The sequence below is a fragment of the Bos taurus genome, chromosome 18 (assembly GCF_002263795.3).
Source record: "Bos taurus isolate L1 Dominette 01449 registration number 42190680 breed Hereford chromosome 18, ARS-UCD2.0, whole genome shotgun sequence".
NCBI lineage: Eukaryota > Metazoa > Chordata > Mammalia > Artiodactyla > Bovidae > Bos > Bos taurus.
Window position 1 is genome coordinate 57,100,701 of NC_037345.1, and position 53,376 is coordinate 57,154,076.

The following is a 53,376-nucleotide window of genomic DNA, read 5'->3' on the forward strand; positions in this document are numbered from 1 at the left end:
CCTTGAAAGAGGGAACCTAGATATCAGACAATCCCAGAAAAGAGCTTGGCCCTTCCCATTGCCTCTACTGTGCCCACCTGATGAAAAGAACTGACTCCTTGGAAAAGACCCTGATGCTGGGAAAGACTGAGGGCAGGAGGAGAAGGGGACGACAGAGGATGAGATGGTTGGATGGCATCACTGACTCGATGGCCATGAGTTTGAGCAACCTCAAAGAGATGGTGAAGGACAGGGAAGCCTGGCGTGCTACAGTCCATGGGGTGCAAAATCAGACACGACTGAGTGACTAACAGTTTCACGTTCACTTTAGGAGGCTAAAGCTTTCTTTTACAAACAAGAGGCATGGGATGTGGGGCGGTCTGTCTCTGGGAAAGGCCCTTAGGGTCTTGGTCAATGTCAGCTCCACACCTGGAAGAACTGAGGACCTCTAGGGTCTGGACTAAGTCCCAGTCACTGGATTCTTAGTCGCAGCACTGTTGACTTTGGGGCTGGATGATTTCTGTTGCAGGAGTAGGGGCTGGGGGTGGAGTATAGCATGTTAAGAAGCTTCCCTGGCCTCTGCCCACACCCATCAGATGCTAGTTTCACCCAATATCCAAATGTCCCTTGGAGTGTTGGGGCAGGGATAAGAATAGTCTGCACAACAAGGTGACCCTCCCTGGCCAGGGCAGCAGGACCCAGCCATCCAGACATCTACCACGTCCCCCACCCCACATGCCTCTGAGGTCTGCAGATGCCCCTGGCAAACTCATTACAGGTCAGGAGGCGCCTCCACCAAGGTCCAGAGGTCTGGAGGTTCATAAGCCACATTCCTTGTCTCCACTGCACTACTGGATGGATGAGCCCCAGATGGGGTCAGGACAGGGGTCCCCTGCTTGTCTGCTCCTCTCTGGGCAGGTCTCTGAGGTCTCTGGGCCCAGTGGTGTCCTGTCTGCTGTGTGTGGAGCGGGGGGAGCTCTGGCTCTGAAGTTCCTCTTCTATGAACAGAGTCTCTTGCTCCTCCCCAGCTTCCCATGGGTCTCCCCACAGCCCTACCTCCCTCTCCCTTCACTTCTCTTTTCACACAAAGACGCCCAGACACCCTCCGGCTCAGACATGCCGCCGCAGCTGCTACCGCTGCTGTGGGCGGGTGAGTGGACGGTGGGGCAGGGGTGGGTGGGGCTCGGGCTCGGCTGATCCTTGATTTCCCCCAGGGTCCTTGGCTCTGGGTCCGAATTACTGGCTGAAAGCACCGCGGTCCGTGTCGGTGCAGGAGGGCTTGTGTGTCCGAGTGCCCTGCTCCGTCTACTATCCCAGCGACTTCCACAGTGGTTCTACCCCTGTTCACGGCTTCTGGTTCCGGGAAGGGGCCGAAATATTCGTGGATGCCCCCGTGGCCACAAACAAATTAGATCGTGAAGTTCAGGAGGAGACCCAGGGCCGATTCCACCTCCTCGGGGACCCCAGGGACAACAACTGCTCCCTGGAGATCAGAGATGCCAGGAAGAGTGACAGAGGTTCCTACTTTTTTCGTGTGGAAAGAGGAAGTATGAAATGGAGTTACCTGTCTGAACTGTTCTTCTTGAATGTGACAGGTAAGCAGTGGATCTAGGAGAGGTCACAGTGGGGGTCATGGGGGCCCCAGGGCAGGGCTGGGGTGGGGGCCCCTCCTGGGAGGCGCTGAGGGTAAAGCAGGTGGGAGCTCAGAGGTAGGGGCTGCCCTGAAGCCTGACGCTTCTCTTGGGGGGGTCACACCTCAAAGCCTCCTCCGGATCCCCCGTCTCCCCCCTCCTCTCACCAGCCCTCACCCACCAGCCCCACGTCCTCAGCCCCGGGGACCTGGAGCCTGGCCACCCCGGGAACATGACCTGCTCTGTGCCCTGGGCCTGTGAGCGGGCCACGCCGCCCATCTTCTCCTGGACGTCAGCTGCCCCCAGCTCCCTGGGCCCCAGGACCCCCTTCTCGTCGGTGCTCACTCTCACCCCACGGCCCCAGGACCACGGCACCAGGCTCACCTGTCAGGTGAAGCTCCTCACAAGCGGGGCGATGGTGGAGCAGACCATCCTGCTCAATGTCACCTGTGAGTGAGGGGTGAGGATGCCGGGGGCCTGAGGGTGTGTCGGGCAGGGGGGCGAGGCTGCGGATTTGTGGTACTCTTGTCCTGGAGGCCCGGCTGGGGAGGGGGCTAGAGGGACACAAGGCCTGTCCCGCCTGGGTTCTGCAGATCTGGGTGGGGCGGGGAGGGGATGACTACACTTCCATCATCCCGGTCCTCCCACTGAGGAAGGAGATCCTCTCTTCCAGTCCAGGGTGCTCCACAGAGCCCAGTGACCAGAGACTTCCAAGGAAACAGCACAGGTAGGAAGAAGGTCCCCTCCTGGGCTGTCAGGAGCGAGGCTGCTTCTGGCTCAGGGCTGGGCTGGTCTCTGCTGGTCCCTGCCTCACTCTGGACCCACCCCAGTGACCAGAGCCCCCTAGTGGGTGAACCCAGTGGTCCCTGCCCCTCCTCTGTCTCCATGGCCACTGTGCCCAGCTGTCCACACTAGCCCCTCACTCCCCTGGGACTTGTCCACTTCCTCCTCTGCTCCCCAAAAGCAGGGCGACATCCACAGGGCAGAGCCCACCCCTCAAAGCCCCTCACCACCCATGACCTGACTCCTTCAGCTCTGCAGTTTTTTTTTCCTCCCAATAGCTTGTGACTTATGCATGTTTTGATGGATCATATATTTTGAAAGCGTTTTGTTTTCACCAAGGCCCTATATGGTGAAACCTTTTGATCTTTGCCCGTACCAAATGAAAACTGGCATCTCTACATGGCATTGCTTATTTAAATGCATTATTTTTATTGAGGAAAAATCAGAGAAAATAAAATCGACCGTTTTAGCCAGTTTAAAATAGACAATAGTTGGCTTCGAGAACATTCACGATGTTGTACAAGTCTCACTACTCCCTAAACCCACCCATCTCAGATCTTCATCATCCCAGAGAGAAGCCTGGTGCCCGTGAAGTAGTCACTCACCACACTGTCCTCCCCAGCCCTGGGCAACCACTGACCTGCTGTCCGTGTCTATGGATCTGCCTATGGGGGACATTTCATACAAGTGGAGTGTTACAAGACTGTGGCCTTTTCCATGTGGCTCCTTTCGCATAAAAAACCACTTTCCAGGATCATTCATTCATTGTGTATCAGTATCAATTTCTTTTTGTCTGAATAATATTTCATTGCATGGATGGACCAGCTTCTGTTTATCTGTTTAGCAGTGGTTGGACCTCTGCGTTGTTTCTACTGTGGGGCTATTACAACGCTGCTATGAATGTTGCTATAGTTTTTTGGGTTTTGATCACTGACTGCAGTTTTCTCAGCCATTTACCTCGGAGTGAGATTTCTGGGTCAAATGGTAGATTCTACATTTAAATTTCTGAGGAAATGTCAGCTGTTTTCCACACTGACAGGACCATTTTACGTTCCCACCGTCAATATATGTGGGTTCCAATTTCTCCAGATCCTTGTTGATGTTGTTATTTTCCTTTAAAACTGCAAAAGAAATTTGGGTGTGAAGAAATATCTCATCATGATTTCAATTATGTTTATGGAGTGAGTAATGATGTCATTCCTTTTTTAAAAGGAAATTATTGGTCATTTGGAGAAATCTTTTTATCCATTGTTCCATTTTTTTAAATTGCAATGTTTGTCTTTTTGTGGTTGAATTGTAAGTTTTTTAAAATATAGGCTGGATACTACATACATATCGGATCTATGATGTGCAAATATTTTCTCCCTTTAAATGGGTTGGCTTTTCACTTTCTTAGTAGTGTCAATTGATAAGCAGAATTTTTCATTTTCATGAAGTCCAACTCATGCATTTTCCACGCTTTGCGCCCCCCACCCACCCCCCCCCCCCCATTCAACTGCTGGAAGGTAAGGGCATGGGGATGGGGTGAGGCGCAGGCACATGGGGTCTGGCATCCAGTGAGTCAGGAAGGCCTGGAGTCCTCGTGGGAGAGGAAGGACCCAAGATGAGGTCCAGCTGGTGAATTTGTCCTCATCCCACCTTCCTGCAGGGCAGTCAGGGCACGTGGCAAGGTGGTGCTGAAATCACTAAGTGGCCTCTTGAGGGGGCTCCAGTGAGCTCTGGTTCTTTATGACTCAGCACAGAAAGGATTCATCAAGAGGCAAAGTCACAGATAAGAAATGATTTATTAGAATAGGACGCTGAGGAGGCTTACAGGCCAATTTTCCAGAGGGTGCCATGGCCCAAGATCTCAGTGGTTTACAGTCTCATAAAGAAAGGAAAGGTGGAAACAGGGAAAAGATCACCTCCTTCTTCATTCTTGAGTAGATGTCACATTTCCTCACTAGCTCCCCTTCCACATCATGCTGGGGAGTCTGCTTGTCCCCACATGGTCCAGCTGGGGCTGCCGTGGCATCATGGAAAATTCACATCTCAGTACACTAAGGGTCTTTCACTTTTAAGGGTCCTCTCTCCATAAATTATTATTTTTTTATGTGTGCAGACAGCACGTCCTAGGGCTCATTAACTCACCGAGCTCACCGGGCAGGGTGTGGGGTCTCATGCCACAGTCATTGTATCGTTTGGGGCCACGTCTCATGCTTCACCTGCATGGTTTTGTTGCTAAGCAAGACTGCTCTCTTGAGTCACCATTAACTTGCAGGGTCTCTCATACTTTTTTCTTTACCTACGATCCTCTAGTGGGCTTAACGATTTAATCACCTACTTTGTTCATTTACTCTGTCCCTGCCAGTCCTGGTGGCCATCTGGGAAGCAGCTGTCAAGATCCCACTTCTCTTCCTCTGCCTTCTGGCCCTCCTGTGAGCACTGCCCCGGGAGAGAGGAGGGGTGGGCAGGGCAGGGCACAGGGGGCTGCACCTTGAACCAGCACCACCGGGGGTGGGGCAGGGCCAGCAGGGGGCTGATGGGAAGGGGGGGGGTGTGGAGTTGGCAGTGCTTAGGGTTCCCCTGGGGTATGGGCTGTCCTCTGTCTGGCATCAAGGTTGGAGATACCTGCTGTGCTCTGGAAGGTCTGTGGGGTCAAATGACGTTTTCCACCTGTCACCCCTCCTGCCCCTGAACAAGGAATGGGGGATGGGTGAGTCTGCAGCCCAGTTGCACCCTGTTCTGGCCAGAGTGAAACAGCCTGGTCTCTTCTTCTCTCAGCGTGAAGTCCTTCAGGAGGAAGACAGCCAGGCCGGCAGGGGGCACTTCAGATGCAACCGCCATCCCAGGTTAACCCTTCAGGTGAGCGATGCAGGCATCTCACTGCCCAAGATCACACTGCACACCTCTCCCAGGATGGCCTTCAGGATTGCCCGGCTCAGCGTGGCCAAAGAAGAGCTGCCATCTTCCTCTCCAAACTCACTTCTCTGCTTGGCTCCCTGTCGCACTGATGACAAGGCAGCCTCTAAGGCCAGAGGTTGGGGAGGGGACAGGCCTTCCCTCCTCGGGATCCAACAATTCACTAAATGCTGTCCATTCTTCCTCCTAAGCACAGCTCATCTTGAAGTCCGTCTCCTCCCTGTCCTGACCCTGGTCCTTCCAGCAGCCTCATCTCTTCATTGAGTCACTGAACCGATGCATCTTCTGCTTCCTCTCCCTGGGAGACACAGCCCTCCGGTCAGAGGACTCACCAGAGAGTTCTCGTCCCCTTCCCGCACAGTCAGAGCAGCTTAGCTTTGTTTCCTCCCCACGCAGGGGATGGTGGGGCCCACACTGCAGGCTGGATTCAAAGCCCTGGTGGGCTCTCACCTGCTGACTCTCCACCCAGATTACCCCTCTGTCTGCATCTCCCAACATCTCCACACCCAGCCTGGTCAGAATCAGGGACTCTGAGACTGTATGTGCAGTTCCTTCTCTTGAAACACCCTTTCCTCTCCATCCCTGCCTCTCTGAGTCCTCAGCAACCTTCAGGCTCAGTCTTCAACATCACTGTGTGTGTGTGTGTGTATGTGTGCACTTCATTGTCTGGTTTTGGTTGGAAGAGCGACATACATTTAATTATAGATTATTCATAAAGTATTACTGCATATCTACTCTAAGCCATCTAGTTGTAGGTGCCCAGCGGGCATCAGTGAATACAACATCAAAATTCCGTGTCATTGGGACTTCCCTGGTGGTTCAGTGGCTAAGACTGCCCTCCCAATGCAGGTCAGCTGGGTTCGATCATGGGTCAGGGAGCTATATCCCACATGCTGAAACTAAGAGTCCACATGCTGCAACCAGAGATCCTGCATGGGGCAACTAAGACAGCTAGATAAAAAAAAGTAAATAAATATATATATATTTTAAAATCTGTCATCAAGCATAGGGCACAGATTTGTGGTTGCCTAGGGGAAGGCTGGTGGGGGAGGGATGGACTGGGATTTTGTGGTTAGCAGATGCAAACTGTGATATATAGAATGGATAAACAGCAAGACCCTCATTCTACTGCGTAGCACAGGGAATTGTATTCAACATACTGTGATAAACTATTATGGAAAAGAATATGAAAAGGAATATATATGTATATATAACTGTTAGGTAGTTAGAATAGGAAAAAGGAGTCCAGAATGGCGGTGACTAAAAGACAAGGAAGGGAAAAGCCCGTGAAAATAGAACAAAGGAAGGTCTGAGGCCCAGAGTGAGGATCTCAGGTAGCACAAACAGCACTCTTGGCTAGCCCAATTTACATAAGGCAGGCCCAGAGGGAGGAAAAAACATATAAAAAAAGGAGCCAAAGGGCCTGGGGGGCGGGGTTCTCTTCTGCACACGCGCATGTGTTCGTTCTCTCTCTCTCTCTCTCTCTCTCTCTCTCACTCGCTCTTCTCTTCGCATCTTTTGGGTTGGCATGTGCTCACGCCTCAAGGATGTATTTTCCTTTATTTTCTAAATAAAGATGAGCTGTAACACGGAGCTGTAACACTGATCTGTCCGAGAGCTAAGACACGGTCTGTCTGAGGGCTTTAACGTCCATCGCTTCAAATTTTTGTGGTGATGAGACAGAACCGAGGAAATTACACACTCCCCTGACATAACTGAATCACTTTGCTGGACAGCAGAAATTAACACAACATTTTGTAAATTGCAAATCAACTATGGTGTGGATTGGCATGCATGCTCCATCGTTTCCAACTCTTTTGTGACCCCATGGACTGTAGCCCGCCAGACTCCTCTGTCCATGGGATTTCCCAAGCAAGAATACTGGAGTGGGTTGCCATGGCCTCCTCCAGCGGATCTTCCTGACACAGGGGTCAAACACGTCAATAAAAAAGTTTATTTTTTACAGCTCTATCATGAAGAAGCTGTCCTTCTGGAAACAAAGATACAAACAAAAGGAAAGAAGGAAAAAAAATGAGAGTGTTTGATGGTAATATGTGTTTAGAGAAGCATGACCCAGGGAAAGACCACATGACATTTAGGGGGACAGTTTTGTACATTCGAGAGGTGAAGACTGAGCCAAGACTTGATGATGGTAAGAAAGCAGGTTCTGTGTTCACCTGAGAGAGTTATCCCAAGACGGTGGGTGTGAGGGAGGGAAGAAGGAGCGTTAAAGCTCTAATGCAGCTGTGTTGTGCTGCGGAAGCAGCCAGAGGCTGGTGTGTGACAGCACAGGGAAGAAGGGACGTGGGGAGAAGCTGGGGGGATGCTACAGACCCCGAGGCGGTACAGACTTTGGGAGGGCTTCAGGCCAAGGCAGTATCCAGAAGTCTTTGAGGGGAGCAGTCATATGATCGAACTTTCATTTGACAAGGATCTTCATGAAAAAGCAAATGAAAACCACAATGAGGTATCAATGGCCACCAGTCAAACTCACCAAAAAGTCTACAAGTGGTAAATGCTGGAGAGGGTGTGGAGAAAAGGGACCCTTCCTACACTATTGATGGGAATGTAAACCAGTGCAGCCACTATGGAGAACACAATGGAGGTTCCTTAAAAAAAGAAAAATAGAGTCACCATATGATCCAGCAATCCCACTCCTGGGCATTTATCCGGAGAAAGCTCTAATTCAAAAAGATACACGTAGCCCCATGTTCATAGCAACACTATTCACAATAACCAAGATGTGGAAGCAACCTAAGCATCTATCAATAGATAAAGGGATAAAAAAGATAATAGTCTATGTATATAATGGAATATCACTCAGAAATATTACTAAAATGTAAAGAAATAATGCCATTTGCAGCAACATGGATGAGCCCAGAGATTATCACATTAAAGTAAGTCAAAGACAAACATTACATAAATCACTTATATGTGGAATCTAAAAAATAATACAAATGAATGTATTTACAAGACAGACACAGACTCACAGACATAGACAACAAATTTATGGTTACCAAAGGGGAAAGAGGGTGGGGAGAGGGATAAATTAGGGGTTTGGGTTTAACTTAGGAGTTTGGTGTCTGACTCTGTGTGACCCTATGGATGATAGCCCTCCAGGCTTCCCTGTCCATGGGATCCTCCAGGCAAGATACTGGAGTGGGTTGCCATTTCCTTCTCCAGGGGATCTTCCTGACCCAGGAATCAAACCCAGATCTCCTGCATTGCAGGCAGATTCTTTACCTACTGAGCTATGAGGGAAGCCCCTGGTACCAGAGCAGGTTCCAAAGGACAGGATGCAGAGCCAGGAGAGGCGGCAGCAGGTCCCGGCTTCCCAAGTGCCTTGGGTTGTTCGTTGCCCTCTCTGGACTGCAGCATCTCTCTGAAAGATGGGTAAATGAGCACCATCTCCCAAGACTGTCAAGCTGCCATAAGAGAAGGTCTGAGGTTCCTCTTCTGCACTCACGCACGCGAACACACACACACACACTTCTGTCAGGACTTCCTCTTGCTTCACAGGGCTATTGGTTCCTTGAAAGAGGGAACCTAGATATCAGACAATCCCAGAAAAGAGCCTGGCCCTTCCCAATGCCTCTACTGTGCCCACCTGATGAAAAGAATTGACTCCTTGGAAAAGACCCTGATGCTGGGAAAGACTGAGGGCAGGAGGAGAAGGGGACGACAGAAGATGAGATGGTTGGATGGCATCACCGACTTGATGGCTATGAGTTTGAACAACCTCAAAGAGATGGTGAAGGACAGGGAGGCCTGGCTTGCTACAGTCCATGGGGTGCAAAATCGGACACTACTGAGTGACTAAGAGTTTCATGTTCACTTTAGGAGGCTAAAGCTTTCTTTTACAAACGAGAGGCAGGGGACGTGGGGCGGTCTGTCTCTGGGAAAGGCCCTTAGGGTCTTGGTCAATGTCAGCTCCACACCTGGAAGAACTGAGGACCTCTAGGGTCTGGACTAAGTCCCAGTCACTGGTTTCTTAGTCCCAGCACTGTAGACTTTGGGGCTGGATGATTTCTGTTGCAGGAGTAGGGGCTGGGGGTGGAGTATAGCATGTTAAGAAGCTTCCCTGGCCTCTGCCCACACCCATCAGATGCCAGTTTCACCCAATATCCAAATATCCCTTGGCGCGTTGGAGCAGGGGGAAGAACCACCAGTCTGCACAACAAGGTGACCCTCCCTGGCCAGGGCAGCAGGACCCAGCCATCCAGACATCTATCACATCCCCCCACCCCACATGCCTCTGAGGTCTGCAGACCCCCCTGGTGCACCCATGACAGGTCAGGACGTGCCTCCACCAAGGTCCAGAGGCCTGAAGGTTCATAAGCCACATTCCTCATACCCACTGCACTGCTGGATGGATGGGCCCCAGATGGGATCAGGACAGGGGGCCCCTGCTGGTAGTTAGAATAGGAAAAAGGAGACCAAATGGCGGTGAGTAAAAGACAAGGAAGGGAAAAGCCCGTGAAAATAGAACAAAGGAAGGTCTGAGGCCCGGAGTGAGGATCTCAGGTAGAACAAACAGCACTCTTGGCTAGCCCAATTTACATAAGGCAGGCCCAGGGGGAGGAAAAAAACATATAAAAAGAGGAGCCAAAGGGCCTGGGGGGCAGGGTTCTCTTCTGCACATGCGCATGTGTGAGTGTTTTCTCTCTCTCTCTCTCTCTCTCACTTCTCTTTGGGTCTTTTGGGTCGGCATGCCCTCATGCCTTGAGGATGTATTTTCCTTTATTTTCTAAATAAAGCTGAGCTGTAACACGGAGCTGTAACGTTGATCTGTCCGAGAGCTAAGACACGGTCTGTCTGAGGGCTTTAACGTCCTTCGCTTCAAATTTTTGTGGTGACGAGACAGAACCGAGGAAAATACACACTCCCCTGACATAACTGAATCACTTTGCTGGACAGCAGAAATTAACACAACATTTTGTAAATTGCAAATCAACTATGGTGTGGCGTGGCATGCATGCTCCATTGTTTCCAACTCTTTTGTGACCCCATGGACTGTAGCCCGCCAGGCTCCTCTGTCCATGGGATTTCCCAAGCAAGAATACTGGAGTGGGTTGCCATGGCCTCCTCCAGAGGATCTGCCCGACTCAGGGGTCGTACACATCAATAAAAAAGTTTATTTTTTACAGCTGTATCATGATATTTATGTATCTTCTGGAAACAAAGATACAAACAAAAGGAAATAAGGAAAAAAATTGAGTGTTTGATGGTAATATGTGTTTAGAGAAGCATTACTCGGGGAAAGACCACGTGACATTTAGGGGGACAATTTTGTATATTTGAGAGGTGAGGATTGAGCCAAGACTTGATGATGGTGAAAAGCAGGTTCTGTGTTTACCTGAGAGTTATCCCAAGTGGTGGGCGTGGGGGAGGGGAGGCACAGAGGACTGAAGCTCTGATGCCGCTGTGTTGTGCTGCGGAAGCAACCAGAGGCTGGTGTGTGACGGCACAGGGAAGCAAAGGGACGTGGGGAGAAGCTGGGGGATGCTACAGACCCCGAGGCGGTACAGACTTCGGGAGGGCTTCAGGCCAAGGCAGTATCCAGAAGTCTTTGAGAGGAGCAGTCATATGATCGAACTTTCATTTGACAAGGATCTTTGTGAAGAAGCAAATGAAAACCACAATGAGGTATCAATGGCCACCAGTCAAACTCACCAAAAAGTCTACAAGTGGTAAATGCTGGAGAGGGTGTGGAGAAAAGGGACCCTTTCTACAATGTTGATGGGAATGTAAACCAGTGCAGCCACTGTGGAGAACACAATGGAGGTTCCTTAAAAAAAGAAAAATAGAGTCACCATATGATCCAGCAATCCCACTCCTGGGCATTTATCTGGAGAAAGCTCTAATTCAAAAAGATTCACACAGCTCCATGTTCATAGCAACACTATTCACAATAGCCAAGATGTGGAAGCAACCTAAGCATCTGTCAATAGATCAGTTCAGTTCAATTCAGTTCAATCGCTCAGTTGTGTCCAAGTCTTTGCGATCCCATGAACTGCAGCAAGCCAGGTCTCCCTGTCCATCACCAACTCCCAGAATTCACTCAAACTCATGTCCATCGAGTCAGTGATGCCATCCAGCCATCTCATCCCCTGTCGTCCCCTTCTCCTCTTGCCCCCAATCCCTCCCAGCATCAGAGTCTTTTCCAATGAGTCAACTCTTTGCATGAGGTGGCTAAAGTATTGGAGTTTCAGCTTCAACATCAGTCCTTCCAAAGAAATCCCAGGGCTGATCTCCTTTAGGATGGACTGATTGGATCTCCTTGCAGTCCAAGGGACTCTCAAGAGTCTTCTCCAACACCACAGTTCAAAAGCATCAATTCTTCTGCGCTCAGCTTTCTTCACAGTCCAACTTTCACATCCATACATGACCACTGGAAAAACCATAGCCTTGACTAGACGGACTTTTGTTGGCAAAGTAATGTCTCTGCTTTTGGATATGCTATCTAGGTTGGTCATAACTTTCCTTCCAAGGAGTAAGCGTCTTTTAATTTCATGGCTGCAGTCACCATCTGCAGTGATTTTGGAGTCCCCCAAAATAAAGTCTGACACTGTTTCCACTGTTTCCCCATCTATTTCCCATGAAGTGATGGGACCAGATGCCATGATCTTCGTTTTCTGAATGTTGAGCTTTAAGCCAACTTTTTCACTCTCCTCTTTCACTTTCATCAAGAGGCATTTTAGTTCCTCTTCAATTTCTGCCATAAGGGTGGTGTCATCTGCATATCTGAGGTTATTGAGATTTCTCCCGGCAATCTTGATTCCAGCTTGTGCTTCTTCCAGCTCAGTATTTCTCATGATGTACTCTGCATATAAGTTAAATAAGCAGAGTGACAATATGCAGCCTTGACGTACGCCTTTTCCTATTTGGAACCAGTCTTTTGTTCCATGTCCAGTTCTAACTGTTGCTTCCTGACGTGCATACAGGTTTCTCAAGAGGCTGGTCAGGTGGTCTGGTATTCCCATCTCTTTCAGAATTTTCCACAGTTTATTGTGATCCACACAGTCAAAGGCTTTGGCATAGTCAATAAAGCAGAAATAGATGATTTTCTGGAACTCTCTTGCTTTTTCCATGATCCAGCAGATGTTGGCAATTTGATCTCTGGTTCCTCTGCCTTTTCTAAATCCACCTTGAACATCTGGAATTTCATGGTTCATGTATTGCTGAAGCCTGGCTTGGAGAATTTTGAGTATTGCTTTACTAGCGTGTGGGATGAGTACAATTGTGCGGTAGTTTGAGCATTCTTCGGCATTGCCTTTCTTTGGGATTGGAATGAAAACTGACCTTTTCCAGTCCTGTGGCCACTGCTGAGTTTTCCAAATTTGCTGGCATATTGAGTGCAGCACTTTCACAGCATCATCTTCCAGAATTTGAAATAGCTCCACTGGAATTCCATGCCCTCCACTAGCTTTGTTCGTAGTGATGCTTTCTAAGGCCCACTTGACTTCACATTGCAGGATGTCTGGCTCTAGGTCAGTGATTACACCATTGTGATTATCTGGGTCGTGAAGATCTTTTTTGTACAGTTCTTCTGTGTATTCTTGCCATCTTTTCTTAATATCTTCTGCTTCTGTTAGGTCCATACCATTTCTGTCCTTTATCGAGCCCATTTTGCATGAAATGTTCCTTTGGTAGCTCTGATTTTCTTGAAGAGATCTCTAGTCTTTCCCATTCTGTTGTTTTCCTCTATTTCTTTGCATTGATGGCTGAAGAAGCCTTTCTTATCTCTTCTTGCTATTCTTTGGAACTCTGCATTCAGATGTTTATATCTTTCCTTTTCTCCTTTGCTTTTCGCTTCTCTTCTTTTCACAGCTATTTGTAAAGCCTCCCCAGACAGCCATATATAATATATATATATATAATATATATATATATATATAATAGCCATATATATAAATAAATATATATATTTTTAAATCTGTCATCAAGCATAGGGCACAGATTTGTGGTTGCCTAGGGGAAGGGATGGTGGGGGAGGGATGGACTGGGATTTTGTGGTTAGCAGATGCAAACTGTGATATATAGAATGGATAAACAGCAAGACCCTCATTCTACTGCGTAGCACAGGGAATTATATTCAACATACTGTGATAAACTATTATGGAAAAGAATATGAAAAAGAATATATATGTATGTATAACTGTTAGGTAGTTAGAATAGGAAAAAGGAGTCCAGAATGGCTGTGACTAAAAGACAAGGAAGGGAAAAGCCCGTGAAAATAGAACAAAGGAAGGTCTGAGGCCCAGAGTGAGGATCTCAGGTAGCACAAACAGCACTCTTGGCTAGCCCAATTTACATAAGGCAGGCCCAGAGGGAGGAAAAAACATATAAAAAGAGGAGCCAAAGGGCCTGGGGGGCGGGGTTCTCTTCTGCACACGTGCATGTGGGTGCCCTCTCTCTCTCTCTCTCTCACTCGCTCTTCGCTTTGCGTCTTTTGGGTCGGCATGCCCTCATGCCTTGAGGATGTATTTTCCTTTATTTTCTAAATAAAGCTGAGCTGTAACACGGAGCTGTAACACTGATCTGTCCGAGAGCTAAGACACGGTCTGTCTGAAGGCTTTAATGTCCTTCACTTCAAATTTTTGTGATGACGAGACAGAACTGAGGAAATCACACACTCCCCTGACATAACTGAATCACTTTGCTGGACAGCAGAAATTAACACAGCATTTTGTAAATTGCAAATCAACTATGGTGTGGCGTTGCATGCATGCTCCATCGTTGCCAACTCTTTTGTGACCCCATGGACGGTAGCCCGCCAGGCTCCTCTGTCCATGGGATTTCCCAAGCAAGAATACTGGAGTGGGTTGCCAGGGCCTCCTCCAGCAGATCTTCCTGACACAGGGGTCAAATATGTCAATAAAAAAGTTTCTTTTTTACAGCTGTATCATGAAGTAGCTGTTCTTCTGGAAACAAAGATACAAACAAAAGGAAATAAGGAAAAAAAATGAGAGTGTTTGATGGTAATATGTGTTTAGAGAAGCATGACCCAGGGAAAGACCACATGACATTTAGGGGGACAATTTTGTATATTCGAGAGGTGAGGATTGAGCCAAGACTTGATGATGGTAAGAAAGCAGGTTCTGTGTTCACCTGAGAGAGTTATCCCAAGACAGTGGGTGTGAGGGAGGGGAGAAGGAGCGTTAAAGCTCTAATGCAACTGTGTTGTGCTGCGGAAGCAGCCAGAGGCTGGTGTGTGACAGCATAGGGAAGAAGGGACGTGGGGAGAAGCTGGGGGGATGCTACAGACCCCGAGGCAGTACAGACTTGGGGAGGGCTTCAGGCCAAGGCAGTATCCAGAAGTCTTTGAGAGGAGCAGTCATATGATTGAAATTTCATTTGACAAGGATCTTCATGAAAATGCAAATGAAAACCACAGTGAGGTTCAATGGCCACCGATCAGACTCACCAAAAAGTCTACAAGTGGTAAATGCTGGAGAGGGTGTGGAGAAAAGGGACCCTTCCTACAGTGTTGATGGGAATGTAAACCAGTGCGGCCACTGTGGAGAACACAATGGAGGTTCCTTAAAAAAAGAAAAACAGAGTCACCATATGATCCAGCAATCCCACTCCTGGGCATTTATCTGGAGAAAGCTCTAATTCAAAAAGATACATGCAGCCCCATGTTCATAGCAACACTATTCACAATAACCAAGATGTGGAAGCAACCTAAGTGTCTATCAATTGATAAAGGGATAAAAAAGATAATGGTCTATGTATATAATGGAATATCACTCAGAAATATTACTAAAATGTAAAGAAATAATGCCATTTGCAGCAACATGGATGGGCCCAGAGATTATCACATTAAAGTAAGTCAAAGACAAACATTACATAAATCACTTATATGTGGAATCTAAAAAATAATACAAATGAATGTATTTACAAGACAGACACAGACTCACAGACATAGACAACAAATTTATGGTTACCAAAGGGGAAAGGGGGTGGGGAGAGGGATAAATTAGGGGTTTGGGTTTAACTTAGGAGTTTGGTGTCTGACTCTGTGTGACCCTATGGATGATAGCCCTCCAGGCTTCCCTGTCCATGGGATCCTCCAGGCAAGATACTGGAGTGGGTTGCCATTTCCTTCTCCAGGGGATCTTCCTGACCCAGGAATCAAACCCAGATCTCCTGCATTGCAGGCAGATTCTTTACCTACTGAGCTATGAGGGAAGCCCCTGGTACCAGAGCAGGTTCCAAAGGACAGGATGCAGAGCCAGGAGAGGCGGCAGCAGGTCCCGGCTTCCCAAGTGCCTTGGGTTGTTCATTGCCCTCTCTGGACTGCAGCATCTCTCTGAAAGATGGGTAAATGAGCACCATCTCCCAAGACTGTCAAGCTGCGATAAGAGAAGGTCTGAGGTTCCTCTTGTGCACGCACGCACGCACGCACGCACGCACACACACACACACTTCTGTCAGGACTTCCTCTTGCTTCACAGGGCTATTGGTTCCTTGAAAGAGGGAACCTAGATATCAGACAATCCCAGAAAAGAGCCTGGCCCTTCCCAATGCCTCTACTGTGCCCACCTGATGAAAAGAATTGACTCCTTGGAAAAGACCTTGATGCTGGGAAAGACTGAGGGCAGGAGGAGAAGGGGATGACAGAAGATTAGATGGTTGGATGGCATCACTGACTCGATGGTCATGAGTTTGAGCAACCTCAAAGAGATGGTGAAGGACAGGGAAGCCTGGCTTGCTACAGTCCATGGGGTGCAAAATCAGACACTACTGAGTGACTAACAGTTTCACATTCGCTTTAGGAGGCTAAAGCTTTCTTTTACAAACGAGAGGCAGGGCACATGGGGTGGTCTGTCTCTGGAAAGGCCCTTAGGGTCTTGCTCAATGTCAGCTCCACACCTGGAAGAACTGAGGACCTCTAGGGTCTGGACTAGGTCCCAGTCACTGGGTTTTCAGTCCCAGCACTGTTGACTTTGGGGCTGGATGATTTCTGTTGCAGGAGTAGGGGCTGGGGGTGGAGTATAGCATGTTAAGAAGCTTCCCTGGCCTCAGCCCACACCCATCAGATGCCAGTTTCACCCAATATCCAAATATCCCTTGGCGTGTTGGAGCAGGGGTAAGAACCACCAGTCTGGACAACAAGGTGACCCTCCCTGGCCAGGGCAGCAGGACCCAGCCATCAGACATCTACCACATCCCCCACCTCACATGCCTCTGAGGACTGCAGACCCCCCTGGCGCACCCATGACAGGTCAGGACGTGCCTCCACCAAGGTCCAGAGGCCTGAAGGTTCATAAGCCACATTCCTCATACCCACTGCACTGCTGGATGGATGGGCCCCAGATGGGATCAGGACAGGGGGCCCCTGCTGGTAGTTAGAATAGGAAAAAGGAGACCAGAATGGTGGTGACTAAAACACAAGGAAGGGAAAAGCCCGTGAAAATAGAACAAAGGAAGGTCTGAGGCCCGGAGTGAGGATCTCGGGTAGAACAAACAGCACTCTTGGCTAGCCCAATTTACATAAGGCAGGTCCAGGGGGAGGAAAAAACATATAAAAAGAGGAGCCAAAGGGCCTGGGGGGCAGGGTTCTCTTCTGCACACGCGCATGTGTGCCCGAGCTCTCTCTCACTCTCTCTTCTCTTTGGGTCTTTTGGGTCGGAATGCCCTCATGCCTGGAGGATGTATTTTCCTTTATTTTCTAAATAAAGCTGAGCTGTAACACGGAGCTGTAACACTGATCTGTCCGAGAGCTAAGACACGGTCTGTCTGAGGGCTTTAACGTCCTTCGCTTCAAATTTTTGTGGTGACGAGACAGAACCGAGGAAAATACACACTCCCCTGACATAACTGAATCACTTTGCTGGACAGCAGAAATTAACACAACATTTTGTAAATTGCAAATCAACTATGGTGTGGCGTGGCATGCATGCTCCATTGTTTCCAACTCTTTTGTGACCCCATGGACTGTAGCCCGCCAGGCTCCTCTGTCCATGGGATTTCCCAAGCAAGAATACTGGAGTGGGTTGCCATGGCCTCCTCCAGAGGATCTGCCCGACTCAGGGGTCGTACACATCAATAAAAAAGTTTATTTTTTACAGCTGTATCATGATATTTATGTATCTTCTGGAAACAAAGATACAAACAAAAGGAAATAAGGGAAAAAATTGAGTGTTTGATGGTAATATGTGTTTAGAGAAGCATTACTCGGGGAAAGACCACGTGACATTTAGGGGGACAATTTTGTATATTTGAGAGGTGAGGATTGAGCCAAGACTTGATGATGGTGAAAAGCAGGTTCTGTGTTTACCTGAGAGTTATCCCAAGTGGTGGGCGTGGGGGAGGGGAGGCACAGAGGACTGAAGCTCTGATGCCGCTGTGTTGTGCTGCGGAAGCAACCAGAGGCTGGTGTGTGACGGCACAGGGAAGCAAAGGGACGTGGGGAGAAGCTGGGGGATGCTACAGACCCCGAGGCGGTACAGACTTCGGGAGGGCTTCAGGCCAAGGCAGTATCCAGAAGTCTTTGTGAGGAGCAGTCATATGATCGAACTTTCATTTGACAAGGATCTTTGTGAAGAAGCAAATGAAAACCACAATGAGGTATCAATGGCCACCAGTCAAACTCACCAAAAAGTCTACAAGTGGTAAATGCTGGAGAGGGTGTGGAGAAAAGGGACCCTTTCTACAATGTTGATGGGAATGTAAACCAGTGCAGCCACTGTGGAGAACACAATGGAGGTTCCTTAAAAAAAGAAAAATAGAGTCACCATATGATCCAGCAATCCCACTCCTGGGCATTTATCTGGAGAAAGCTCTAATTCAAAAAGATTCACACAGCTCCATGTTCATAGCAACACTATTCACAATAGCCAAGATGTGGAAGCAACCTAAGCATCTGTCAATAGATCAGTTCAGTTCAATTCAGTTCAATCGCTCAGTTGTGTCCAAGTCTTTGCGATCCCATGAACTGCAGCAAGCCAGGTCTCCCTGTCCATCACCAACTCCCAGAATTCACTCAAACTCATGTCCATCGAGTCAGTGATGCCATCCAGCCATCTCATCCCCTGTCGTCCCCTTCTCCTCTTGCCCCCAATCCCTCCCAGCATCAGAGTCTTTTCCAATGAGTCAACTCTTTGCATGAGGTGGCCAAAGTATTGGAGTTTCAGCTTCAACATCAGTCCTTCCAAAGAAATCCCAGGGCTGATCTCCTTTAGGATGGACTGATTGGATCTCCTTGCAGTCCAAGGGACTCTCAAGAGTCTTCTCCAACACCACAGTTCAAAAGCATCAATTCTTCTGCGCTCAGCTTTCTTCACAGTCCAACTTTCACATCCATACATGACCACTGGAAAAACCATAGCCTTGACTAGACGGACTTTTGTTGGCAAAGTAATGTCTCTGCTTTTGGATATGCTATCTAGGTTGGTCATAACTTTCCTTCCAAGGAGTAAGCGTCTTTTAATTTCATGGCTGCAGTCACCATCTGCAGTGATTTTGGAGTCCCCCAAAATAAAGTCTGACACTGTTTCCACTGTTTCCCCATCTATTTCCCATGAAGTGATGGGACCAGATGCTATGATCTTCGTTTTCTGAATGTTGAGCTTTAAGCCAACTTTTTTACTCTCCTCTTTCACTTTCATCAAGAGGCATTTTAGTTCCTCTTCAATTTCTGCCATAAGGGTGGTGTCATCTGCATATCTGAGGTTATTGAGATTTCTCCCGGCAATCTTGATTCCAGCGTGTGCTTCTTCCAGCTCAGTATTTCTCATGATGTACTCTGCATATAAGTTAAATAAGCAGAGTGACAATATGCAGCCTTGACGTACGCCTTTTCCTATTTGGAACCAGTCTGTTGTTCCACGTCCAGTTCTAACTGTTGCTTCCTGACGTGCATACAGGTTTCTCAAGAGGCAGGTCAGGTGGTCTGGTATTCCCATCTCTTTCAGAATTTTCCACAGTTTATTGTGATCCACACAGTCAAAGGCTTTGGCACAGTCAATAAAGCAGAAATAGATGATTTTCTGGAACTCTTTTGCTTTTTCCATGATCCAGCGGATGTTGGCAATTTGATCTCTGGTTCCTCTGCCTTTCCTAAATCCACCTTGAACATCTGGAATTTCATGGTTCATGTATTGCTGAAGCCTGGCTTGGAGAATTTTGAGTATTACTTTACTAGCGTGTGGGATGAGTACAACTGTGCGGTAGTTTGAGCATTCTTTGGCATTGCCTTTCTTTGGGATTGGAATGAAAACTGACCTTTTCCAGTCCTGTGGCCACTGCTGAGTTTTCCAAATTTGCTGGCATATTGAGTGCAGCACTTTCACAGCATCATCTTCCAGGATTTGAAATAGCTCCACTGGAATTCCATCCCCTCCACTAGCTTTGTTCGTAGTGATGCTTTCTAAGGCCCACTTGACTTCACATTGCAGGATGTCTGGCTCTAGGTCAGTGATTACACCATTGTGATTATCTGGGTCGTGAAGATCTTTTTTGTACAGTTCTTCTGTGTATTCTTGCCATCTTTTCTTAATATCTTCTGCTTCTGTTAGGTCCATACCATTTCTGTCCTTTATCGAGCCCATCTTTTCATGAAATGTTCCCTTGGTATCTCCAATTTTCTTGAAGAGATCTCTGGTCTTTCCCATTCTGTTGTTTTCCTCTATTTCTTTGCATTGATCGCTGAGGAAGGCTTTCTTATCTCTCCTATCAATAGATAAAGGGATGAAAAAGATGATGGTCTACGTATATAATGGAATATTACTCAAGCATAAAATGGAAGGAGATAATGCCATTTGCAGCAACATGGATGGACCCAGAGACTATCACATTGAAGTAAGTCAAAGACAAACGTTATATAAATCACTTATATGTGGAAACTACAAAAAAAAAAAAAAAAAAAACAAATGAATGTATTTACAAGACAGAAACAGGCTCACAGACATAGAAAACAAATGTATGGCTACCAAAGGGGAAAGGGGATGGGGGGAGGGATAAATTAGGGGTTTGGGACTAACTTAGGAGTTTGGTGTCTGACTCTGTGTGACCCTATGGACGATAGCCCACCAGGCTTCCGTGTTCATGGGATTCTCCAGGCAAGAATACTGGAGTGGGTTGCCATGCTCTCCTCCAGGGGATCTTTCAGACCCAGGGATGGAAGCCAGGTCTCCTGCATTGCAGGTAGTCTCTTTACTGACTGAGCCACCAGGGAAGCCTCATATACATACTACTATATATAAAAGAGATAATCAATGAGGACTTCATGTATAGCAGAAGGAATTCTACTCAGTATTCTGTAATAACCTATATGGAAAAAAAATCTAAACAAGAATGGATATATGTATGTGTATAACTAGATCTTGTTGCTGTACAACTGAAACTAACGCAGTCTTATAAGTCAGCTATATTCTAATACAAAAGAAAAACTATATTAAATTGAAAAATAAATCCTTTGGATAATAAAAAATATCCTATTATCCTATTATCCCTCTATCTACATTAAATTTAAAAATAAAAGAAGTTTTGTCTGCACTGACTCACAGAACATGTGTTTGCCCTTTTTGTTTTATGTGAAGCAGGATGCTATACAGTCTTATTTTGAAAATGCAATTGAAAGTTTGTGAATCAGCATAGAAGTTTTTTTCTTTAAAAAATTCCATGTCATAATTCCAGAAAACCCCCAGAATGCTGCCAGGAGACTAATTCTAGAAAACCCCAGAATGCTGCCAGGACACATGGCAGTCTCACCAGTGACACAGCTCTAGCCCCGGCCGTGCTGTGTGTCAGGGGAGGAAGTGAGGGCCCCGGGCGGGGAGAATCTCTCGGGTGAGGACCAGGTGAGTTGTATCCCTTCTGGTCTCCAGGTCACCACCCAGAGACGCTCACTGCTGGGGGGATGCGTGAATGGGTGGCTGGCTGCTGCCTTCACTCCACCCAGGAGCCCCTTCTTGTCTTCTGCTCCAGACACTCCCACAGACAGTAAAGAGCCCTGCATCTCGCAGGAATGACCACCCGAGGGTCTCCGTGAGGCTGTGACTCTCCAGGTCAAGAGTGGAGTTGAGCAGTGCCCTGGTGTAGACAGCAGAGCTCGGATGGAAGAACCTTAGGAGGCCGTCTGAGTCCTAGCCCTCAGTGTCCTCACAGGTCCGAGCTCTGGTGCTGCAGGGACGAGCCCCAGATGGGGGTCAGGACAGGGGGCCCCTGCTTTTCTGCTCCTCTCTGGGCAGGTCTCCGGGGTCTCTGGGCCCAGGGGTGTCCTGTCTGCTGTGTGTGGAGGGGGAGGAGCTCCGGCTCTGAAGTTCCTGTTCTGTGAACCGAGTTTCTTGCTCCTCCCCAGCTTCCCACGGGTCTCCCCGCAGCCCTACCTCCCTCTCCCTTCCCTTCTCTTTTCACACACAGGAGGCCCAGACACTCTCCGGCTCAGACATGCTGCCGCTGCTGCTGCCGCTGCTGCTGCCGCTGCTGTGGGCGGGTGAGTGGACGGCGGGGCAGAGGTCGGCGGGGCGGGGGCTTGGCTGATCCTTGATTTTCCTCAGCGACCCTGGCTCAGGATCCGAATTACTGGCTGAAAGCACCGTGGTCCGTGTCGGTGCAGGAGGGCTTGTGTGTCCGCGTGCCCTGCTCCGTCTACTATCCCAGCGACTTCCGCAGTGGTTCTACCCCTGTTCACGGCTTCTGGTTCCGCGAAGGGGCCGAAGTACTCAAGGATGCCCCCGTGGCCACAAACAAATTAGACCGTGAAGCTCAGAAGGAGACCCAGGGCCGATTCCACCTCCTCGGGGACCCCAGGGACAACAACTGCTCCCTGGAGATCAGAGATGCCAGAAAGAGCGACAGAGGTTCCTACTTTTTTCGTATGGAAAAAGGAAGTATGAAATGGAGTTACCTGTCTGAACTGTTCTTCTTGAATGTGACAGGTAAGCAGTGGATCTAGGAGAGGTCACAGTGGGGGTCATGGGGGCCCCAGGGCAGGGCTGGGGTGGGGGCCCCTCCTGGGAGGCGCTGAGGGTAAAGCAGGTGGGGGCTCAGAGGTAGGGGCTGCCCTGAAGCCTGACGCTTCTCTTGGGGGGGTCACACCTCAAAGCCTCCTCCGGATCCCCCGTCTCCCCCCTCCTCTCACCAGCCTTCACCCACCAGCCCCACCTCCTCAGCCCCGGGGACCTGGAGCCCGGCCACCCCGGGAACATGACCTGCTCTGTGCCCTGGGCCTGTGAGCGGGCCATGCCGCCCATCTTCTCCTGGACGTCAGCTGCCCCCAGCTCCCTGGGCCCCAGGACCCCCTTCTCGTCGGTGCTCACCCTCACCCCACGGCCCCAGGACCACGGCACCAGGCTCACCTGTCAGGTGAAGTTCCCCAGAAGTGGGGTGATGGTGGAGCGGACCATCCTGCTCAATGTCACCTGTGAGTGAGGGGTGAGGACGCTGGGGGGGCCTGAGGGTGTTCCGGCAGGGGGAGCTGAGGTGGGGATGGGAGGTGCTTTTGTCCTGGAGGCCCGGCTGGGGAGGAGGCTAGAGGGACATAAGGCCTATCCTGCCTGGATTTTTGTGGCTTCTGGGTTTGTGTGTCGGGGGAGGGGATGTCTACACTTGTCTCTCTCCATCCCCCGCCCCCCACCCCCTCCCGGCTCTCTGGCAAACTGAGGAGGGAAATGCTCTCTTCCGGTCCTAGATGCTTCACGGAACCCAGGCAATATCTGCACAGGGGATGGCACAGGTAGGAAGGAGCCCCCTCCCCTTCCCCCATGGGGCATTGACTGGAGTGGGGTCTCTGCCAGCTTGGCTCAGAGCTGTACTTTCAAATGATGTACCCACATTCAAATCATGGGGCTTGAGCGGGGTCCCGCATTGAGACAGAAGCCCCCATTAGGTCTCATCCCCAATATCCTCCAACTTTGGTCTTGCCAAGTGACCCACATCTTCGTCCCCGCCCATTCTAAACATGCTCTTTGCCCTTCACCAATCACTGAAGTCCTCAGCTGGCATTTTTAAAAATTAGACTTTATTTTGAGGAACAGATTGAGACTAAACATGCTCTTTATCCTTCACCAATCACTGAAGTCCTAGGTGAGCTTTTTTTTTTTTTATGAATTAGAATTTATTTTGAGGAACACATTGAGGTTCACAGCAGAACTGATCAGAAGATAAAGAGACTTCCCCTGCCCTTCCTGCACTTTCTTACACACACACAGCCTCTCCCTCACCAACATCCCCCCACTCCTAGGGTACATGTTGCAGTGAACTTCCACGGACACATCCTTTTCAACCAAAGTCCGTGACTGATGTTAGAGTTCACTCTTGGCATTGCATGTTTCATGTGTGCGTGTGTGCTCAGTCACGTCTAGCACTTTGCCACCCCCTGGACTGTAGCTGCCCAGGCCCTTCTGGCCATAGAATTTTCCAGGCGAGGATACTGGAGTGGGTTGCCATTTCCTACTCCAGGGGCTCTTCCTGATCCAGGGATGGGACCTGCGTCTGTTCTGTCTTCTGCATGGATAGTCTGATTCTTTACCATTGTACCACCTGGGGTACATTTCATGGGTTTGGACAAAGATGTAATGACACGTATCCACCATTAGAGTGTCACTCAGAGTGGTTTCATTGCCCCCCAGTGTCACTTGGGGCCATGTTTTGACTGTCAGCACCACCCCCCACCCCAGCCCTCATGCTGACCCCTCTCTGGAGCCCAGCGCTCCCCTCGTTGCTCTAGTCCCATGGGTCATGACAACTGGACAGTGAGCCCCATCAGCAATCTCGCAGCAGTGCCCATCCAATCATTGACACGTAATGTCCACATGTACCTCATCTTGAGTGTTGGGGTCCCAGGAGGCTTGGCCAGGCAGGGCCAGGAACACCGTCTGGATCTGATATGAAGGTCTGAGAAGGTTCTTTCTTCCACGTATTTCTGGAGGCTCAAAACACCACCGTGAGCTCTGAGTGACAGTGTCAACAGAGGCCGAGAGAGCAGATTTAGACACCCTCCCTGGAAGGAAGGAGGGGCAAGGCCTTTCAGCATCCCCCAGAGACTCGCTGTCTGTCTGTCTGGAATGTCGACAGGGCTCAAAGCCTCATGGCTCTGCTGTGGCCGGGTCTGGGGTCTGTTACATAGAGACCCTGGATGGAGAAGTAGTTGACTCCAAGGAGAGCTGAAGTTTGTTGGAAGAGTGTGGGCTGGAGAGGCAAATGCCGCTTAGACTGTGCCCTTCTGCAAAAGGCTGAGGTTCTGAGAGGGGAGGGGGAACCCAGCGGCTGGACCCTGCATGTGAGGGGCAGGATACCCCTCTGCATGCTGAGGAGAGGAGTCAAGGTTGGAATTCTCTCCAAGTGTCTCTCTCGTCTGCAGGGGAATCAGGGACAGGGGCAGGAGTGACTGAGGGGGCCATCGCGGGAGCTGGCGTCACCATGCTGCTTGTTCTCTGCTTCGGCCTCATCTTCTTCGTGTGAGCTGGGCTGGGTGTGGGCCAGTGGAGGAGAAGAGGGGCCTGGAGGGATTTCGAGGACCCAGAGCATGGGCGGGGTTGCAGGGGTAATGAGAATCCAGCTAGTAGCCACCTAGCCAGGCGTGACAGTGCTCCCAGCCCTGATCCTAGAGATTCAGGACCTGGTGGGGTGGGGGGGTGGGGGCCTTGATACAGTTTTGTGATAAAGGCTCCTGGACTTACTCTACCCTTTTAAAATTTTTATTGGAGTATAGTTGGTTTATAGTGTTGTGTTAATTTCAGGTATACAGCAAAGTGAATCATTATGCATATACCTATATCCACTCTTTTTTAGATCCTTTTCCCTTATAAGTCATTACAGAGTATTGAGCACAGGTCCCTGTGCTGTACAGCAGGTTCTTATTACTTATCTATTTTATGCATCTTGCTCGTGCTCAGTCTCTAAGTCATATCCGACTCCTTGGGGCCCCATGGACTGTAGCCCACCAGGCTCCTCTGTCCATGGGATTCTCCAGGCAAGAACACTGGAGCGGGTTACCATTTCCTTCTCCAGGGAATCTTCCCAACCCAAGGATTGAAGCTGCATCTCCTTCATTGGCAGGCAGATTCTTTACCACTGAGCCACCAGGGAAGCCCATTAATGCATAGTAGTGTGTATATGTCAATCCCAATCTCACAACCTATCCCTCCCCCTGTTTTCTGCCCTGGTAGCCATTAGTTTGCTTTCTACATCTGTGACTTTATTTCTGTTTTGTGAATAAGTCCATCTGTACCTTTTTTTTTTTTTTTTTTTTTTAGATTTCACATTTAAGTGATATCATATGATATTTGTCTTTCTCTGTCTGACTTCAGGCTTCCCTAGTGGCTCAGATGGTAAATAATCTGCCTACAATGCAGGAGACCTGGATTTGATCCTTGGGTCAGGGAAATCCACTGGAGAAGGAAATGGCAACCCACTCCAATATTCTTTCCTGGAGAACTCCATGGACAGAGGAGCCTAATGATTTACAATCCAAGGGGCTGCAAAAAGTTAGACATGAATGAGCAACCGATAATTGTCTGACTTACTTCACTTAGTGTGATAATCTCTAGGTCCATCCATGCTGCTGCAAAATGGCATTTCATTCTTTTTTATGGCCAGTAATATTCCAGTGTAGGGCTTCCCAGGTGGTGCTACTGGTAAAGAACCCACTTTCCAATGCAGAAGACGTAAGATACATGGATTCAGTCCCTGGGTCTGAGGGAAGATCCCCTGGAGGAGGGCACGGCAACCCACTCCAGTATTCTTGCCTGGAGAATCCTATGGAAGCAGAGCCAGGCGGGCTACAGTCCAGAGGGTCGCAAACAGTTGGACACGACTGAAGTGACTTAGCATGCATGCATGCAATATTCCATAGTATACAAGTACCACATCTTCTTTATCCATTCCTCTGTCAAGGCACATTTAAGTTGCTTCCATGCCCTGGCTATTTTAAATAATGCTTCAATGAACATTGGGGTGCATGCATCTTTTTGAATTATGGTTTTCTTTGGATATATTTGTCTTTGGATATATTGGCCCTACACTTGACCTGCATTAAGCACTCACTCCAGCCTCAAAAGAGTGACCCTGTGTCACAAACCCTCTCTCTCATCAGAGTGAAGATCTACAGGAAGAAGGTAGCCAAGACCGCAGTGGACATGGAGGACATCTACTCTGCCGCAGAGCCAGCTTCCCTGGTGAGTGACATGGGGACCCTGGCAATGCAGCCTGCCCTGTGTATCCCCCCAGTGCGTGGGGTGGCCCATGGCCATGCTCCTTTCAGCATGTCCAGAAATGAGCTCTTTCTCTTCCCCTTCTTGCTTGTTTGAAACTGTAGGATTCATTATTATTCAAATATGTGAGGCAGACAAATCAGGAGATGATTTCCATGGAAAAGACAGTTATTATAGTTCCTAAGAGGAGGGTTCATGCCACACCACACAATCACACCATTGTTTTATTGTTTGAGGGACAGGTCATGGGCTTCTTTTGCATGGTTTTGTTGCTAAGCAAGCCTGCTTGGTTTGTGGTTAAGCAGGAGAAGGGAATGGCAATCCACTTCAGTATTCTTGCCTTGAGAACCCCATGAACAGCATGAAAAGGCAAAAAGATAGGACACTGAAAGATGAACTCCCCAGGTCAGTGGATGCCCAATATGCTACTGGAAATCAGTGGAAAACTAACTCCAGAAAGAATGAAGAGACGGAGCCAAAGCAAAAACAATTCCCAGTTGTGGATGTGACTGCTGATGGAAGCAAGGTCTGATACTGTAAAGAGCAATATTGCATAGGAACCTGGAATGTGAGGTCCATGAATCAAGGCAAATTGGAAGTGGTCTAACAGGAGCTGGCAAGAGTGAACATGGACATTTTAGGAATCAGTGAACTAAAATGCACTGGAATGGGTGAATTTAACTTGGATGACCACTATATATCTACTACTGTGGGCAAGAATCCCTTAGAAGAAATGGAGTAGCCATCATAGTCAACAAAAGAGTCTGAAATGAAGTACTTGGATGCAATCTCAAAAACTGCAGAGACAGAATGATCTCTGTTCATTTCCAAGGCAAACCATTCAATATCACAGTAATCCAAGCCTATGCCCCAACCAGTAATGTTGAAGAAGCTGAAGTTGAACGGTTCTATGAAGACCTACAAGACCTTATAGAACTAACACCCAAAAAAGATGTCCTTTTCATTATAGGGGACTGGAATGCAAAAGTAGGAAGACAAGAAATACCTGGAGTAACAGGCAAATTTGGCCTTGGAGTACAGAATGAAGCAGGGCAAAGGCTAATAGAGTTTTGCCAAGAGAATGCATTGGTTATAGCAAACACCCTCTTCCAGCAACACAAGAGAAGACTCTACACATGGACATCACCAGATGGTCAATACCAAAATCAGACTGATTATATTCTTTGCAGCCAAAAACGGAGAAGTTCTATACAGTCAGCAAAAACAAGACGGGTAGCTGACTGTGGCACAGGCCATGAACACCTTATTGCCAAATTCAGACTTAAATTGAAGAAAGTAAGGAAAACCACTAGACCATTCAGGTATGACCTAAATCAAATCCCTTACGATTATACAGTGGAAGTGACAAATAGATTCAAGGGATTAGATTTGATAGACAGAGTGCTTGAAGAACTATGGACGGAGGTTCCTAACATTGTACAGAAAGCAGGGATCAACACCATCCCCAAGGAAAAGAAATGCAAAAAGGCAAATGGTTGTCTGAGGAGACTTTACAAGTAGCTGTGAATTGAAGAGAAGTTAAAGGCAAAGGAGAAAAGGAAACATATACCCATTTGAATGCAGAGTTCCAAAGAATAGCAAGGAGAGATAAGAAAACCTTCCTCAGTGATCAGTGCAAAGAAATAGAGGAAAGCAATAGAATGGGAAAGTCTAAAGATCTCTTCAAGAAAATTATGAGATACCAAGGGAACATTTCATGCAAAGATGGGCACAATAAAGGACAGAAATGGTACAGACCTAACAGAAGCAGAAGATATTAAGAAGAGGTGGCAAGAATACACAGAAGAACTGTACAAAAAAGATCTTCACAACCAACATAATCACGATGATGTGATCACCAACCTAGAGCCAGACATCCTGGAATGTGAAGTCAAGTGGTCCTTAGGAAGCATCACTACGGACAAAGCTAGTGGAGGTGATGGAATTCCAGTTGAGCTATTTCAAATCTTAAAAGATGATGCTGTGAAAGTGCTACACTCAATATGCCAGCAAATTTGGAAAACTTAGCAGTGGCCACAGAACTGGAAAAGGTCAGTTTTCATTCCAATCTCAAAGAAAGACAATTCCAAAGAATGTTCACACTACTGCACAATTGCACTCATCTCACACACTAGCAAAGTAATGCTCAAAATTCTCCAAGCCAGGCCTCAACAGTATGTGAACCGTGAACTTCAGATGTTCAAGGTGGATTTAGAAAAGGCAGAGGAACCAGAGATCAAATTGCCAACATCCGTTGGATCATTGAAAAAGCAAGAGAGTTCCAGAAAAACACCTATTTCTGCTTTATTGACTATGCCAAAGCCTTTGACTGTGTGGACCACAACAAACTGTGGAAAATTCTTAAAAAGATGGGAATACCAGACCTGCCTCTTGAGAAATCTGTATGTAGGTCAGGAAGCAACAGTTAGAACTAGACATGGAACAAATAGACTGGTTCCAAGTAGGAAAAGGAGTACGTCAAGGCTGTATATTGTCACCCTGCTTATTTAACTTATATGCAGAGTACATCATGAGAAACACTGGGTTGGATGATGCACAAGCTGGAATCAAGATTGCCGGGAGAAATATCAATAACCTCAGATATGCAGATGACACCACTCTTATGGCAGAAAATGAAGAAGAACTAAAGAGCCTCTTGATGAAAGTGAAAGAGGAGAGTAAAAAAGTTCGCTTAAAGCTCAACATTCAGAAAACGAAGATCATGGCATCTGGTCCCATCACTTCATGGCAAATAGATGGGGAAACAGTGGAAACAGTGTCAGACTTTATTTTGGGGGCTCCAAAATCACTGCAGATGGTGACTGCAGCCGTGAAATTAAAAGACGCTTGCTCCTTGGAAGAAAAGTTATGACCAACCTAGCCAGCATATTAAAAAGCAGAGACTTTACTTTGCCAGCAAAGGTCCATCTAGTCAAAGCTATGGTTTTTCCAATAGTCATGTATGGATGTGAGAGTTGGACTATAAAGAAGCTGAGTGCCGAAGAATTGATGCTTTTGAACTGTGGTGTTGGAGAAGACTCTTGAGAGTCCCTTGAACTGCAAGGAGATCCAACCAGTCCATCCTAAAGGAAATCAGTCCTGAATATTCATTGGAAGGACTGATGCTGAAGCTGAAACTCCAATACTTTGGCCACCTTATGGGAAGAACTGACTCATTTGAAAAGTCCTTGATGCTGGGAAAGATAGAAGGCAGGAGGAGAAGGGGACAACAGAGGATGAGATGGTTGGATGACTCAATGGACGTGAATTTAAGTAAACTCCGAGAGTTGGTGATGGACAGGGAGGCCTGGTGTGCTTCAGTCCATGGGGTTGCAGAGTCGGACATGACTGACTGAACCAAACTGAAATCTGTTTTCTCGAGTAATCATTAACTTACAGGGGTCTCCCATATTTTTCTACTTACAATCCTCTAGTGGGATTAACTGTTTAATCACCTGTTCTGTCCTTCATTCTGTCCCTATCATTGGGAAGTAGCTACCTTCTTTGAGAGTTTCCCTGTTGTTACATAATAATATTTTCTACATAGGGCTTCCCAGGTGGCTCAGTGGTAAAGAATCTGCCTACAGTGCTGGAGAGGCAGACGTGGATTCAATCCCTGAGCCAGTAACATAATATTATTTTCTACATAGGTCTATGTGAGTGTTCTGTAGAGTTGGAAAACAATCTGTAGCCTTACATCTGTTGGATGATTGCATAAACAGAACCTTGAGAAATGTTTAATAACAGAATGGAAGAATGAATAAATGCTTGTCCCAAAGTCAAATTCACTTCATGGGCCCTCTCTGCCTTCTCATCCCCAAACTACCTTTATGTGACCCCTTTCTTTGCTCTCTGCACAGGATCACCAGCAGGAGTCCAAGTCAGAGGAATCTTCTGACCCCACAAATTATGCAGGGACCACCCCCTCTTTGGAGTTGGAGCAGGAGTTGCATTATTCCTCCATCATCTTCCGTGGGGAGAAGCCTCAGGAGAGCCCTCACTCAGAATACGCAGAGATCAGGATCAAGTGAGGCACCGAAGGCAGTATGAGCCTCAGCGTCAGGACGTCGCTTCCTGTGGGAAGGAGGACCCACAGGCTGATTCTTGGAGACCTAACATCCCCATCAGCAGTGGGTTCATGAACTACTGCCTGCAAGTTTCCTGCTATATGTCTTAGGCTTTGCAATCACAGAGACCTGGGATCACATCCATGCTCTTTCATTTATTAAGAAAGTAGCATCTTGTGACCCACCTACCCTGACCCCCATCCACCATGCTTTGTTGAAACAAACATGAGAAGTCCAGCCTCACAGGGCTGTTGTAAGGATTAAATGGAAGTATGAAATATGCAACAGAAGTCTTGATACATTGTGACTTTTGGCTGAAAAAACACACACACACACACACAAAAACACACACAACCTGAAAGTTGTGAGTTATGCTTTATTTGGGGATCTTACCTAGGACTATAGCTTGGGAGACAGCCTTTCAGATAGCTCTGAGGAACTGCTCTGTAGAGGTAGGGAGGAGCCAGGATATATAGGCAAACGTTTTTGCTGAAAACAAACGTGTAACTGAACATCAAAAATATCACTGCTAATCACAAAAATCAGATACCTCAATGTAATGATTTTAGTGCTTTTCTATGTATGGGAGGATGCAAAAGTCTGAGTCCATTGGAAATTATTCCTTAGATATGCATTTTAATAATCTAGGGCAAGTACTGTGTTTTTCTCCATCCTGAGTTCTCCTCAGGGCACAGCAGTGGGGCAGGCTTCTGTGGCTGATGGCTTGATGGTGGGCAACATTATTATTTTGTCTGCACATTTCACCCTGAGCTGGGTCGGTCCTGTCCCTGGGTACCACATTGGTTACATTTGTCAGCCTCTCTCTTACTCAAAACTCTCCCTTGGATCCCTTACCTGACTTGACCTCCAGCATCATCTCTCTCCATTCCTGAATTTTCCTTTTCCATCCTCTCTACCTCCTACTACTCCTGCTATAGGCAAAATCAAATAATGCCATTTAGAGAATTTCCTAAAGCTTAGAGCTGACCATAAGCAAAAGACGGTTCTCTCTCCTTAATCCAACAGAAGAATTTGCAAGCTTCTCAACCTGATATTCCAGGTCAGCAGTCAGGAGACTTTTTGGTAAAGAGACAAATAGTAAGTATTTAGGCTTTTCAAGCTGTATGGTTCCTGTTGCATTTCCCAGCTTCTGCCCTCTGTTCACAACTATAAATCCCCCAAATGGTGCAAGAGACAACCAAGGAGAATTCTGGAAGGTGGTAAGAAGAAGGCAAGTGGGCTTCAGTTCAATTCAGTTGCTCAGTCATGTCTGACTCTTTGTGATCCCATGGTCTGCAGCATGCCAGGCTTCCCTGTCCATCACCAACTCCAGGCGCTTGCTCAAACTCATGTCCATCTAGTTGTTGATGCCATTCAACCATCTCATCCTCTGTCATCCCCTTCTCCTCCTGGCTTCAATCTTTCCCAGCATCAGAGTCTTTTCCAGTGAGTCAGCTCTTCGCATCAGGTAGCCAAAGTATTGGAGCTTCAGCTTCAGCATCAGTCCTTCCAATGAATATTCAGGACTGATTTCTTTTAGGTTTGACTAGTTGGATCTCCTTGCAGTTCAAGGGACTCTCAAGAGTCTTCTCCAACACCACAGTTCAAAAGCATCAATTCTTCAGCACTCAGCTTTCTTTAGTAAATATTTAGGCTTTTCAAGCTGTATGGTTCCTGTTGCCTTTCCCAGCTTTTGCCCTCTGTTCACAACTATAAACCCTAAGAATGATGCAAGAGACAACCAAGGAGAATTCTGGAAGGTGATAAGAAGAAGGCAAGTGGGCTTAGGACCCCAGGAATGGAGGAACAATACAGAGTCAGGGCATCTCAGCCCCTACAACACAACCCACTCAGACCCACCGTCTCTCGAACCTGACTGAGAGACAGTCAGGGGTCTTCGCCATATTGTCAGGGATGCACACACCCCTCCCATCCTCCAGGTACATCCTCTCTCCCTCCTCCTAGGGGCTCCCACAGCCCGGTCCTCCCGGTTGGATCAGCCCTGGCCACGCCCGACCCTGCAGCCCCTCCCCCACCCAGCTGGTGCTTCCCCAGTGTCAGCCCCACCCCCACCCCACCCCCAGGACACTCTGCTGGACAGATGGCTGCAGGGGCAGCAACTGGCTCAACCATCAGAGGGACAACCCGAGCAGAGGCCAGGTCAGCACCGCCTGGTGAAGTAAGAGCCCGCTGGGATCAGAGCCAGGGCAAAGAGGAGAAGCAGAGGTTTCCTGGGGTTGCCACACCGTTCCTTCCCTTTTCCCCTCCCAGCCTCAGAGGGCTCCCATCCTGCCGGCTGACCCCTGGCCACTGTGTACACTGAGCACTCCATGGGTTGATTCTTCCTGGAGACCCCGTGGGTTCACTCACTATGGCTGCTTCAAGGAAGTTCCACCAGCTGGCAGGTTTGAACAGCAGAAATTCATTTGCTTATGAACCTGGAGGCTGGAAGTCTGAGATCAAGGTGTCCACGGGGTTGGGTCCTTATTTTTTCTTCATTTTTACATTAAAAAAAATTAACTTATTTTCAACTGCGCTGGGTCTTTGTTGCTGCCCATCTCGGTTTTCTCTAGTTGCAGCGGGTGGGGCCTACTGTTCACTGCAGTGCACAGGTTTCTCTTGTTGAGGTGCACGGGCTCAAGGCCCACGGGCTTTGGTAGCTGCAGCTCCCGGGCTCTAGAGCTCAGGTTCAGTAGTTGTGGCGCATGGACTTAGTTGCTTGCAGCATGCGGGATCTTCCCGAACCAGAAATTGAACCCGTGTCCCCTGCGTTGGCAAGTGGATTCTTAACCACTGGACCATCAGGGAAGTCCTTAAGTTTTAAAACAATTTTTGATTAACATATAGTTGCTTTACAATGTTGTATTAATCACTGCTGTACAGCAAAGTGATTCAGTTATACATATGTATACAGTCTTCTGTGGCCTCTCTTCTTGGCTTGTAGACAGTCGTCTTCTCTCCCTGTCTCCACGTGGTAGCTTCTCAGTGTGTGTCTGTGTCCTAACCGCTTCTACTTACATGGACACGGGCCCTATGAGGGCCAACCTCAATGACCTCATTTTACCTTAATTACCTCACACGTACAGTTGTGAGAGCTGGACTGAGTGCCAAAGAATTGATGCCTTTGCATTGTGGTGCTGGAGAAGACTGCTGAAAGTCCTTTGGATAGCAAAAATATCAAACCAGTCTATCTTAAGGAAAATCAACCCTGAACACTCATTGGAAGGACTGATGCTGAAGCTGAAGCTCCAGTATTTTGGTCATCTGATTCGAACATTGGAAAAGTCCCTGATGCTGGGAAATATTGAGGGCAGAAAGAGAAGAGGGTGTCAGAGGATGAGAGGGTTGAATGGTATTGCCAATGCAATGGGCATGAACTCAGGCAAACTTTGGGAGGTGGTGAAGGACAGAGAGGCCTGGCCTGCAGTCCATGGGGTTGCAAAAGGTCGGACACGACTGGGCGACTAAATGACAACACAACCTCTTTAAAGGCCCTGTCTCCAAATGCAATCACATTTAGAGGCACTAGGGGTTAGGACTTGCACATATAAATTTTTTTGGGGTGGGTAATACAATTCAGCCCCAACACCCCATGAACAACAGGGATGCAATTCTGCACAGAATGATTAAGCCACTTCCCAAGGTGGCACAGCATGCATTAGGGAGCAAGGCTCGGCCCAGAGCCATCTGACTGCAGAGTCTGTGCCCTGGATCCCCTCTTCGGAGGCCTCAGATGAGGCTTTGGTATCTATCAAAGATACCACTGAGGCTTTGGTATCTATCAAAGATACCACTGACCACCAGGAGCTTCTCGCTGAAGGAGGGACTCAGAGGAATGGGCAGGGCCAGACATGTGACCTGCAAGACGGCCACACCAGAGACTGTAGAAAATGCCCAGGACAAGGGTTGAACATTATTATTCCTACATGTACAGATGAAAACGAGAAGGCAATGGCACCCCACTCCAGTACTCCTGCCTGGAAAATCCCATGGATGGAGGAGCCTGGTGGGCTGCAGTCCATGGGGTCGCTAAGAGTCGGACGTGACTGAGCGACTTCACGTTCACTTTTCACTTTCATGCACTGGAGAAAGAAATGGCAACCCACTCCAGTGTTCTTGCCTGGAGAATCCCAGAGACGAGGGTCCCTGGTGGGCTGCCGTCTATGGGGTTGCACAGAGTCGGACACGACTGAAGTGACTTAGCAGCAGCAGCAGCAGCACAGATGAAAAAGCTGAGGCTTGGAGGGGAAGAAGAGCAGGCCCACCTGCCCCCAAAGGCTGTCATCTTGCTCTCAGTGCCCGGCTCCCAGGCCTGGCGTGCGCAGTCAACACCAGGGGGGCCAGGGCAGGCTGCTGTTACTAGATCAAGAAGCCCCATGCTCCCCTGGGATCATGTTCTCATAGCACCTTCATTCTGGTCCCACCCACTCTGGCCATTTACACCCGGGAACTCACCTTCTAACTGCACAGAGCAATCGAGTTTTTCCTCTAAACTCCGAGCTGGCCACTCCCAGCTCACTGTATCAACGGGACCTGGGGTGTCAGAGAAGTTCTCCAGGATGACACAAAGTCTGTCCCATTCTTCCTGGGGCTCCAGTTCCGAAAACAGAGATGCACATGTGTGCCGTTGTCATATCATCTCAGTAACTAATCACCACCTCCTTTATCCGGGGGGGGGTGGGTACCCATCCCCATCTTTCATGCCTAGAGCTTCCCCGGCTGCCCTTCCTGCCTCCCACACCCGGCGGGGACTGACCGGCCTGATTTCCAGCTGTGGACAGAGGTGCAGAGGGGTCAGGTGGAGGACAGGGAGCCGGGAGCCTCCCCTGGGCAGTGCTCGCTGCTTGTGACCCTCAGCGGGGCCTCATCTAGACGGTTCCTCTTCAGGATTCGCGCGGCTCTGGCAGCCTGTGGATGCTGAGTTCTTCTTTTGTGGTCTGTCACTTTCTGACCTCAGCCCTGGGCTTCCTGTTGGGGCTTGCTCTCAATCCTGTGACACCAAGGCTCCAAGAGTGTCACCCCAAAGATGCTGCTGCTGCCACTGCTGCTGTCGCTGCTGTGGGTAGGTGAGTGGGGCTGGGGCTCGACTAATCCTCATTTCCCCACGGGGTCCCTGGCTCAGGATCTGAGATACCAGCTGGACGTGCCGCGGTCCGTGTCAGTGCAGGAGGGCCTGTGTGTCCATGTGGCCTGCTCTGTCTATTATCCCCGGGAAGGCTGGAAAGACTCTGACCCAGCTCACAGCTACTGGTTCCGGGAAAGGACAGATTCCCCTGGAGATCCCGCAGTGGCCACAAACAACCCAGAGCGTGAGGTGCTCAGTGAGACCCAGGGCCGATTCCTCCTCGTTGGAGACCCCTGGACCAAAGACTGCTCCCTGGACATCAGAGACGCCCAGAGGACGGATACGGGGACATACATCTTTAGGGTGGAGAGAGGGCCTACTGTGAGATATAGTTATAAATGGCATCCGCTTTCGGTCCGTGTGATGGGTAAGGATGGGGCCAAGTGGAGGGCATACATACAGGGGTCCTGAGGGTCCCCAGGGCAGGGTGGGAGGGGAACCCTGTCTTCTCATCCTGGGGGGTACCCAGGGGTACAGGATGCTGGGGAACAACTGCTCTGAGGGGCACACAGGGGTCCCCCCTCCAGTCCTGGGTCCGTGTCTCCGCCTCTCCAGCTCTGACAGACACACCTGACATCCACGTCCAGGGGACCCTAGCATCCGGCCGCCCCACCAACCTCACCTGTGCGGTGCCATGGGCCTGTGAGAGGGGGACGCCCCCCACCTTCTCCTGGACCGGTGTCGCCCTCACCTCCCCTAACCCCGAGAGTCCCCACTCCTCAGTGCTCACCCTCACCCCGAGTCCCCAGGACCACGGCACCAACCTCACGTGTCGTGTGACCTTCCCCGGAGCTGGTGTGAGCACAGAGGCGACCATCAGGCTCAATGTGTCCTGTGAGTGGGGGTGGAGGGGCAAGAGGCTGGGTCCCCAACAGTGTTGGGGAGAGGGAGGCAGGGCCTGGGCTGCTGGAACTGGGGAGGATGGATGAGGATACCCCACTCCACTTGCTTCCCACTTCTGATGTTTCTGGGAGGCCTATGTTCCTGCCCCTGAAAAGGGACAGTTATATCTGTCTGTCCAGATGCACCCCAGGAGCTGACCATCAGAGTGTACCAGAAAGAAGGCACAGGTATACGTCAAAACCTCTCTTCTTGGGGCAGTGACGGAAATGGGGTCTGTCTCTGACCTTCCGAGCTGATCTGGGGTTCAGGACTCAGATGGACGGTGTGGGAACAGCAGGGGTGGGAAGCCCCCCACACTGGCTTGTGGGCTTACAAACCAGCCTCCCCCTTCCACCGACCCTGTTCTCATGGATGTCACCTGGCCTCTTCCTTGCCAAATGGATGTAACTGTCCCCACTGCCTGGGTTCTATCTTCCTCCCAAATCCTGCCTTCTCTCTCCTTAGGGGTTGGCTCTCACTGGTTGGCAAGAGCCAGTTGTGCAACTGTGTCCATCTTTTCCCACTTCTGGGTTCAGTGGCTTCAAATGAGGCATTTGAAATTGGCCACGATGGGAGTTTTTACGCAGAGGAAATCGACAATGCTCCGAACCAGGACAATATGAGCCACTAAGCAATGGAAGAGATAGGCAGAGTGAGGCTAGCTTTCTCTCTGTCTTGCCAGGACCTGAAACTCTGGGCAAAAGCCAGTCTCTTTCAGTCCAGGAGGGCCAGTCCCTGCGCCTGGACTGTGTTCCTGACAGCAACCCTCCTGCCATGATCAGCTGGACCCGAGAGAGCCTGACCCTGAGCCCCTCGAATTCCTTGAACCCTGGGGTCCTCGAGCTGCCCCGGGTGGAACTGAGGGACCAGGGGTTATACGTCTGCCAAGCTCAGCATCCACTGGGCTCCAAGAAAGCGTTTCTGAACCTCGTTGTGAGAAGTGAGTTGGAACACACCTGGGGGAAGGAGGCTGGGGTTCCAGGGAGGGGAAAGCTCCCCTGATCCCTCCCATATCTCCCCACAGCTCCCCCGCAGCTGCTGGGCCCCTCCTGCTCCCAGGAGGACGAGGGTCTGAGCTGCAGCTGCTCCACGAGAGCCTGGCCGGCCCCCTCCCTGCACTGGCGGCTGGGCGAGGGGCTGCTGGAGGGGAACTTCAGTAACGCCTCCTTTGAGATCGCCTCCAGCTCCGCCGGGCCCTGGGCTAATAGCTCCCTGAGCCTCCGCGAGGGGCTCAGCTCCGACCTCAGACTCAGCTGTGAGGCCCAGAACGCCCATGGGAAACAGATCGTGAAGATCCTGCTGCTGCCAGGTCTGGGGAAAGGGGAAGTCGCGCATCTGGGTCCTAGAAAACGTGGAGAGGAAGAGAAATGGGCATGATTCTGGGCTAAAGGGGACTAGCATTCAAGGTCCTCTGTGGTACCAGGGGAGGGGGGCACAGGAGGATGCAGTTGTATCAAGGATGGTGGACACAGCACCGAGTCCTGGGGAAAAGTGGGCACACTCGTGGGTCATGGATGTGAGAAGGCTGGGGGCCCAGGTGCCCGCTTGAAGGGGGCTGGAAGTCACCCCAGGTCTCATATCTGCAGGGAAACCAGGACCCAGGACTGGCGTGGTTCAGGGGGCCATCGGAGGAGCCGGTATCACAGCCCTGCTTGCTCTCTGTCTCATCTTTGTGTGAGTGGGGGCCTCAGCTGGGGACCACTATGGGGGTGGGTGCAATGGGAGGAGGACGGGGGCGAAGACTCAAAGAATCTTCAAAACCCAAAGCTCAGGACTTCCCTGGTGGTCCAGTGGTTAAGAATCCGCCTGCCAGTGCAGGGGACACGGGTTCGATACCTGGTCCGGGAAGATCCCACATGGGCGTGGGACAACTAACCCCGTGTGCCACAACTACTGAAGCTTGCTCGCCTAGAGCCCCGTGCTCTTCGACTAGAGAAGGCACTGCAGTAAGAAGTCCACGCAGGGCACCTAGAGAGTAGCCCCCACTGGCCCCAACTAGAGAAAGCCACTAGGCAGCAAGGAAGACCACCACAGCCAAAAATAAACTAATTGTTTTTTTTAAAAAAAACACTTCAAGCCCAGAGTTGAGGGCACGGGTGGACTGATGACGCTGAAAAGGAGGTGGCTCGCTGAAGTGGCATCAAGAATGCAGCCTCCTGACATCTTGGCCCAGTGTGGACCCTGGCACTGGCCGTGCGGGAGGAGGGCGCTTGCTTTCTGGTCACGGTCTCTGCAGCTGGACACCGGCCTGCGTTCAGGAAGTCCCTCTGGACTCCCTAGAGGAGCCCTCTTAAAGGCCTTGGTCTCTTTTCAGGGTGAAGATCTACAGGAAGAAGTCTGTGGAGAGAGCGTCGAGCCAAGATGGCGACTGCCCAGCGTCGCGTCCCGCGTCCCGGGTGAGTGACGTGGGCGGCTTGCCGTCCAGTGTCCCCACCGGACCCCTCTGCCTACACAGGGGCCGCGGCAGCCTACTTAGCACCTAAGAAAAACGTGATCTCCCCCACCCCGCCCCCGCCTCCAAGTTTGCTTTTCCTCTGGAGTTTCTTGTTGCACTCAAATCACCCTCTCGTCTTTCTGCACTCGCCGGAGCCTAGAATTCACCGAGTCCTGTCCATCTTCCGTTTAGCAAAGTTCTTCTCCTTTTGGCCCCTTTCCTGCTGAGCCCTCACTCTCTTCTGGGTCAGTGGCTCTCTCTCTCCTCCCCCACTAAGCTCTCAGCAAGAAGTTCCCCAAACAGCTTTTCTTTACAGTCACCCTGTGCTTGCCCCGCCCCCGAGTCTAAATCCAACAGAAATAGGATGTGAGCCATGAGTACAACTTAAAACCTAGCCATGTTTAAAAAAAAAAAAAAAGGAGAAAGGAACGTGAGATCGGTTTTTATATAATATTTTATTTAACCGAATGTAGCCAAAGTATCATCTCAAACATCATGTCATCAATAGTCAACATAAATGTACAAATTATTAATAGGATATTTTCTTTCTCTTTCTTTCTCTTCTCTCTTCCTTCCTTCCTTTTTCTTTCGTTGTTTCTCTTTGTCTCTTCCTTTCCTTCCTTCCCCTTTCTTTCCGTATCTCTTTCTCCCTTCCTTCTTTCCTTCCTCTGTTCCCCTCCCTTTCTTTCTCTCTCTTTTTCTTTTTTAATACAAAAACTTTGACCTCCAGTATTCATTTTTGACTGATTCACTACATTTCTTGGGTTCAAGAGCCACGCATGGCTAGGGGCTCCTGTATTGGACAGCACAGGCCTAAGGAATCAAGCCCAGATTCTTCAGTCTGGTATTCTATAATCTGTCCCCTGCCAAGTTCTCCCGCCAGCATCCTGTCCCTCCCCACAAATGAGCTTATTGTATTCTATGATATTATGATCTATAAAAAGAAATATATATTTGATCTTTATCCCCTATTCCTGACACAGAGCTCCTAGAACACTTGAAGTGATGGGAGTGTTAAAGGGGTCTCTTGTTATTTTCATGGGATGACTTTTGGAAAGTACCTAAGGATAGGGCCTGGTTGTCAGGAGAACCAAGCAGAGGGGACTGGAACCTTCAGTCCCACCCCCTGACCTCCAGGGATGGGAGAGGCGCTGGAGGATTTCAGTCGCCAAAGGCCAGTGGTTTAGTCAATCATGTCTGTGGTGTGAAGCCTCCCTAAAACCCTCAAAGGATGGGGTTTAGAGAGCTTTCGGGTTGGTGAACAAGTGGAGATTTGAGCAGGACAAAGCAATTGGAGAAGGCATGGAAACTGTGTCCTTTCCCTATACCTTGCCCTCAGCATCTCTTCCATCTGGCTGTTTCTAAGTTAATATTGTCCAGTCGCTCAGTCGTGTTCAACTCTTTGGACTCCGTGGACGGCAGCACGCCAGGCTTCCCTGTCCTTCACTATCTCCCTGAGTTTGCTCAAACTCATGTCCATTGAGTCAATGATGCCATCCAACCATCTCACCCTCTGTTGCCCGCTTCTCCTCCTGCCCTCAATCCTTCCCAGCATTGGGGTCTAAATAAGTTCATTTGTATCATTTTTTTAGATTTCACATATAAGCGATATCATGTAATTGTCTGTCTTTGTTCGACTTACTTCACTTAGTATGATAACCTCTAGATCCATCCATGTTGCCACAAATAGCTTTATTTCATCCTTTTTTTAAAATAATGTATTTTGTTGAAGTATAGTTGATTTACAATGCTAATTTCTGCTGTACAGCAAAGTGATTCAGTTATGTATATATATATATATGAATATATATACATTCTTTATCCCATTATTTCTTCCCATTCTGGTTTATCAAGGTAATTGAAAATAGTTCTCTGTAGGACCTTGTTGTTTATCCATCCTATATATAATAGTTTGCCTCCGCTGATCCCAAATTCCCAATCCATCCCTCCCTCACCCCACCCCACTCCTTGGCAATCATAAATCTGTTCTCTATGTCTGTGAGTCTGTTTCTGTTTTATTTCATTCTTTTTTAAGTGTCATGCCAATTGATGTCATTCAAATATTCCCCTGCCCTACACCAGGCAGACTGTTGTCACACTTCCCTATAATAACCACAGGCCTGTTCCCCCAACACCGTGAGCTCCTGGAGGGCAGTGCAGGTCTCCTGCAGACCTCTGTGACTCTCGCCCACAGCACCCTGCTTCTGTCCATCAAAACACAATTTGCAATTTGATAAGTTTTGAGTGTGTGACAAGTTCATACTGTCTCCTTGTCCTGATAGACAGTGCAAGGTCAGGGACCTTGTCTGTGGAAGAATCACTTCACTTTGCTCCCTCTATTTTCCTATCTGTAAAATGGTGATAACATTTATATCACCCATGGAGGGAGGTTGTAAGGATTCAGTGAGATGAGTAATAAGAAGAACAGACCATTCTGATTAAAGGTATGGATGAATGAAGGAGTGACTGAATGAGTGAATCCTCAGGAAATGAGTGTGAAAATGGATAAGTGAATAAATACCCTCCTCAAGCTCTGGGTTCCCTTCTCCAGACCTCAAAGGCCAGCTCAAGTCGTTCTCTCTTCCCACTCAGGGTCACTACAATGAATCCTGGTCAGACAGCCCCTCTGACTACCAGACCCCAGCTTCGGCTGCTTCCACCTCAGAGAAGGAACAAGAACTCTATTATGCAAACCTCAGTTTCCACAGACCGAGGACCCACAACTTTCAGGTCTGGGACACCACCGAGTACTCAGAGATCAAGATTGGGAAGTGATAGGACCCTGTCTCCACCCCCAGAAAATGCACCTCTGAGGGACGTGTGTGTCAGATACTGATTCTTGAAGACTTGGCTGCCTGCTGAGCCAAAGCCTGTAAGTGAGAAGGTGAGGTTCCTTGGAGTGGCTGAAGGTCACAGTTAGAGAGTCCTGGGTTCAAATCCAGGCTTGGGTAATGCTAAGGGTGTTATGTCAAGCAAGTCAAAGGAGTTTACCTCTCTGTGCCTCAGTTTCCTCCTCTGTAAAGTGAGGATAATATTCCTCAGTTCAGTTCAGTTCAGTCACTTAGACGTGTCTGGTTCTTTTTAACCCCATGGACTGCAGCACGCCAGGCTTCCCTCACCATCACCAACTCTCGGAGTTTACTCAAACTCATGTCCATTGAGTCGGTGATGCCATCCAAGCATCTCATCCTCTGTCGTCCCCTTCTCCTCCCACCTTCAGTCATTTCCAGCATCAGGGTCTTTTCCAGTGAGTCAGTTCTTCGCATCAGGTGGCCAAAGTATTGGAGTTTCACCTTCAACATCAGTCCTTCCAATGAATACTCAGGACTGATTTCCTTTAGGATGGACTGGTTGGATTTCCTTGCAGTCCAAGGGCCTCGCAAGAGTCTTCTCCAACACCACAGTTCAAAAGCATCAATTCTTCAGCGCTCAGCTTTCTTCATGCGAGCATGCACTGTGGAACATGACTGACGTGACTTAACGCACACACACGTGCACTGTGGGTGTTGTTACATGTTTGTGATATGTTACCTCAGAATGGAGGGAGATGTCAGCTTTTGATTCTACCACATACTTCTATTTTGCCTGACTAGTTTTTGACTATTCTTAACAACATATATTATTTTAGTTTTTTGTTTTTCTTTTCTGGTGGGGTGTGACATGTATTATTTTTTTTTTAAGTAAATCTAAATGTAATTCTCTGGGTGGAGAAGATACTTCCCAATACATGTATCTAACAAAGGACACCCAGAGAATATAAAGAATATGTATTTTAAAATAATTAAAAAATTAAACAATAAATTTTTAAAAATGTAAAGGAATATATAAAGAGCTTCCACAAATCAATAAGAAAAAGACAAGCAAATAGAAAGGCAAGATAGTCAAATGGCCAAGAAGCATACAGAAATGTATTCAACTTTTGTAGCTGCCGAGGAAATACAAATGAAAATTGCAGTGGTATGCCAGTTGCATAGTGACATTGGCTAAGATAATAAAAATAATATCAAGGAAATTGAGTGTTGAGGATATTACATGAAGTGAAATAAGCCAGTTGTACAGAAAGACAAATACTGCGTGATTCCAGCTATAGGAAGTATTCAAAGAAATTAAACTGTGAAACAGAAGGTAGAGGGGTCCCCGGGGGATACTCAGAGGTTGGGGAGATAGGAAGTTACTATTCAATAGGTGTAGAGTTTCATTTTTGCAAGATGAAAACATTCTTAGAGATTTGATGGCCAACAAGATGCATATAATAAACACTACTGTATCATGCACTTATAAATGGTTAAGATGGTAAATTTTATATCATTTTTTTTTAACCACAGTTTTTAAAGAAAAGCATTATAAAGTGGATACCAGGGGCTGGGGACTGGAGGAGTCAGTGGACAGTTAATGTTTAATGGATACAGAATTTCAGTTTCAGATGATGAAAAAGTTCTAGAAATGGACGATGCTGATGGTTACACAACTTGAACATGTTTAACACCATTTAATTGCACACTTGAAAATAGTTACATTGGTAAATTTTATATCATGGGTACTTCATCCAATAAAAAATGCTTTCTTAAAGAATATCCAGTGTTGGGACTTCCCTGGTGGTCCAGTGTTTAAAACTTTGTTTCCCATACAGGGGGCACAGTTTCGATCCTAGTTGGGGAACTAAGATTCCACATGTCTCAAGGCATGGCCAAAAAATAAATAGCATTTCAAAGAAAAAAAGAATATCAAGTGTCGGTGATGATGTGGAGCAATTGGAACTCTTCCAAAGTGCTGGTAGGAGTGAGAATAGGTACAACCAACTTTGGAAAATGCCTGTCACTCTAACACTGAGCACACGAGACAACCATTCAACTCCCAGGTATGCATTCAACAGAAGCGTGTATGCATGTTCACCAAATGTATCCAAAGTTTTCACAACAGTGCATGTTGTAATGGCTGAAAAAACAGAACCTGCCCAAATGCCCATCAACAGTAAGACAGTTGAGAGACAACGAGTTTCCTCTGGATAGCACAGGGGACTGTATTCAGTGTCCTGGGGTGAGTCCTTATGGAAAAGAATGTAAAAAAGAATGTACAGAGATGTATAACCGAGTCACTTTACCATACCAGAAATGATCACAACATTGTAAATCAATTGTATTTCGAAAAAAGAAAAAACATTAAGACAGGAGACAAGGTCGTATTCTATAGCATAGGGAACCATATTCAGTTTCTTGTAATAAACCACAGTGGAAAAGAATATGGAAAATACTATGAAAAAGAATGTTGTCATTGTTTAGCTGCTCAGTCGTGTCTGACTCTTTTGTGGCCCTGTGGACTGTAGCACGCCAAGCTCCTCAGTACATGGGGATTCTCTAGGCGAGAATACTGGAGTGGGTTGCCGTTTCCTTTTCCAGGGGATATTCCTGACCCAGGGATCGAACCCAGGACTCCTGCATTGGCAGGCAGATTCCTTACCACTGAGCCCAGGGAAGACATTAAAAAGAATATATGGCTGAATCACTGCAGAAACAGACTCAGATATAGAGACCGGATCTGTGGTTTTCAAGAGAGTGCAGGGAGAGGGATGGATTGGGAGTTTGGGATTAGCAGATGCAAACTATTATATATAGAATGGATAAACATGCTACTGTGTAGCATGGGGAACTATACTCAATATCTTGTAATAAACCATAATGGAAAACAAAAAAATTGTAAGTGCCTTCCCAATAGCCAAAATAGAAATCCATATGTCTATTGGTGGATGAATGGATAAACAAAATATGATCCATCCATACAGTGGCACCAACCCACTCCAGTGTTCTTGCCTGGAGAATCCCATGGACTGAGGAGCCTCACAGGCTACACTTCATGGGGCTGCAAAGAGTCAGACACAACTGAGTGACTAGGCAGTACAATGGCGCATCATTCAGCAGTAGAAGCACAGATACACACTGCATCATGGATGAACCCAAACATATGCTAAATGAAAGACACCAGACACAAATGGTCACATAGTGTATGATTCCCATTTATACGAAACATCCAAGATATTTACCTCCACAGAGACAGGAAGCTGATGAGGGGCTGCCAGGAGCTTTGGGAAAGAGAAGACTCTTGAAGAGTCCCTTGGACTTCAAGGAGACCCAACAAGTCCATCCTAAAGGAAATCAACTCTGAATATTCATTAGAAGGACTGATGCTGAAGCTGAAGCTCCAATACCTTGGCCACCCAATGCAAAGAGCCAACTCATTGGAAAAGACCCTGATGCTGGGAAAGATTGAGGGGAGGGGGAGAAGGGGGCGACAGAGGATGAGATGGTTGAATGGCATCACCAACTCATTGAACATGAGTTTGAGCAAACTCAGGGAGATAGTGAAGGACAGGGGAGCCTGGAGTACTTCAGTCCATGGGGTTGCAAAGAGTGTGATATGGCTGAGCGGCTGAATAACAAACAACGAGGGGTTTGGGCAAGGAGGAAATAGAGAGTAACTGTTTAATGGGTACTGAGCTTCTTTTTGGGGTGAGGAAAAATGTTTTGAAACTAGAGGTACTGGTTACACAACATTGTGCATATACTAAATGCAACTAAACTGTTCACTTAAAAATGGTTAATTTGATAAAAATTAGATAAAAAACAAGGGGATTTCCCTGGTGGTCCAGTGCGTGAAACTGTCACAGCCAAGGCAGGGATGAGGGTTCCATCCCTGGTTGGGGACTAAGATCCCGCACAGTATGCAGCAAAGCCAAAAGATAAAAAAGTAATCTATTGGTTAATTTTATGTCATGAAGATTTCCTCTTCATTAAAATCATAATAATTTAAGCTCAAAGTCGTTCTGCCAGGATTCAGGCACCTGTTTCGCCACTTAAGCTCTTGCTACTGCCGCTTGCTTCTGCATCAAATGGGGATGACAGCATTTCTTGGTTCGTTTGGTTGTTTTGAGGATTCAGTGAATTCGAGTCCACAGGCACGGTGCAGTGCTCTGCGCTCAGTCAGCCCCCAGTGGCCGATCAGAGTGCACCATACAGCCAAACACTGCCCAGGTAACCATTAGACTTACTAAAGACTTACTAAAGACCGCCAGACTCGAGGCTATAAAGCCGGGGCACCCTAATCAGGTGTTTGTATGGTTATGGGGAAAGGATGTTGACATACAAGTTAGCAAAGGAGAAGTATGAGGCTTATCTCAACTCTTCATGGCCAGGCTTCTGTTTCAGTTCCCTCCTCCCTCATTGCCAGTTTCCACTGAGTCACCAACTCCCAGATGCTTTGTCTCTATCCCAGTGTGACCTCTCTCCCCTGAGCCTTAAAACACCCCCTCTCCTCAAAACCTGGGCTCCGGTCTCACTCCCTCCAGCCCATCCCCACCACCAGCAGCAGAGGGAGCAAACATGCAGCTCCAACCCTGTCCCTCCCCTCCTCAGTGTCCTTCCACGCCGGCCTCGTTCCCTCAAGACGAAGCCTCAACCTCAGGGACAGTTATTCAAGAACGTTCACACTCTCACCATCATCTGCCTTTCCCCCGCCTTCAGCCACCCCCTCACATGCCTCAGCCACATCGCTGCCACTTCCTAAGGACCTTGCGCCTCTTCCTGTCTCTCCAACCCTGGTTTACCTGGTTCCACCCCACTATAGTATTGCCCCCTCTCTCCATCTTTGCGATGCATGCTTATCCTTTGAGACTGGGTCTACATTTCCTCAGACAAGCTACGTTCCCTGCCTTACCCTGTCCCCACCCCTGCAGTTGCCCACGTGTGGATAAGAGCTTGGTTTGTCAGCCTCCGCACTGTTGATACGTGGGCATTTGGGGCTGGACGATTCTTTGTTGATGGGGTGGGTCTTGTGCACAGCAGGACATCAGCGAACATCTCTGCTCTCTACCCATGAGATGTCAGGAGCTTTCGATGTCCGGTTTCGACAACCAAAAATGCCCATTAACAAATGCCCCTGGGAGACTGGAAAGCCCCCACCCCCAGCTGAGCCCCACTGGGTTACAGTCTCTCTTCTCTGTCTTCACAATGGAACGGCAAACTTTCCCCAGTTCTCTTTTTTAAAGTCACCGCAAGCACTATTTCTTTACTTCTGGTCAGTTTCAAAACCATTAAGTGTATTTCAGTTCCTTTGCCTCGTGTTCAGGAGGGGAGTCTTGGGAAGTTTTTACACTGCCTCCTCATTCCTTTGTTCCCCAAACTTTTTTTGGTTGCTGTCTTTCCCACTGTGCCTGAAATGCTAAGAATAACTGAGAGGAGAAAGATACAGTTTCTGCCCCAAAGGAGTTCAAGTTCACGGGGAAAGGGTTGGAGAAGGAACAGAAATATGTAACCTGTTTAAAACACAGTGTAATGAGCCTCTTATCCAGATGGACATTGGGGATTAAGGGAAAAACAGGACTTGGCTAAGCAGAGTGAGAGGTGAGAGGGTGGTGGTTTGGGCCAGGGTGGCAGTAGGTCAGCTGGTTAGAAGTGGCCAGGCTTTGAATATATTTTGGAAAACGGCACCAACAGGATTTTCTGACATATAGAAGACTAGTCAAGGTGGACTCTTGTAGGGGGAATTCCTAACAAGGTACTTTCACAGCCTTGAGAAATTTCATAGAAATAGCACTTGGAGGAACAGCATATATAAAGAAACTGTATTGATGATTTTTTTTCATGGTTTTCTTAGAATAATAGCCTTGTTACAGACCCCAAGGCCAGACCCAGAAGGGAGTGTGACTGGGATCATGAAAGCATGGACCTTGGAACACCGCGTCGCCGTTAGGTAGGAACACTGCCTCCGCACTTGCTGATTGCTCCCGAGACTATCCCAGAAGGGAACGGCCTGGGGTAAAAGCAAGGAGATCTGGACTGTGTCAGTATAGTGTCTTAGGACAGATAGATCAAAGAAAGTCTTGTAGTCTGCAACCAGGAATAAAAGCTGGACTCAGAGTGGACTCTGCACCCCAGTCCAATAGAGGCTGCAGGTCCCCTGACCCATTGCACCAGATTTCACGTTCTATTTTCATTCTCTTCACTGGCTCCCAGACCTTTAGGGCAACAAACTCTGAGGTCTTGATTCTTGATTTCCTCCTGAACGTGATTTTATTTGATTTAGAGACATGTTTCCTAAGTTTTAAGTGATTCACTTCTTCCTTTTTTGAGCGAGATGGGAGCTGCGTTGCTGCGTGCACACTCAGTCTTGTCCAACTCTTTGTGACCCTATGAACTGTAGCCCACCAGGCCCCTCTGTCCATGGGATTATCCCAGCAAGAATACTGGAGTGGGTTGCCATTTTCCTCTCCAGGAGAGCTTCCTGACCCAGGGATCGAACCCATGTCTCCTACATCTGCAGGCAGATTCTTTACCACTGAGCCACATGGGAAGTCCTGAGTTGAGGGTGAGCCTGTATAAACATTTAATAGTAATTTGTACAGTACCCATAGTTCCAGTTGGCCAAAGAATGTGGGGAGTTTATATAATTTCTATACTCTCGAAAGTTGATGTGGAGAAAGAGAAACTTGAGTTTTAAATCCATCTCTAACTGTATTGGGGTTTCCATGATGGCTCAGATGGTAAAGAATCTGCCTCCAATGCAGGAGACCTGGGTTCAGTCCCTGGGTTGGGAAGATCCCCTGGAGAAGGGAACGGCTACCTACTGCAGTATTCTTGCCTGGAGAATCCCATGGACAGAGGAGCCTGGTGGGCTACAGTCCACGGGGTTGCAAATGAGAACAAACAGGTTATTGATTCAGAGCTTGCTGTAGTGAGAGAGCCAGCAACCACCATTTGCATTTGGCAGACACAAAGGCAGGTAGGGCAGTGGGAGTCCTTTAGAGAGGAAAAAGTGAGGGAGTGTCAGCAGTGATGGGAGATGATTGTAATCACGAGAAAGCTGGAGGTTAGCACCTTCTGTAGATGTATTAAGAAGCATATTTGGTTTTCTTTGGTTGGTTTTGAGCTGGATGCAGGGGCAAATAATAAGGAACCTGATATTTGTGGACCAAACTCTGACTGTTCTGGGCTGTCACGCAGCTGTGGTTTGGATTCTTGGACTAGTTGCTGGTAATTGAGGATCAGAGTCATATATGTCATGTGGCTGAGACTTGAGGGTCGTATACGGTCTGGCTATTGTTTCTGTATATTCAGTCTCTCGGGTTGTTGGCGGGGGTGTAAACGAGACGTGTATGTGAAACTGACAGACATACGTGCTAAGTCACTTCAGTCATGTCCAACTCTTTGCAACCCCATGGACTGTAGCCCACCAGGCTCCTCTCTCTATGGGATTCTCCAGGGAAGAGTACTGAAGGGGGCTGCTGAAGGCAGGACAGGGTGATCAGACAGCAGGTGGAGGGCTGGTGGAGGATGAGGAAGTCCATCAGATATTGAGGGTAAGGGATTTTGGTTAAACTGACTTCCCTGGTGGTCTAGTGCTTAAGAATCCACCTGCCAACGCAGGGGACACAGGTTCCATCACTGGTCCCAGAAGATTCCACATGCCAGAGGGGCAACTCAGCCTGTGTGCCGTAAGTACTGAAGCCCATGCGCCTAGATCCTGTGTTCCACAACAGAGAAGTCACTGCAATGAGAAGTCGCATGCTGCAACTAGAGAAAGCCCATGTGCATCAACGAAGACCCAGTGCAGCCAAAAATTAACTAATTAATGAAACTTAAAAAAAGAATTGGGATAAAGGGGACATTGATGGGGTCAAAATAAAGGTCTCAGTGCAGCACTCTGGGAGACTGGGTGGACCAGGGGGAACCCTGGATCGTCCCCTAGCACTGAAGGACCTCAATCAAGTCTGCTCTATCTACCCTTGTTTGGGGGAATTTAAAAAGCCACAAGACAGATAGGACAATGGGAAATCTGATTGCAAGTCACCTGATGGTGATGGTCCCATAACCTAATCAAGATAAAGATTCATTAAAGGGCCTGGGTTCCTAGGCCCCACTTCCAGTAGGGCACTCAAAGCCATATGCACATTAACAATAAAACAGAGAAGGCATGTTTCTGGGACTCCTTAACGTAGGAGCCTCACTCTGTGATTCTAAAACTTGTTGTTCAGTCAGTCAGTGTCTGTCTCTTTGTGACCCCCATGAACTGCAGCATGCCAGGCTCCCCTGTTCTTCACTATCTCTCAGAGTTTGCTCAAATTCATGTCCATTGACTCAATGATGCTATCTAATCATCTCATCCTCTGCTCCCCCTTTCTCCTCCCACCTTCAGTCTTTCCCAGCATCAGGGTCTTTTCCAATGAGTCAGCTCTTCACATCAGGTGACCAAAATATTGGAGCTTCAGTTTCAGCATCAGTTCTTCTAATGAATATTCAGGGTTGATTTCCTTTAGGATTGGCTGATTTGATCTCCTAGAAGTCCAAGGGACTCTGAAGAGTCTTCCCCAGCACCATAATGTAAAAAGCAAAATTCTTCATTGCTCAGCCTTCTTTATGGTCCAATTCTCACATCCATACATGACTAGTAGAAAAGCCATAGCTGTGTCTAGTCTGACCTTTGCCGGCAGAGTGATGTCTCTGCTTTTTTAATACATTGTCTAGGTTTGTCACAACTTTCCTTCCAAGGAGCAAATGTCTTTTAATTTCATGGCTGCAGTCACCATTCACAGTGGTTTTGTGAATAAAATAAAATCTGTCACTGCTTCCACTTTTTCCTCTCCTATTTGCCATGAAGTAGTGGGACTGAATGCCTGGTCAGCCCTAATGGGAGTTATAGTTGGGTGGGGAAACCATGGAAATGCAAGAATGATGAAATTAAGGTGAGAGTTTGGATGAAGATTGGAATGTTTGAACAAATTTCTTGGGAAGTCATTGTGTCTCCTCCTTTACCTCAATGTATTAATAAATAGATACCCTGTATGACTGGGGAACATTTCCCCTTTCTAGTATTATTAAACAGGAGACAGGTAAATCCTCCCTTCAACCAAAATTGATTGGACATAATAAATGGGAACCAGTAAAACTGCCCAAACCCACACAGGTTGTTAATATGAAAAGTACAGGGTGTTTGGAGGAAAAAAGAAGTTAGAAGCCCAGTGTCTGATTGGCTTATTTGGATTTTGGAGGACACACACATATTCTACATCAGGGATTGTTGCTAGCCCCTGTCTATAAAATTACTGGAAAGAAGTCTTGGAATCCTTATGCAGACCGGAGTTTATGGCAAAAGCCAACGAGCTCCACAGTGGCGGCTGCTGGAATATTTTACCAGAAATCAATTGAGACCAACCCAATGTCTGAGGACATAAAATAACCTTGGAACCTGAAATACCCATGATGTCTTTGGTAATGCTTGATTAAAATGCTAATAAGGAAGGTCATGCCCAGACGTATTTCTTCATTCTGCCTCTTTCCCAGGAATTATTGCAGAATTATCACAGAAATGGCCCAGAGAGGAAAAGCAGTTGTCTGTGGTTTCCCAATGAATCAGTGTCATAGCTGACATAATCAGCACTCAAACCCTGGGCTCCTGCTCTGAAGTTGGTGCTTTTCAAAAAAAAACCAAGTGTGTGTAGGGGGAATAGTTTCAGGGAAGGTGAGATAGATGTGAACATTGTATCAATGAATATCAAACAAGTTCATTTCTAAGCTCTGCAGAGGGCACAGGAATCTGCTTGATATAGGATTGGATGTCAAGGGAGAGCTGGGGGGGGGAGGGATGCATTGGGAGTTTGGGGATTCACAGATGCAAACTATTACAATACAGAATGGATAAACAACAAGGCCCTACTGTGTAGCACAGGGAACTATTTTCAGTATCTTGTGATAAACCATAAAGGAAAAGAATATGAAAGAGAATATATATACATATATACATGTATAAATGAATCTCTTTGCTGTATAGCAGAAACTAACATTAAATCAGCTATACGTCAATTAAAGAAAAAAAGATGTGCAGATCTAGGCTGTGCAGGGTTGGCATAGCAGCTCTCCAAGGCCGTCAGGGAACTAGGCTTCTTGAATTGTTCTGCTAAAGCATCCTTAAGTGAACAATCACCATGAGTGGCTTTCTTCTTTATGGTTACCTCATGGTTGCCAAATTGCTGCTCCACCTCCAGTATCACATCCATATTCTAGGAGGAAGAAGAAGGAAGAGACGGGAAGGAGGAAAGGACAGTATCAGGAAAGCAAAAACTTCCCCCAGGATCCCCAGCTCACTTCCACTAAAGCAATGTCACACGGTCCCCTCTTAACTGCAAAGGAGGCCAAAGTGGTGCTTGAGCGGGCAATATTGCATCCCTAAACAGGTTGAATTTGTTGAGTAATGAAGAGCAGGGTAGGTTACTATCTGGCATCTACACAAAAACAAATCACTCTGTCATGAGGAAAAAATCACTTCTCCAGAAAAGAACAAATAACATCACTTGATAGGGGCTTCCCTGGTGGTCCAGTGGTTAAGACTCCGTGTCCCAGTGTAGGCAACACAGGTTCCATCCCTGGTTGGGGAACTGAGATCCCACCTGCTGCCGAGCAACTCCATGCCCTGTAGCCCGCCTTCTGCAACTGAGACACAACGTAGCCAAATAAATAAATTAAAAAGGAAATCACTTGATAATTCTGGGAAGGGAGAGATTACCCACTTCTGATTGGGTAGGGCAATCAGGAAAGGCTGCGTGGAGGAAGCTGCATTGAACGCAGCTGTGAGTAACAACCACTTGAATAACCGGGGCTGTTGGGCTCGGCTCTAAATGACACCAGCCCAAAAAGAAATCTTCCGGTCTGGTAAACACATGAAGAGAATCAAACACAGGGACTGACTGTCAAAACCACTTCCAGAGGGTTAACTGTACTCGCCCCGTGAGAGGTATAAAAAGCCCATGGGAAAGATACTCAAACATCCTAAGTCATTAAAGAAATGTGCACAATTTAAAACTACCATTGAGCACATATGCTTCTCACAATACGGAGTCCTCGAATCGGCCCATCCTCCAAAGATCTTCGCAAGCTTTAAGTAGCGCCCTGACGGGCGAAGGGAAGACAGGTAACCCTCCCTACACGTGGGCAGGGTTGTAAATGGGGTGGTGCAGCGCAGAATGGCCAAAATATCTGAGGTCCTTGAAACACGTAAATAGAGAAGTACACCACGATCTCAGCAAGTAGCACCCCTGCTTTGATCGGAAAAACTAATTCAAGAGGAATATGCACTATCATGATTCAAGCTTTCAGGGCAGCACTACTCACAATAGCCAAGTCAGAGATTAACCAAAATTACATCGACAGAAAAATGAAGAGACTGGCCCATCTATACACGTGGAATACACTCAGCGAAAAACAAAAAACTCACATGAGCCACCAGCATGGTACAATTGTGACTGAGAGATTTACCACTGAGGTATGAGACCAAGACAAACATCTAAACAAATAGTACTTAAAGCTGGAAGCCAGAAAATTATGCAAAAGAAACCATTTGCAAATAGAAAAAACAGATCAGAAGTTAA

At 47.9% G+C, this 53,376-nt stretch overlaps 3 protein-coding genes across 9 annotated transcripts; all 3 read left to right on the forward strand.

Moving 5' to 3' along the window:
• Nucleotides 1-968: 968 nt before the first annotated feature.
• LOC508441 (myeloid cell surface antigen CD33) lies at nucleotides 969-6,887 on the forward strand. 4 transcript variants are annotated; one of them, XM_005219522.5, is made up of 7 exons: nucleotides 972-1,129; nucleotides 1,194-1,574; nucleotides 1,781-2,059; nucleotides 2,289-2,337; nucleotides 4,744-4,810; nucleotides 5,157-5,237; nucleotides 5,491-6,887. In XM_005219522.5, the coding sequence occupies exons 1-7, from the start codon at nucleotides 1,096-1,098 to the stop codon at nucleotides 5,521-5,523; spliced, it is 924 nt and encodes a 307-aa protein (XP_005219579.1). In that variant the 5' UTR covers nucleotides 972-1,095; the 3' UTR covers nucleotides 5,524-6,887. The 4 variants fall into 4 exon arrangements, with proteins under 4 accessions (XP_010813552.2, XP_005219579.1, XP_059733083.1 ...); XM_002695221.6 differs by having other exon boundaries at nucleotides 975-1,129; nucleotides 2,284-2,337; nucleotides 5,491-5,577; XM_010815250.4 differs by having other exon boundaries at nucleotides 969-1,129; nucleotides 5,157-6,887.
• A 14,714-nt stretch (nucleotides 6,888-21,601) lies between these two features.
• Nucleotides 21,602-31,119, forward strand: LOC100138951 (CD33 antigen-like). Of its 2 annotated transcripts, XM_005219140.5 has the most exons (7): nucleotides 21,658-21,738; nucleotides 21,803-22,183; nucleotides 22,390-22,668; nucleotides 22,936-22,980; nucleotides 24,607-24,703; nucleotides 26,341-26,422; nucleotides 30,319-30,805. In XM_005219140.5, the coding sequence occupies exons 1-7, from the start codon at nucleotides 21,693-21,695 to the stop codon at nucleotides 30,487-30,489; spliced, it is 1,101 nt and encodes a 366-aa protein (XP_005219197.1). In that variant the 5' UTR covers nucleotides 21,658-21,692; the 3' UTR covers nucleotides 30,490-30,805. The 2 variants fall into 2 exon arrangements, with proteins under 2 accessions (NP_001178276.1, XP_005219197.1); NM_001191347.2 differs by lacking the exon at nucleotides 22,936-22,980 and having other exon boundaries at nucleotides 21,602-21,738; nucleotides 30,319-31,119.
• A 4,353-nt stretch (nucleotides 31,120-35,472) lies between these two features.
• On the forward strand, nucleotides 35,473-43,538 carry LOC618463 (sialic acid-binding Ig-like lectin 5). 3 transcript variants are annotated; one of them, XM_059877095.1, is made up of 9 exons: nucleotides 35,473-35,591; nucleotides 35,742-36,017; nucleotides 36,206-36,484; nucleotides 36,673-36,720; nucleotides 37,251-37,472; nucleotides 37,557-37,841; nucleotides 38,119-38,206; nucleotides 38,847-38,928; nucleotides 41,559-43,538. In XM_059877095.1, the coding sequence occupies exons 1-9, from the start codon at nucleotides 35,552-35,554 to the stop codon at nucleotides 41,739-41,741; spliced, it is 1,503 nt and encodes a 500-aa protein (XP_059733078.1). In that variant the 5' UTR covers nucleotides 35,473-35,551; the 3' UTR covers nucleotides 41,742-43,538. The 3 variants fall into 3 exon arrangements, with proteins under 3 accessions (XP_059733078.1, XP_015313741.1, XP_059733079.1); XM_015458255.3 differs by having other exon boundaries at nucleotides 35,474-35,591; nucleotides 37,215-37,472; XM_059877096.1 differs by lacking the exon at nucleotides 35,742-36,017 and having other exon boundaries at nucleotides 35,475-35,591; nucleotides 37,215-37,472.
• The last annotated feature ends 9,838 nt before the right edge of the window (nucleotides 43,539-53,376 follow it).

Bases quoted from the DNA above. Each gene is read 5' to 3' on its own strand.
- LOC618463 (XM_015458255.3), top strand. From the start codon at position 35,552: ATGCTGCTGCTGCCACTGCTGCTGTCGCTGCTGTGGGTAG. The intron at 36,485-36,672 runs GTGAGTGGGGGT...CTGTCTGTCCAG, and splicing joins CATCAGGCTCAATGTGTCCT to ATGCACCCCAGGAGCTGACC. The intron at 38,207-38,846 runs GTGAGTGGGGGC...GTCTCTTTTCAG, and splicing joins GCTCTCTGTCTCATCTTTGT to GGTGAAGATCTACAGGAAGA.
- LOC508441 (XM_010815250.4), top strand. From the start codon at position 1,096: ATGCCGCCGCAGCTGCTACCGCTGCTGTGGGCGG. The intron at 1,575-1,780 runs GTAAGCAGTGGA...TCCTCTCACCAG, and splicing joins GTTCTTCTTGAATGTGACAG to CCCTCACCCACCAGCCCCAC. The intron at 4,811-5,156 runs GTGAGCACTGCC...TTCTTCTCTCAG, and splicing joins CTCTGCCTTCTGGCCCTCCT to CGTGAAGTCCTTCAGGAGGA.
- LOC100138951 (XM_005219140.5), top strand. From the start codon at position 21,693: ATGCTGCCGCTGCTGCTGCCGCTGCTGCTGCCGCTGCTGTGGGCGG. The intron at 22,981-24,606 runs GTAGGAAGGAGC...TCTCGTCTGCAG, and splicing joins CTGCACAGGGGATGGCACAG to GGGAATCAGGGACAGGGGCA. The intron at 24,704-26,340 runs GTGAGCTGGGCT...CTCTCTCATCAG, and splicing joins TTCGGCCTCATCTTCTTCGT to AGTGAAGATCTACAGGAAGA.